Source organism: Eucalyptus grandis, chromosome 1 (genome assembly GCF_016545825.1).
Source record: "Eucalyptus grandis isolate ANBG69807.140 chromosome 1, ASM1654582v1, whole genome shotgun sequence".
Lineage (NCBI taxonomy): Eukaryota > Viridiplantae > Streptophyta > Magnoliopsida > Myrtales > Myrtaceae > Eucalyptus > Eucalyptus grandis.
Genome location: NC_052612.1, coordinates 20,011,875 through 20,069,391, shown reverse-complemented (window position 1 = coordinate 20,069,391; position 57,517 = coordinate 20,011,875). Strand labels below are relative to the sequence as shown.

The 57,517-nt window shown below is 38.6% G+C and overlaps 2 protein-coding genes and 1 pseudogene across 4 annotated transcripts in view; all 3 read right to left on the bottom strand.

The window, feature by feature from the left end:
* Positions 1–20,782: 20,782 nt before the first annotated feature.
* LOC104452888 lies at positions 20,783–37,232 on the bottom strand (annotated as a pseudogene).
* A 10,917-nt stretch (positions 37,233–48,149) lies between these two features.
* LOC104421444 (omega-3 fatty acid desaturase, chloroplastic) lies at positions 48,150–52,334 on the bottom strand. The gene is made up of 8 exons (XM_010033430.3): positions 51,250–52,334; positions 50,923–51,012; positions 50,490–50,556; positions 50,307–50,399; positions 49,509–49,694; positions 49,179–49,259; positions 48,931–49,068; positions 48,150–48,682 (listed from the first exon to the last, which is right to left on the bottom strand). Exons 1-8 carry the CDS (start codon positions 51,780–51,782, stop codon positions 48,485–48,487), a joined length of 1,386 nt encoding a protein of 461 aa, XP_010031732.2. The 5' UTR covers positions 51,783–52,334; the 3' UTR covers positions 48,150–48,484.
* Positions 52,335–55,737: 3,403 nt separating this feature from the next.
* Positions 55,738–57,517, bottom strand: part of LOC104452894 — an 11,155-nt gene continuing 9,375 nt past the window's right edge. For all 3 annotated transcript variants that reach the window (XM_018870953.2, XM_018870955.2, XM_039311479.1), the window contains 5 exons: positions 57,284–57,506; positions 57,128–57,199; positions 56,943–57,037; positions 56,758–56,820; positions 55,738–56,202 (listed from right to left, as the gene is read on the bottom strand). In XM_018870953.2, the coding sequence (XP_018726498.2) occupies positions 56,095–56,202; positions 56,758–56,820; positions 56,943–57,037; positions 57,128–57,199; positions 57,284–57,506 (561 nt within the window). In that variant the 3' untranslated portion in view covers positions 55,738–56,094. The remainder of the gene's footprint in view (positions 56,203–56,757; positions 56,821–56,942; positions 57,038–57,127; positions 57,200–57,283; positions 57,507–57,517) is intronic.

Here is a 57,517-nt window from a genome sequence, read left to right as displayed (position 1 = left end):
CTGCTGGATAGAGTTTCTTCTTTGTTAAACCCTTTTTCTTCTTCAGTCGATTACCGTCGCCATGCGAACGGCAATTCTTCATCATCTCCTTCTCTTCTTGTCCTCCACAGGCCTAATCAGTTAACCCATCCACATCTCATTCTATTTCTACCACGCAAGTGATTGCTCTGCGGGTTTCTGTTCTCCTCCCTTTTGGTTTTCTCTGTTTCTTCATCTGCATGTCGATATTTCTTATGCTCCCGACCTTCATCACTTAAGACGATCCATCCTTTCATCGATGGCTACTGAAGATGATCCCGATGCGTCTCGGGTTGCTGCACTTTGTCAAAAATTGGGCCAATTATGCACAGAAAAAGCAATTGAAGAATGGCAAGTTGACCCCGCACCTGGCGCAGTCGAGGAATGCAAGCTACTGCTAATTGGTAAAGTTCCTTCCAACCCTTCCTTCAATTTCCCAGCTTTCCAGTCAGTCTTGAAGAGGGCATGGAGGTCGGACCAAGCGGAAATCCTACAGAGAGAAGCGGGAATTTATTTAGCCAAATTTAAGTCTCAAGCTGAAAAACAGAGAATTCTTGATACAGGACCTTGGCAATTCTCCAGACATCTTATAAATTTTAAACCATGGGTAGCCAACACCCCTCTGCACTGTTATAACTTCTCTACCTGTGCATTCTAGGTTCAGGTAATTGGGTTACCGTTAGAATGTTGTACTGATGATATGATCCGCAAGGCTGTTAGTACGATAGGCTCTGTTCTGCAAGTTAAGTCTGATTTTGCTACTGGCTCCATCCTGAAAGCAGGCCGCACTCGAGTTGAGTTGGATTTATCTGAACCATTAAAGGTAGGTCGACTAATTAAATTTGGAAATCAAACTCTGTGGTTGGATTTTCGGTACGAAAGGTTACCTCATTACTGTTACTCTTGTGGACGATTGGGCCATTATACTGACTCTTGCCCCTCCATCCCTTTTGAGGAGAACATGATCACCGATGCTATTAAAACTCCTTACGGTCCCTGGTTAAAAGCTAAAGTTCAGCAGTACAGCCCTTACTGGCAGTGTTACTATGGACAATCAATTATGGAGGAGGAGAGAGAGGAAACCATACCTGAAACTCCGCCCACTGATATTCGCCCTCTCCCTCTTCTTCTACCACCTATTCCTATCACAACCTCCTCTCCACAGAAAGCTACTCCAATCACACCACAGACCAGTACTAACACCTTGAGCATCACTCCTTCAGTGCAACACACTCTAACCACCGCTTTAATTCCAGCTTCAAAGAAGCTTAAAGGAGTGCAATGGTCGACATTAGCTCCTCAAGTTAAAAAAGGCAAAAGTATTCGACCGAATAGTAAAATAGGCCTTGCTAAGAAACCAAAGCGCTATACTCCCTATGACTTACCAGGAGGGCAACAGGGAGTCTATGATGATGTTTTGCGGGCGACGGTGGCTGGCCCTAAACAGTCACCAAATCAGTGATGAAAATTATAAGTTGGAACTGTCAGGGTTTGACAGTCCTATCCTTAAAAGCCCTTTTGGCTAAAGAAAAGCCTGACCTGTTATTTTTTATGGAGACGAAAAATGTTGATGAAGTGCTCCTTCGCCTGAAACGGTCCTTCCGTTTTTTGCACCACAGGCTGCTTAGCCCTGTTGGCTCTGCAGGTGGCTTAGCTCTTTTTTGGAATGCAGGGATCTCGCTGTCAGACTTCTCCTCCACTCCGCATTTTTTGGATTTTATTTGTCTGGATATCTCGGATGCCAGATCTATGCAGATTACTTGTATTCATGCACCTGCATTTTACCATGACCGTCAGCATCTTTGGCAGACCTTGCGACATTTTAGTAGCTCCAATGTCTTACCTTGGGTGTGCCTTGGCGACTTTAATGAAATTCTTCACCGATGGGAGAAAATGGGATCTCGGCCAGCGGACTCTTATCGCCTTTCTTCTTTTCGAGAGGTCCTCAATGATTGCAGCTTGTTGGATCTACCTTCTCATGGTTGTGCTTTCACGTGGTCCAATAACAGAGATGGGGAAGCTTTGGTGAAGGAGCGTTTACATCGAGCTGTATGCAATGCTGAATGGCGTGTCACTTACCCGAATGCTCAAGTGCTAGCTCTCCCTGCAGTAGGATCAGATCATAGCCCACTTGTTTTAGATACAAAACCTTGTTTGAGTCGACGAAAGAGACACTTTACCTTTGAAGCTTTCTGGAATCAGGATCTGGGCTGTCAATCTGTCATTGAATCCTCTTGGCACTCTCTCTCGAGAAGGGACTTTCCTTTCTCAGTCAAGCTTCGCGCGGTTGCTACAGCCTTGTCCACTTGGAGTCGCCAGAAATTCTCCCACAACAGGCAACAGGCCATGGAATTAGAACACCAGTTACAAATTTTAACAAATCAGCAACCTACTTTATTAAATCAATCTCGGCAAAAAATGATAAAAACAGAACTTCAGAAAGCATGGCAAAGGGAAGAGCAATATTGGGCGATGCGATCTAGGATAAACTGGTTATAGTGGGGAGACCGTAACACCAAGTTCTTCCATGCTACCACATTTCAAAGAAGACAACGCAATCAAATTACTATATTGAGGGATTAACATCAGCAATGGGTTAGGGATCTTGGACAGATCAAAGAAATGACTATCACCTATTTCTCACAGCTTTATACAACTTCAGGACCTCGACCTTATGCACAGATTTTAGAACAGTGTCCACAGATGGTCAATGCATAAATGAATGCAACTCTCCTCGCTCATCCCACTCTTGAAGAAGTTCAAGTTGCTACATTTCAACTAGGTGCTTCAAAAGCACCAGGCCCGGATGGTTTAAATGGATTATTTTATCAGTCGCATTGGGAAATTCTTAAAGTGGACATCCACAGAGCAGTTCAGCAATTCTTTACTTCTGGATCATTACCTCTACCTTTAAACAGAACTGCTATAACCCTAATCCCCAAAACCCCAAACCCAGAAAGCTTGGATCAGTATCGTCCTATTAGCTTATTCAACTATGCCTACAAGATTTTCTCTAAAGTGCTGGCTAATCGATTAAAACCCCTGCTGCCCACGTTGATTACCGAGGAACAAAGTGCTTTTGTCGCTGGAAGACAGATTCAGGACAATGTTCTAATCGTTCAGGAAGTCATTCATCAGCTCAAGATAAGGCAAATGAGGCGTCATTTTAAAGCAATTCTTAAGTTAGATATGCAAAAAGCTTATGACCGTGTTGAATGGGACTTTCTTCAAGATTATTTACTTCGATTAGGCTTTCATTCCCATTGGGTCCATCTAATCATGCAATGCATTTCAACTCCATCTTTCTCTGTCAAAATGAATGGTGAGTATTTACCGAGTTTTCACCCAACTCGAGGGCTGAGGCAGGGAGATCCCTTATCCCCTTACTTGTTTATCCTTATAGCAAATCTCTTATCCTTCCTAATTAGAAATGCTATGGATATGGGCTTGCTCCAAGGCATTAAGCTCAATCAAGGGTGTCCTACTTTATCACATCTCTTTTTCGCTGATGAAGCTGTGTTCTTTCTTGATGGTACCTTGATGGAGTGCCAGAACCTATCTAATATTCTAAATCAGTATTGCTTGGCATCAGGACAAACTATTAATCGCTATAAATCTGGAGTTTTCTTCAGTCCTTCTTGCCCTATCTCTCTTCAGGAAAATTTAGCTAGTGAATTACGGGTACCAGTTTTACAACGATGTGGGAAGTATCTAGGGATACCTACTGATTGGGGAAGATCTAAAAGGGACATGTTTTCTTGGCTGTTGAGCAGAGTTCAATCGAAATTAGAAGGATGGAAGGAGAAACTAATTTCTAAGGGAGGGAAAGAAGTTCTACTAAAGACTGTCATTCAATCTATTCTACAATATGCCATGTCTGTGTTTAAGATCCCTATCTCATTATGTAAAGTTATTGAAAAGAGAATGGCAAAGTTTTGGTGGAGTAATGATACAAGCAGATCTAGAGTGCATTGGCAGAGTTGGAAAAATTTACAGAACCGAAAAGAACTAGGTGGATTGGGTTTCAGAGATTTGGTGAGTTTTAATCAAGCCATGCTCGGTAAGCAGGCATGGCGTCTAATGCATCAACCTTTATCTTTATGGGGCAAGTTTTTTAACGGTTTATATTTTCACTCATCCACTTTTTTAAAAGCTGACAAGGGCTCTCGCCCATCATGGGGCTGGCAGAGCCTCTTGAGCGGGAGGGATGCTATTTTACCAAATGTTAGTTGGTCTGTGGGAGATGGAAAATGCATAAACATAAGAGAAGACAGATGGCTTCCTATGGGAATTCTAGGTGGACCTAAAGTCCCAGAAGAACCTACACTAGTCGCTGATCTTATTGACCAAGCTACCAGTTTATGGAAGGTTGATTTATTGTACAGATTTTTCGACTTGCTAATCATTCAACAGATCACAGACATCCAACTCAGGCCTACCTTCACTTCAGATGCACTTATCTGGACAGCAACTAAACAAGGAACATTCACGGTCAAATCAGCATATCATGCAATCACTCAGACACAATCAGGTATTCCAAATTCTAGTGCCTCAACATCATACCAAATCCCTACCTGGTTATGGCACAATATTTGGAAGATGCCAGCTGCACCCAAACTCCACGTATTCCTTTGGTCCATCTGTAGCAATGCCTTGGCGACGAGAGAAAACCTGTATCGACGACATATCTTAGAAAGTCCCTGCTGCACATTATGTAAAAGTAAGATTCCAGAAACTTTAGAGCATATGTTCTTACTCTGTTCGTGGACTCAACATGTGTGGAATCATTCCCAGATCGGGGTCTTAGTCCTCCCCAATAATATTCAGCGTCTGGACTCGTGGATCGTTTCCACGATTGGGGAAGGAAATCGATTATCTCGTCTGGCTTTTATTTCTCATGTTCTGTGGTAGATCTGGCGAGCTCGGAATGGCTTCGTTTCCGAGGAACTTTTCCCAATCCAACACAGGTGGTAGAAGCGGCACTGACTCACGCTCAAGTAGATCGGTTATCTTCGGCTCCTTGCACGCATAAAAAGCTTTCGGTCAAAAACAAATCCCATCTATGGCATCCCTCAGATCTAGGGGTTTTGAAGGTTAATATAGATGGATCATTTCATCAGGGAAGCAATCATGGTAATATAGCTTGTATTTGCAGGGATCATCAAGGCCGACTTACCGATGGTTTCTCCATAGGGGTTGTGGCGTTCTCAGCTCTTTAGGTTGAGATCCAAGCCTTATCCTTCTCGCTCTGCCATCTTCTGCAACAAGGGCTTCAAAACGCAATGATCATCATTGAATCAGACAATCTCACTTTGGTGGAAACATTGAATCGCTGCACACTGCCGCCATGGAGGGATCGCTCTCTCTTCTTAGAGGCAGCCTTCCTGTTAACCCTATTTTCCAATCGAAAGCTAGGGTTCTGTTGAAGAGAAGCGAACGCGGTTGCCGACTGGGCCTGCAAGGCCTATACTAGCAATAGTTTGACTTGTAATTGGGCCCTTCTTTCGCCCCCTCCTCTCTTGAACCTGTTATGCGCGGATGCTATAGTCGCGGGTTGTATGGGTTATTCCTATTAATACTATTTGGGTTTCTGTTAAAAAAAAAAAATGTGTTCTTTCTAGATCGTGACATTGATTTCACCAATAATCCAGAAAAGTGTTAAGAGTTCACGTTCTTGACAAATCATTGAAGTCAACCTTTTAGTCAACTTTTTAAAAAAAATCAAATATTGAAAAATCAACAAATCAACTTCTTGTACCTTAAAATAACTTTTCATCTATCAATTTTGCAAAAAAATCAATCAAAAATTAACTTTTCCCAAATGGAGAATTTCGATTTTTGATTGACCAAATTCAAAATTAACTCATTTATAGTCATTTTCTAGGAAAGTTTCCTTCACGACATTTGACCAGGAGGTTGTTTCACATTCAATTGCCAAACCAGTTTCGAGATTCCACGCTAGAGGTGAATTTCACCAAATTTCGAGCCAATTAGCAGTTCCCACCAAATTTCATGAGTCATTCAATTTAGCCAAAATGCAGTCAAATCAAGGGTAAACAACTTAAATCCAATTAAGCACAACAATTGGACTCCATTTGATCAAATTAATGACATTATGAATGACGAATTCAAGAGAAATTGATCCAGTTAACCCAATCAAGCTTGACCCATGCTAGACTAGCATTTAATTTTATCAATGGAGGTCCAATTTGTCCAATTGAGCCTCTTCTCACTATTTATTTTCTTTTTGCAACGCATAATGATTATAAAGGAATCCCATCTTGAAGTGAGTGAACAGATAGAGCTCAAAGCGTAAGAAAAGAAGAAAAAAAAAAGCGTGCCTTTAAATGTCTTACAACTACTCGCGCCTTCGTTCAAAATGTAGAAACCATTGCTTCTAAACATCTAAATACGAGGTTGAAGTTTAAGCCGATACCGGATTTATGCTCCCAGAAATTAGGAATTACACCATGATGCTTAGTTGAGTTGTCACTCGACAAAGGAGGAATGTTTCGGACATAAGCCCCAGTTGATAAAATGGTAGGGAGTGGAGACTGATCTTCGGTGCACATCTCGGAACCGAATAAAGGCTTTCTTATGGAAGGCCCACGGGATTTCCTCTTCCAATCGCTTTTGAAAAATCTAGGATCGAAGCGTACTCCATGATAGGATTGAGGTATATGGTTCAGGATGTCTATTGCGCCGTGTTCAGGTCGCGAGCCCGGAATGATGAACTTGCTCACCATGGAACAACTAGCGCGTGCATGTTTGTATTCTTTTTTTCTGTTCAGAAACAGATTTTCTGTTTTTTTGTTCCGGGAACAAAAAAAAATAGAAACACATTTGTTTGCGTTTTTGTTCAAAATCTATTTTTTTTTTTTGTTCCTGGAACAAAATTGGAACGGAAATAAGAAACAAAAAAAGTTGTTTCTTTGTTCCGGAAACACTTTTGAAGAACAAATTTTCTCTCCTCTCTTTTTTTCTCTTTTTTTTTTTTCTTCTTCTTTTCTTCTTCTTTTTCTTTGGCCGATCGCCGGCCTTGGCCATGGCCGGCGACCGGCCAAAAGAAGAAAAGAAGAAAAAGAAGGAAAAAAAGGTAAAATAAAATAAAAATATTAAAAAATTAAAAGAAACAAAAAAAGAATATAAATTTACCAAACGTGTTTCTATTCATTTTTTATTCCCGGAACAAGTTTACAAAATGCATCTTTCTGGTCAAAAATTGTTCCCCGGAACAGAAATAGTTTTTTCTATTTCTGTTCCCCAGAACAATTTTTGAACAGAAACACAAACAAACGCACCCCTAGTGATTCACATGTTGTAACCGGCTTTCTGCATGAATTTTTTAGTATGAATTTTTAATCCAAAATGATGTGTGGAGATTTAAACATAAAAAAGAATTCGCATTTATTGTGCTTGTGTTGTGATATTCGATCGGAAATCGACCGCTCGACCATAAGGATCGACAAGGGTCAATACTATGTTGTATAAATCAATTAGTAAATGGATATAAATCGATTCGACTAAAGTATGTAATTGGTTCGCGGGTGATTCCGCTCAATTACGATATTCGCGTCAAACGACAATAAATTGATTTTCTATTGATATTATATTCAGTGTATGTAATTGAACCATCGCGATTACATGACAACCGAGGGTTGTTCACGATTCGAAGATGCACAAACTTGGATAAAAAATTATCGACCACGGGTCAACCACGCGAGAACCCCTAAAAGCCACATGATATATTAGGTTCTACTAAAGTCGTGTTCGATCGATTTTAACCATGAAATTTAATTCGATTTCGAGTATCGAATTTTCGAGGGTTTCCATATTTAATTATTGGACGTCGTCTCATCATCTGTCGAATTGTTGGTGTGCCTGAAATTTCAGAAAAAGAAATTATCATATGAAAAATCGGATATTGGAAGAAAAATAAATAATAATAATAATAATAATAATAATAATAATAATAATATTATTATTATTATTATTATATTATTATTATTATTATTATTATTATTATTATTATTATTATTATTATTATTATTATTATTATTATTATTATTATTATCTCTCATTTTCTTTCTCTCTCCTCTTTCACCTCTCCTTCACGCTTCCTCCTCCTTTGGCCAAAAGTCTTCTTCCTCCCTTTTCTTTTCTCTTTCTTCTCTCTCTCTCCCCCTCACGTTTTCTTCCCTTCTACTTCGCACGCAATTTTCTCTCCGTCTCTTTTCTTCTTTTTCTCCCTCTCTCCCACTTTTCCACCCCCTCACTTACGCCGACCCTTCTGCTACAATTTCCCCCTTAACTTCCTCTCATTTCTTTATTGTTTCTCTCTCCTCTTCCCCCCTTTCTCCTCTCGACAACATCCCCTCCCTTCTTTTCTTTTTCTCTCCCTTCTCTCTTTCTCTTCTCCCCCTCACACATTCTCCCTTCTACTGTAGCACCCCCATCTTTTTTTCACCTCCATTTCTTTGCTTTTATTTTCTCTAACTTCATCATCTACTTGTCTCACCATCGTCGTCGATTTCCACCACCACCATGCCACCATCATCCTCATCGCGGCACACTGTCCGTCCAAGCCGAGCGCCCTTGGCCTTGAGCCCAACTTCAACGAACCATTGCCATTCGAGTTGCGAGCCTTGTGATTTCATCGCCGTCGCGCCGCTGTTGCCAGGAGTTCTTCAATCCACAAATTAAGTGAGTTAAATTCCTAACTCTTGATTAGGGGTTGATTACTCTTGCTTAGGAAATTAACGATATTTAAGGATGGTTTAGGTTGGCTTAAATAGACTATTGATGATCTATGATAGTTATATTAGTATTAGAATGGGTTAATATTAGTCAATTTAGGGAAATTTGCATTGTTGGGGATGATTTAGGTGAAAACAGAGGCTGTTCTTCAGAATTGGTTCCTGGATGTTGTTGTTTGTCATTTTTGTAGACTGAAATAGGTTACAAATTTGAGGTTGAGATCTTCTGAAAAAATGTTTTAGACATCCTCAGATACAATATATATTTTTCTCAAGATTTTTAGGGACTTTGAAGAAGGAGATATCAGCTCCGTCATTTTCAAACAGAATTGCAGTTTTCGTTGGAACTTGTGATCTTTTAGGATTCTAAGGGTTTTTATCAACTCTTGGGATCCGAATTTCAAAACATTTTCTCCAAAAAAAGTTGTTTGTCACCTCTTCTAGTTTAACATACTCAAATTCCAGATCAAACAGACATGTTGAAGACCTCAAACCAAACTGATTTCGGAAAACTGACTTTCTGGGAACGAACCTAGTTTTGGTACTGGTTTGAGTGATTTACTGGGCCGAATCTAGAAGGATCTGGGATTCAGTGTATCATGAAAAATGTTCATTTATGTGTCTTTTACAACATGTTCAAATTTGAGAATTTTCTGAACTCAATTGTTTAGATTTATAGAGTTAGAATCGAAGACGTGCAAGTGAACAATTTCTACCGGTTAGAGTCGGTAGTAGTTTGTGACTGTTTTTAATGCTTTGTTTGCTAGAAATGACATATATGATGATGTGATTGAATTATGCAATTGATTGATGAATTATGAGATTAATTAAATGCATCAATGATACGAGATCCTGTCACGAGCCTTTGAGGCTAGACGATGCTCATTCAGGAATGCCCCAAGTCAACAGATGCCGGTCACAGCGAATGCTGGACCGATGCTCCTAATCGGAATGCCGTCTAGATGTGGACGTTGCCATGCTCGATGGTGAGAGACGATGCCTAGCTAGGTCGAAAGACTGCTAACTATTGAGTTGGCCGTGACCAGTGGGTCGAAGTCCGTTAAGGCTTATGAACGATGGAAATTGAGGGACCTAATTAGGATACGGAATTGTGTGGTGCGGTATGGAACGTATCATAACAATTTAGTCTGGTAATTGGGGGCCCATATAATTGTAATGATATGTACGCCCGTGCATATATATACATATTAGAATGTTCCTATGATATGTGAACTCGATACAGTTATATATGTTTTGATTGATACTGACACATAGGAAAGTGCTGGTGTTACTGGAATTATGAGAAATATGGTTAGGATGCATGCGGGTGTACTTTTCTCCTAATCGAGATTTAGGGGATGGACTCATTGAGACGTTGTCTCACCCCGTTGTGGGCTAAATTTTTTAGGTTCCTAGATGGAAGACTGTCAAGTCAAATGCAAAGGGTTCTTGGAAGTGAAGTATGAGTTCTTCTGTAACCTTTTCTAGATAGTGACGGGTCTTTCGTCCGATCTAGATAATGGGTGACAGCTCACCTAGGACCATCAAAAAGTCTAGCAGGGTTGTAGGAAGGGACATGATCCCATGGATGAGGAGCTTGGAGTGAAGCTAGATGAGGAGCTCGGAGTGAAGCTAGCCTAGAAGCTATTCTTTTTTATATAGACCCCCGTTATGTTAGACTTTTATGTACATAAACACTATTGTAAAAATATGTGTGTTTTATGAAAATATAATCCTATGTTGGCTATCACATTTCTGTGTTGTCTGGAGGTTATTATTACGTTTTCGCTTACGCAATAAAATGAATGGGTCGGCAACAATTCCTGGGATGTTGCAAATTCAAAATCCACTATTGAGGGATGTGCATGCGCTTGAGGTTCGGGTCATGACAAGGTAGTGGAGACTGATCTTCGGTGCACATCCCGGAACCGAATAAAGGCTTTCTTATGGAAGGCCCACGGGATTTCCTCTTCCAATCGCTTTAAAAAAAAATCTAGGATCGAAGCGTACTCCATGATAGGATTGAGGTGTATGGTTCAGAATGTCTCTTGCACTGTGTGCAGGTCACGAGCCCGGAACGATGAACTCGCTCGCCACGAAACAACTAGTGATTCACATGTCGTAATCAGCTTTATGCACAGATTTTTTAGTATGAATTTTTAATCCAAAATGATGCGTGGGGATTTAAACATGAAAAAGAATTCCCATTTATTGTGCTTGTGTTGTGATATTCTAATATCAACATAACGTTATCGTTTTGAGCGACTGATTGAATGAAATATTTGACGTGATACCCGAACTATCGTGTTTCGTTTGTTGTTTGCTATGTCTTAGGCGGAAGTGATTTATGCATTTCTATTTTAGTAAACGTTCTTGGATACCAACATAGTAAATCATGTTAATATCAAGGTTGGAGCATTCTTTCATTCAATGGAGTTGCAATTAGAATGAAGATATAATAAAGAGGGAGGGAAAGGATAGGAAGAAGCCGGGTAATAAATAGGTGATAAATCACGTGGAAAGTGTAAGGAATGTATTTCTTGTGTAGAGAATGACCAATCCCTTATTATCTAGAGTTCTATTGTGTTAACGTTGAAGACAATGTTTAGAGAAAAGCTCGTCATCATATATTTATATAGATTCAGCAGTCAAATAACTATATTTTAGTAGCAACGATCTTAGCACGTATGAGTGAAAATCGCGCTCACTTGGTCCTAACACATGAAGTCTGCTTATCCTTTGCATAAATTAGTGGAGCGAAAGAAGTGCGCATAGCCTCACGAAATTGAATTAACGGGTAAGGATTGGACATTTGTGTGTAAATTAGGCGCATGATCAATATTTTGTTTGTTTATTAATAGTAAATACTCAGTGCGTGTGGGATAGTGGGACTACCATACTCGATGGAGACTAGTCAGGTAGTGAAAGAGTCTTGGCCACCCAGTCGATCATTATTCCAATAAGGACAATAAGTTTGGGCCAAAATATATATTTTTTTCTTTTTTCTTTTTTTTTTTGAAAATTCAACTAAACCCTTCGCCGGTCCGGCGAAGGGCTGCGGCCACCGGCGAGCCAGATCTGGCACCAGCGGCCGTCGGCTGAGGTTGCCTGAGGTCGAGCGACCTCCAGCAAGGGTCGCACGACCCATCCGAGGGCCGCCGAGGTTGCCCGACCTCGGGTGACGCTCGACGAGGGTCGCGCGACCCAACTGAGGGCCGCCGGAGGTCGCCCGACCTTGGGCGACCAGGGTCGCTCGACCCAAGGGCCGCACGACCCAGGCGACCACCGCCTGGGTCCCGCGACCCGTCGTGCGACCCTTGCTCGCGGCCACGAGACCCAGCGGCGGTAGCCGGGTCGTGCGGCCCTTGGGTCGAGCGACCTCCGGCGGCCCTCGGCTGGGTCGCACGACCCTCAACGAGGGTCGCCCGACCTGGGCGACCTTAGGCGACGGCCACCGGCGCCAGATCTGGCTCGCCGGCAGCCGTCGCCCTTCCCCGACGGCGAAGTGCTGCTCCTTTTTCATTTAAAAAATAAATAAATACAGAGGCAATAACGGAAATATGAAAAATTAATGAGAGTAGTTTAGGAAGAAAAAAATATTTTCAGCATTTGGTAGAATGCTGAAAGCCCTACCAGCCTTAGGCTTTCAGCATTCCCAAGGGCTGGCTTTCATTTGAAAGCTCCTTGAAATTGGTTGCCAAACACCCATATTTTGGCTGAAGGGGCTTTGGGGGCTGAATGGGCTTTCTAAATGCCCATCCAATCGCACCTGGAATTGGGTTTGTAGTGTGTCCCCAATTTTTCTTTGATTTCAGGTGATTCTGATGAACGTGAACAAGAACAATGGCAAGAGGTTTGTCTTTAATTGATCCTGGCTTCCACATCATGAACTTTTATGTCTTACATTTGGTATCAGAGCATGTTAAAAGCCTCTGCCTTGTTTTGTTGTATTTTTTATGTTTTTTCGGTGTATTTTCGGGCATTTTTTAGGATGAACAGTAACTCGAAGTTTTGAGGCCAAGAGAGATTCGCCGATTCCGGGCAAAATCCGGTGACCCACCCCTCGAATTAGGACCCATACGGTCACACCACCATGAGGAATATTAGCCATGAGTTATTTCGGCATATCAGTGTTCACCGGAAGCTAATCGGGCGGCAGAAGTCACGGTGGTTGAGGAATTGTGTTTTGGGAAATTTTCGTATGATTTGGGGCAATTTTTGCTCATTTTCGCCGAAACTTGGACCCATGTGGTCGTGCCGGCATGCTCTTCAAAACCCACTATTCATTTGTGTCTGAGATGGGCTGCCGGAGGAGAAATGGCCGGTGAAACCGCGGCGGAACGACGAAAAACGGCGAAGAAATTCGTTCTGGGCACGAGGAAGAAGGCGCATGGAACCCACGCGCCACGCGCTCTCACGCGCGCTCAACCACGTGGGATCCATGCGCGCAATAGTTGCCAGGCGCGTGCGTTGCACGCGCCTGCGCGCTGAACCGCGCGCGTGCAGGGCATGCACCCGCGCAGATTCTGGCGCGTGCTTGGCACGCACCTGTCGTCTCCCACCCGCGGCTGCTTTTACATCTTTGCCCCAAATTTTTCATGTTTTTACAATCTTGCCCTTGGCCAATTTATTTATTTACTGTTCTGCCATTGATGTATTTATTTATTATGTCATTTCGTGCATTTTTATGAGTATTTTATGCATGAAATTAAATGTCCAATGGTCCATATATTTAATTAATTAGATAGTGGCCACAACATCTTTAATTAATTAAAATTATATATTAAAAGCCTCCGGATCATATTTAGAAATGGACATTGATTGTAATTAATTATATTAATATGATGAATTTTATCCCACAGGAATTTTCATTATATTAATATCATTAATTAGGATGAAATATCATATTATTTTTCTTAATTTATCCACAGGGATTAAGAAAATGCATATAATATGGTAGTTTCTTCATGAAGTAATTATGAATCTATTTAAATTAAAAACTTAGCCCACGGGTAGTTTTTATGTTATGTGATTCATATTGTGACATGTTTACATTGGTAAAACATGATTTATTTATATTTGCCTCAAATTTGTGACATAAGCATGATTATTTGATATGCAGTTTCGCAACCTGTGAATTTCTCTGAATTTAAGTTTGATGTACCCATACTGAATGGTGAGAACTATAAAGTTTGGAAGGAGTTAGTTCTTCTTCAATTAGGGTGGATGGACATTGACTATGCTATAAGGAAAGACAAACCACCTGCTCCTACTGATTCGAGCACTTCAGCTGAGATAGCTCTTTATAACCAATGGGAGCGGTCCAACCGCATTTGTGCGATGTTTATAAGAGCTAAAATATCTCCTAGTATTCGTGGTTTGGTTGCTCAGCATAGCAATGCTAAGGCTTTATTGGAGGCCATAGATGCACAGTTTGAGAGTTCTAAGAAGGCGCATGCCATGACCCTAATTATGAAGTTTTCATCATTGAAGCTCAATAGTGTTAGAGGTGTGCATGAGCACATCATGCAAATGAGGGACATTGCAGCTCAGTTTAAGAAACTTGAGGTTGAGATATCTGAATCTTTTCTTGTGTATTATATTCTGAACACTCTCCCACAACAGTATGCACCTTTCAAGATCTCTTACAACACACATAAGAATAAATGGTCAATTAATGAACTCATGACCATGTATGTTCAAGAGGAAGAAAGACTGATTATGGAATTGGGAGAAAGTGCTCATTTGGCAACACAATGAAAGAATAAGGGCTATGGCAAGCATAAGGGAAAATGTAAAATACCTCCCCAAGTTGACATTAAGAAAGAATCCAAATGTTTCTTCTGTAAACAGAAGGGGCATATAAAGAAGAATTGTGTCAAATTTAAGGCCTGGCTCGAGAAGAAAGGTAATCCAATCTCTTGTGTTTGTTATGAATCTAATATGACTGATGTAAGTCACAACACTTGGTGGATTGATTCTGGATCTACAATCCATATTTCGAATTCCATGTAGGGTTTTCAAAACCACAGGAAGCCAGTGGGAAGTGAACAAAGCATCTATTCAGAAAACAAGATGCGCTCGCATGTGGAAGCTATTGGGACATGTAGACTAGTTCTCAATAGTGGCTTTGTTTTGAATTTGGAAATGACCTTTTATGTTCCTAGTTTTTCTAGAAACTTAATTTCAGTTTCAAGACTTGTACCTTTGGGATACTCCTTTAACTTTTCATATTCAAACTTCTGTTTATCATTTAAATATGAAATTGTCGGGAGTGGTACTTTGTCTGATGGTCTTTTTCGAATTAATTTACAAGACAATGCCTATTATGATGCAATGCATGTTCATGATAAAGTTGGTATGAAACGATGTGTTGTGAAAGAACATTTCTCTATGTTGTGGCATCAGAGATTGGGACATATTTCCATAGAAAGAATAAGCGATTAATAAATGATGGAGTACTCGGTACTTTAGATTTTACCGATTGTGATACTTGTGTGGACTGCATAAACGGAAAGCAGACTAACAAATCAAAGAAATGTGTTAAGAGAAGTACAAAAATATTAGAAATCATACATACGGATATATGTAGTCCGGATATGGACTCATGTGGTTAGAAATACTTCATCTCCTTCATAGATGATTACTCACGTTATATGTATCTCTACTTGATTCATAATAAATATGAAGCATTAGATGCCTTTAAGGTATTTAAGGTAGAAGTAGAGAAATAATGAGATAAGCAAATTAAGATCATGAGATCAGATAGATGTGGAGAATTCTATTATAGATACACTGAAGATGGACAAGCACCTGGTCCATTTGCAAGATTTCTTCAAGAGCATGGGATAGTTGCCCAATATACTATGCCTGGTTCTCCGGACCAAAACGGCGTAGCGGAAAGAAGAAACCGGACCTTATTGGACATGGTGCGTAGTATGCTTAGCAGCTCCAAACTTCCTAAATCCTTGTGGACTGAAGCACTTAAGACAACAGTGTACATATTAAACCGAGTTCCAACAAAGGCTATCCCAAAGACACCTTTTGAGTTATTTAAGGGTTGGAAACCGAGTTTACATCATGTGCGCGTTTGGGGATGCCCGTTTGAAGTGAGAGTTTATAATCCACAAGAAAATAAGTTGAACCCAAGGATCATAAGTGGGTATTTCATTGGATATGCTGAAAGATCTAAGGGATATAGGTTTTATTGTCCATCTCATACCATTAGGATTGTGGAATCAAGAAATGCTAAATTTCTTGAAAATGACTTGATCAGTGGAAGCGATCGACCGAGGGACCTTGTTCCTAAGGAATATCATTCAGACACTCAACCTTTCACCTCAAGTTTAAGGTTGGTTGTTGCTTATAATGCCCATTTAGTTCAGTTGGCTATCGAACAACCAATCGTTGAAGTTCCACAACCTGCTGATATTGATCTAGTAGATCCAATTGTTCAACAATTACCAGAAACTGTTGAACAACCAGTTGAGCAACATGCTCCTCAAGAGAATGTTGATGCAATATTGAGAAGATCTGCTAGAATAAAGAAATCAGCTATTCGTAGTGATTATATTGTGTATTTACAAGAGTCTGACTAATATTGGAGCTGAGAATGATCCCGAAACGTTTTCACAAGCCATGAATAGTGATAAATCTAATTTGTGATACAATGCCATGAAGGAAGAGATGAGTTCTATGGCATCTAACGAAGTCTGGGATTTGGTTCAGTTACCTGATGGTGCGAAGGCCATTGGTTGTAAATGGGTCTTTAAAACTAAGAAGGACTCATTGGGTAACATTGAAAGATATAAAGCTAGACTCGTTGCCAAAGGATTCACTCAAAAGGAAGGAATCGATTACACTGAGACTTTTTCTCCTGTATCTAAGAAAGATTCTCTTCGTATTGTTTTGGCATTGATTGCCTATTTTGATATGGAATTACATCAGATGGATGTGAAAACAGCATTCCTCAATGGAGAACTGGAGGAGGAGGTTTACATGAAACAACCTAAAGGATTCCCCTCTAGTAAAGGTGAGCATTTAGTGTGCAAGCTTAAGAAATCTATATATGGCTTGAAACAAGTATCTCACCAATGGTACTTAAGGTTCCATGAAATCATATCTTCATTAGGTTTTGTAGAGAATGTCATGGATCAATGTATATACCAGAAGGTCAGTGGGAGTAAAAAAATTTTCCTTGTGCTGTATGTGGATGATATATTACTTGCAACCAATGATAAGGCGTTGCTACATGAGGTGAAACAATTTCTCTCTAAGAGTTTTGACAAGAAGGATATGGGTGAGGCATCTTATGTCATCGGCATTAAGATCCATAGAGATAGACCTCGAGGCATTTTAGGACTATCTCAAGAAACCTATATCAATAAGGTCCTAGAGAGATTTCGGATGAAAGATTGTTCACCAAGTATAGCACCCATTTTGGAGGGTGACAGGTTCAATTTGAACCAATGCCTGAAGAATGATCTAGAAATGGAACAAATGTACAACATTCCATATGCTTCTGCTGTTGGAAGCTTGATATATGCTCAGGTTTGCACTCGACCTGATATCGCTTTTACTGTGGGAATGTTGGGAAGATATCAGAGTAATCCAGGTTTAGACTACTGGAGAGTTGCAAAGAAAGTAATAAGATACCTTCAAGGTACCAAAGACTATATGCTTATGTATAGACGAACTAACAACCTAGAAGTGGTCGGTTATTCGGATGCGGACTTCACGGGCTGTGTTGATTCACGAAAATCAACATATGGATACATTTTTATGTTAGCTGGCGGAGCCGTGTCATGGAGAAGTGCCAAGCAGACTTTGACTGCTACTTCCACTATGGAGGCTGAGTTCGTTTCTTGTCTTGAGGCTACCTCGCATGGTGTATGGTTGAAGAGTTTCATTACTAGGCTTAGAATTGTTGATTCTATTTCTAGGCCATTAAGAATATATTGTGACAATTCAGCTGCGGTTTTTATGGCTAAAAATGCCAAAAGTGGCAGTCGAAGTAAGCATATCAATATTAAGTATTTAGCCATAAGGGAACATGTTAAGGAGAATAAAGTAGTCATTGAACACGTTAGCACTAAATTGATGATAGCCGATCCTTTAACTAAAGACATGCCACCAATGAAGTATAAGGATCATGTAACTAGTATGGGAATAGGTCCCATCATGTGATTTGTCGTCGAACGATTTTGTTGTATGAAACTCTTATTCAGTTGTAATGTTGATTCTCAATTTTGGTGTACACATTTTGTTGTTTATGAGAATAACATTTATCATTGGTTCTAGAATAAACATGGGGTTTATTCATTAAGATATGTTGTCACATATAGGCTGACATTAAAGAAATAAGATGCATTGTGATACATGGAAGATATTACTCACTCTTAGAGGACATGTCACCATGATCCATGCGTTTTGTTTCTTTTCTTTAAGCATAAAGTTTTTGTGGAATTAGTTGGATAATCCATATGATGAAAATGATGGGATCAAGTGGGAGAATATTATTTATTTTTATGATCCCACATTTTCTCTTAAAGTTGTGACTATTCGACATGAAGTTTTTCCACGCTTCATATCATTTCGTGACAACCGCCCATTTGGTAACCGTCTTTATGGGAGACAGGATATAAAAGGGAACGTATGTTCATTTCTGACGGGGTGATGACAAGGTCTAACACAAACTCTCATATTTGGAATACACCATCAGTACGTGAGGGAATTGGGTTAGTAGTGTGTCCCCAATTTTTCTTTGATTTCAGGTGATTCTAACGAACGTGAACAAGAACAATGGCTAGAGGTTTGTCTTTAATTGATCCTGGCTTCCACATCATGAATTTTTATGTCTTACAGAGGATTCAATTGATGACCCCTATCAATTACTCGGTGAATCTATCACCAACAACTTTTGCTCAATAAAATGGAATGAGCTTTAGTTGTGCGAACTTTAAGAATGAATGAGTTGTTGTCGGATGATTGAGCTTATGTAGTGAGTCTTTGGTTCTGTTCTGTTATGAGTAGTTAATTCTTGTGGGGAAAATTGTTTAAAAAGTCCTAAATATATTATACTTTTGCCAATTCAATCTTAGAACTTTTAATTATGTCAATTGAGTCTTAAACATTTTCACGTTTTGCTATTTTAATTCATCAATCAATTTTGACCGAAATTGCTAACATGGATGCCCACCATCCTACAGGCATGGCCAAAGTTAATGTGGACAATTTTTAATAATTTTTTAATAATATATTAAATCTATTTTTTCTTTTCTTTTTTCATTTTTTCCTTTTTCCTTTTTTCTTTTTTTCTTTTTACCCAGTGATAGTGAGGTCGACCTCGCTAACCCTAATCTCTAGCTAGTCATCGGCCATCGTCAAGGCCCAATAACCGGCTAGAAAGGGAAGGAAAAAAAGATAAGAAAATAATAAATAAATAAATTTGAAAAATATTAAAATATTATTATAAATTATCTATATCACCGCTAGCCATGCCACATAAGGCAGTTAATATTTATGGCCAAAATTGATAAATGGACTCAACTGATAGAATGTGAAAAGATTATGAATCAATTGATATAATTAAAAGGTGTAAAATTGAATTGATAAAAATGCAATAGGTTTATGAATTTTTGACAATTTTCCGTTCCTGTGAACAGCTTCTTTTTTAGCATCAACATCAAGATAGCTTTGAAAGAACCCTTTGGGTAGGCTTAGCGAGTCAAGAAGCAAATTAGCAGGATAAGAAACGTTATGACTTTTTGATAATTTTCCCGTTCCCACGTGAACAGCTTATTTTCTAGCATCAACATCAGGATAGCTTTGAGAGAACCCTGTGGTTAGGCTTGGCGAGTTAAGAAGCAAATTAGCAGGAAAAGAAACGTTATGACTTTTCGACAATTTTCCCATCCCTGTGCGAGTAGCTTCTTTTGTAGCATCAACATCGGGATAGCTTTGAGAAAACCCAGTGGGTAGGTTTAGTGAGTAAAGAAGCAAATTAGCAGGACAAGAAACGTGTGCGCTTGTATGAATTAAGCTCATGACACATTTTCGGCATCAATTTCTTGAGAAGCAATCACGCATTTCAATGTCACATGTGGAAAGCATTTTTTCGTCGACAATTTAATAGAATGTACTCTCGGGCAACTTTGAAAGCGCATTCAACCAATTGAATGTTCACATTTCCGGGAATTTGGACTTTAATTTCAAGGGAGATTATAACATCTTAAGAGGCTATCAGACTTGTGTTGGATGCACCTAACATGAGGTACAAAATGTCTTCAAATGTATTGTCTCATAACTATGGTTATGTTATAACCTTGTTTTAATTGCTTTTTGAAGTGTTGTACGTGTTTGATAACACGATGGCATTTCCTATATTTCTCGAAACTATTGCAGTGTAGTTGCAGAGATTCTATAGCCTCTAATTGCAAGGTGTTCTGCAAATACCACATAAAAGTTGTAGCACTCATTTTTAGAGTAATTGAAGTAGATGAAAAAACCGTACCAAATGACCAATAAGGCTGATTGATACATTTCCAACATCGATGTATGTTAATACCAAAGAAAAGTAAATCCGATGACAAGCCCAGCAATCCAAGGCCTCTCAGATAAGTTTGATTTGTATGAATAGAGTGGAAGAGGGAGGCAAAACTGAAAATACTATTCGTCAATTGTCATCCCTAGACGTTCTTGGCACAGGATAGAACAGAATGAGGAGACGAGTTATTCCTCTTCAAATGTAAATTTACATCTTCTTGCTATGCATACACAAGCTAAATCACAAAGTTAAGCGTTCCATATATATATCAATCATAATCTCTCTCCGTCTCCCCTTCTTCTGCTAGTGGCTTATGTATAGGCACAGAGAGTGGCTTGCCCTTGCAGCTTCTTCAACCAAGTGAAACGCGTGAGACCTATCAAAGTGTCAAGAGTTGGCTTTAACAATGAGAAGTTGAAACTCCCTGTTTGGTGTCTCTTCAAATGCTGCATTGGAAGCTTTCTCACTTAGCATTCAAACTAAAAGAGCCCCCACCACCAAGCTTAGGGTCGATTTGGCAGTAGACAACCTCCCCGGTGTCGTTGAGGTAGTGATCTCTCTTCAAACTTTGCGTTAACGTCCCGATCGAATGGAAGGGCAATGGGCTTGACTTCTTCAGCTCCTAGGAATATACCCCGAGCATCGGCTTTGCTGCTTCCGTTTGCATCATCCCAAAGAAAAAAGGGTATCTTTCATTAATTTATGAAGAGACGCTATCATTATCGAAGCCCGATGCGTTATATATAGGCATTATCTGGTCTAGCCTAACACAGAAAGCGACTGGATATTTATATTGCAGTGATTCTCACAAGACTTGCATCTATGTAGCAAAGCTTCTATTTTTATCAATTAAAGTGATTTTTGTCAATTCAAAAGAGGGGAAATGTATATAACTCACAGCTTCATTAAGTAATAATGAGGGAATTGAGGGAAAAGATGCTGTATGACGTGACTTCCGATATCATGGTGAATGTTGTTGAACCATCTAAAGTCGCGATCAAGCGTGGTGAGCCCACCTCATAAGCAACTCCATCCTTAAAACAAAAAAACAAAAAAAAAAAGGAAAAGAGATAACCTAAAATTACTTGCAATTGTCAACCCAAAATCTTCTTCTATTTGATGATATTACCTTTCGCCTGTATCAAGGGAGTTTGTCTTCATGACCATGGTGATGCAGGTAAGTCACAAAGTTCAGCCACATCACAAAAATGTGAGAATTACACTATTGAAAACACGTTCCAATTAGAGTTCGTCCAATGCTAGGAAATATTAAGATTGATATACAAAATTCAGATACCGACTAATATGGCAAGCTGTTAGTAGACCTTTCGAACAACTATGTGCCATTGAACAGCAAAATAAAGTCTACACGTAGTTGAAGATAATGCCGAAGAAAGAGGAGAAGAGGAAGAGGAACTATACAATAAGGGATGCCATAGAGCTCAAGCGATTGGAGGGGTCACATCATGAAGGACAATCCCACAAGCAAGTCCACTATTAGACCTTGCCTTGAGTTTGGGGCTGGAACACGATGTGCTTACTTGTTTGTAATGTTGAAGTCTTCTCTTTTTATGGCACAAAGTAGGGGCTAGAGAAAAGAGAATAAGAGTAAATGAGGGCGCATTTGGTTACGATTCTGTTCCCAGAAGTAGATTATGATAAGAAATTATTCTTTTTTATTCTATTTCCGGGAACAGATTCTAAGTATTTTAAGCCATTTGGTAATTGTCCAAAATTTCTGATTTTGGAATAGAATTGCGTTTGATACCATGCTCATTGATTTTGCTCCAAATCAATTTCTTTTCATTTTTAAATAATTTTTATACTTTTTATACTTTTTATACTTTTTTTCTTTTTTTCTCCTATTCTTCTTCTTCTTCAGGTCAGTTGTCGAACCAGTGACCGGCCAAACAAGAGTCGGCGACCTCACCAAAGCGTCACTGGCCCTCGGCGAGGCCAGCCCTCGCCGGTGGCCAGGCCGACCTCACCGGGGCTAGGTGAGGCCTGCCTAGCCACCGGCAAGGCTCGCCTAGGCAGGCCTCGCCTAGCCACCGGTAAGGTTAGGCGAGCCTCGCCGGTGGCTAGGCTTGCCTTCGGCAAGCTCACCGGACTGGTTGCCAACAACCGGTGGATGGCGGCAGCAGACGGTGACGAACGGCAATGGATGGCGGCAACGGGCAGTGGTGGATAGTGGCGAACGGCAATAGAGGAGGGGAGAGAAGGGTTCCACTTTTTTTATTCTTTTTTTTTTGTTCTCAAAACAAGAATCAATTCTTTTTATTATTATTCTTGATTCTACTCCAAATCTGTTCCCGGGAACAAAAATTTTACCAAACGCGATTCTGTTCTCAAACTGATTCCGGGAACAAAAAATCAAAATCAAGCATTGTTTAGATGGTTACCAAAAAGTGCCTAAGTTTCTTGCCTTAACCCTAGGTTGTCCTTTTCTTATAAAAGTGGCCGCAATAAGTGGGTGCTTGAATGCATAGTAGCCACACTTGAGTGTTCTCTTTCAGAGTTGTAGCCACACAGCTATAGTGTGACGAGATGATTACACAGTAACTCCTGACAAAAAGAGGTGGAGCTGCAAACATGGAAAAATCTGAGGGGGTTCTTCGTGGGAGGAGAATGGGCACCCTATGCGGCACAAGGGACGTTCAAACAAGGAGCATAGGACACACGATGAATTTTGTGCTGTTAAGATTTTTACATCTTATTGAGTTAGTTTATCTATAAATACTTTGGGCTTGGTAATAATCTAGGTGAAGGAAAGAGTTGAGCGTGTGAATGATTGTAACTCTAATTTTTTTTATTATAGTAGATTATTTGTCAATGGCTCTCTAGTTGCCGATTCCAATATGGTGTTAGTAGTGAGATGGAGCTTTAGGTTGAGATTCCAAATATCTCAAAGGTAACATAGGTTGAGACTACAGACGAGGGCATGGTTCCTAAAGTCGGCGATACTAAACAACCGGCAAAATCACAACATACTATTAACTGTGGGTAGATAAAAAAAGGTAAATTAAACACCAATACTTTATGGCTATAAAGATATTGCTTATGCATTGACTGTAGGTGATGAGATGGAAATAGATGAGCTTTTGTTTTACCCTGTGGTGATGGCCAATTCTTAATCAGTGCAATAATTATGGGCTATAAGCGAAGAGATAGAATCACTCTATCGAAATCAAACATAGGAGCTTATCAAGGCACCCAAAGAAGTAAATGGGTCTACAAAAGGAAGGAGGACTCCCTAGTGTCGTGGCAACGAGATATGAAGCAAAACTTGTTGCTACATAGTAGGAGGGAAATCATTACAATGGTTCTCTTATGCTGGGGCATACTTCTATTCATTTATTACTTGTCTTAGTTGCTACATAAGATCTCAAGCATGAACAGCTAGATGTGAAAACAACATTTCTTCAAAGTGAGGTGGAGAAGCATAATTTGCATGAGGCAGCCTGAGAGATTTGTCATTCTGAGTAAGGAAGATCACGTTTATTTATTAAAGAAATCTTTATATGGGTTGAAATAGTCTTTTAGACAGCGGTATAAGCATTTTGATACTTTTAGTGGTAATTAGAACTATTCAAAAGTTAAATAGAGAGTTGTGTTTACTTCAAGACATTGGAGGATGGATCTTTGATTAATCTGTCATTATATGTTGATGGCATATTGATAGTAGCTGAGAATATGTTTTATGTTGATGTGCTAAAGGGGAAATTGAAAACTAAGTTTGAAATGTAAGATTTATGTGCTGCAAAAGAAATATTGGGTATGGAGATTTTACATGACAGAAATGCAAGAGTTTTACGTCTATCTCCAAAGAAATATATTGAGAAAATTGTAGCATGTTTTAATATGTAGTTAACGAAATCTATACACCATTAGTGAAGCATTTTAAATTTTCAAATAAATTATCATTACAGATTAAAGATGAGGCGGAACATTGTCCTATGTTCCTTATTCTAGTGTAGTGGATAGTATTATGTATATTATGATATGCACTAGCCTAACATTTCACAAACTATGAGCATAGTTAGCCATTACATGAAACGTCCTAGTAAAACTTGTTAGGAAGCCGTGAAGAAGGAAATAACAGACATGAGTATAGTATATTGGAAGGACAACAATGGTAGTGAAACCACTAGTTATGTGGATTTGAATCACACTGATAACTTGGATGAGTGTAGGTTTTTAACAAGGCACATGTTTATGCTAGTAGGTGGTGTAGTGAATTGGAAGGTATCCTTATAAGATCGCATTGCATTGTCTTCCACTGAGGTAGAATACATGGCACTAGCTTTTCTAGCAAAGGAGACAATATGGCTATGGGGTTTGCTTCGGAACTTTGGGTTGGAGCAGAACAAATGTTGATATACATTATGACAATGAAGGTGCGATATTTTTTACATATAATCTCATTTGTGACAAGCGAATAAAGCATATCAATATCAAATATCATTTCATTCAAAATGTCTTAGCGAAGGTTATGGTTGTTGTAAAAAGGATTGCTACAATAGAGAATCTAGCAAACATGATGATGAAGCCTATTCCTATGGCAAAGAACAATCTTTGCTTAAGCACAATTGGCATCTATAAAGAGTGACCTCCTATTGAGGCATTAGGAGATCAACATAGATGATAAGCACTATAACATGACTTCAAATATCAAGTTAAGATGAAAAATTGTTAAATTATGTCTTAGATTTTGAGCCCGTATATGGCATGCTTACTTTGTGTTCAATTGTGGTCGCAAGAGAAACAACAAAATAAGGGGTATACCTATCTTTGTAATATTGAAGTTCTTCTCTTTTAATAGTACAAAGAAGGGGCACACAAATTGGGGCAAGGGGAAAGAGAACAAAAATAAAACAAATATAGGATTTTATTGACTTAACCCTAGGTTGTCCTTTCCTTGAAGAAGTGGCCGCAAAGAGTGGATCCCTGAAGTGCACAGTAGCTACACTTGAGTGTTCCCTTTTAGAGTTGTAGCTACACAAATACAACCTAAAAAGATAGCTGCACAATAGCCCTCGATAAAAAGAGCTAGAGTCGTACAAGTGGAAAAATCTCCAAGGGCTCTTCATGGGAAGAGAATGAGCATTTTGTGCCCCGCGAGGGATGTTCCGAACAAGGAGCATTGGTGAATTTTGTGCCATAAATTTTTTACATCCTATCTAGTTGCTTATTTATAAACACTTTAAGTTTGGGTTTGTAGGGAAAATCCCTATGTTGTTTTAAAGATGACAAAGACAATCAAAAGTTATTAATATGTGTATTGGTTGAGCAGTACCAGGTGATATATGCATAGATCAAAATGCAGATGTTGTCATAAATAGCACCAGGTGAACTAATATGAGGAGTGTTCTACCACTGTCTTGAGTGATTTACCGATATTTGAGATGAACAAGGTATTAGGCGATTGAATATGTCTACAAACTTGGAAGATCTTCAAATAAGGTGAACACTTGGAAGGACCTTGATCAAAGATGAATAAGCTGAGAATAACAAGGATGTTCATGATGGCTTAGAGGTACAAAAATCAGGTGAATAGTTGAATGGGCCTTGATGAGGTGAACAAGCTTAGAATGGGGATGTCTAATAAAGCTTGAAAGAACCATGAAGATAAACAGTTTAGTAGAGTCGAAATTGCAAATATATTTGAAAGGACCAAAAAGATTAGCATCATTATCAATTGCAGTGAATTGTTATTAGAGTAATAGATTTCTGGCAAAAAGTAGCTACCTAATACAAATAAGATGGAAGAATGTGATAATATCAATGATTATTGTGAGTTCAATGAAGATGAGAAAATAGTGTGTGGTGTCCTTGAAGATTTTTGGAAGTTGACTTAGTCAAATCATTTGAAGATGAGGAATCAACAAAGATGTTGATGTCCTTAGAGATCTTTGGAAACTGACATGGTTAATCAGCGAAGATGAGGAATAAGTGAGAATGCTGATGTCCTTGGAAGTTTTTGTATGCTGAAGAAGCAAAGAGGATAATTGGATGATTGATCACAAGTCATTTCACACGATGTGTCAGTGGACAACATCAATAGACTAGTAAAAATTTGTATGTCCTAATTATGGGTAAAGGATCGTGAGGATATTTAGTTCTAAAAGGTGCTGGTCACTTGACCACCTGCTTAGAATATTGAAAAGAAGAAAATAGCGATTACAAAGACTTGGAATTTACAGAAAGATCACCAAAGTTGATCAAGAGCAGTTTTGGCATTAATGAGCAAGTATGACATAAGTACACTGACATTGTTTGGGAACAATCTCTGTCAAAGAGACATTCTGATGATCTTCAGCAATGGTATGCTGTTGGCAACTGCTAGAACCAATGGCTAATTGGGGATTTCGATGGGGAATGATCATTTGAGGATGAATAGTTATATATTGAGTCCAAGAAAAGTAGTTGGGGCGGGAGAAATTGGAGAAACCGAACAAGATGGGTCATATGCTTTGGGTCTTCTTCTCTGCTCTTATTTTGTTGTTAGATCTTGTGTATTCCTAATGTCAATGTCTATGTGGTGCTAATGTGTGTAATCAGTGATAAGAGCAAGTGTACAGGAGTGATAGCAGTATGTGAGTCCTAGTAGTGTGATCTATTGGAAAGGCGACACTTGTTTATTGTAACTTGTTTTGAAGATTACTAGTGGATTCCAACTTTGCTATGGCTGTTAGTGTTAGGAGTGGATGTAGGCTTGGAGATAATATTGAACCACTATATATCTGCTTGTAAATCTTTTATCTCTTCACTATTTATATTACCTGATCTTTATTATCATGATCTATTAAACAGCAGCACACGCACCAAATTTCTATAATCTATTTCTACCAATGTTTGAAGTTAAACTTAATAATTTCTACAAATGTTTTTCATAATTCTCATATAATATATTCACCCCCCCTTTAGATTGTATTGTTAGCCCCCAATAGGGTATAATTTAAAAATGGGAAACATCAAAGAACTTGTAACTCTAATTTTTTTTTTTATTATAGTGAATTATTTGCTGCTAACTCTTCCATTGAATATAGGTAGAACCAAGTGATTAGTGAAAGTGCTAGCATAAACACCTAGGGGGTGAATAGGTGTGAAAACAGATTTTTCGAAATGCAATAAAAATACTTTTACTTTTAAACTGAGTCTAATGAACGACAAACTTTGAAGCGGAATTCAGACTTTAATAACTATTTCGAAACACAGAAAGATATCACAACAAATAAAATAAAGGAGTTCAGGGAAGAAAAAATGAGCAAAAGATTTATAGTGGTTCGGTTTAGATCAAACCTACGTCCACTCTCCACGCTAACAGCCTTTTGGCTAGTTTTCACTATGAATCGAAAAAGAGTGTTACAACCTTATGATTTCGACTTTTAAGTGAAGAGATTCTACTGCTCTCACAAAGTCACTCTCTAGAGTTTCTCTCTTTTTCGAGTACAAATTTGAGCACTGTAGGAGGAAGAGTAAGTAATTTGGAAGCTTCAGACTTTGGAATTCTTATTTCATGCACACTTTGAATGACTTGAACAACTTCCTTAAATACCCATCTATGCCTTCTTGACCGTTGGCACTTTCTAGAGAAATTCTTCCAATCATCCCGTTAGACAAAATCAATCAAGGAAATCTCGAACCATTTGAAGATTCAAATGAAAGTCCGATGATCCCGGTCGCCCATACAATCAAGATCTAGGTTTCCATAAATAAATTATTTCCTAATAAACTTGCCTTCCAAAATGATATTACCGTTCTTAATTGCTTTCGATAATAATATCTAAAGAAGGTAAGTAAGATTCCCATTCAGAAAGCCATATATATCATGTTCGTACTGAAGCCTTGAAGGAAGAAAAGTAATCTTGAGTCTGATTATATCTCTATTCTTCACTTGCGTTCAGTCTAGGTCTTCGTCAGAGTGAAGCAAACTTCTTATGTAAGATAGACTTTGAAAGAGTTACACATAAGTCTCGTATTCCTCAGAATGAAAATGAGAATAGAACTAGAGAAGTTTTGTTAGCTTCAAAATCTAATAGGAGTTTTGTCCAACAATTAATTTCCACGTTAAATTTTACAACACATACCATGGCCGTCCAACATGTTGTGGATGTGATAACATCTTTCCTCTCACTTGCTATGAATAGGCCGCTCTCTGGGTGAAAGTGACACCCTCATTTCCTTGGACTTCTACTCCACTATGAAATTAACACTAAGTCAGGGCCACAAGAATCTCAATTCCTGACGACATTCTCTCATTCGAAACTTCACTTTTTTTTTCATGGTCTTTAGAAATTCAAGAATAATTTCTCTATTTATGAATTCTCCAAGGAAACTGAGGATTAGAACTTAGAAACAGAAGATGAAGTTTCAAAAGATAATCTTGCTGGCCAGAGGAATTGGAATTGAATTCAGTCAAATTGATTTCAGTCAATCACAACCACAAAGGCATCAAATCTTAGAGGAGCTCTACTGTTCAAAGCAAGCAACGTTTCTCCATGAAAAGGCGGATTCATGTCCGATTAATGTCTAATTCATAGTTAATTAGTTGGGTCCATGATCCATCATCATGTCAAAAATAAAGTCAGGCAATTCGAAAGGCTCTTTGTGGGACATTGCTTTTCTCTCCTTTTCCTTGCTTTAACCATTGTTGATTCAGTATAAGCAACAAGAAAAAGATCATTCGGGGGCACGCGTCAAACGCTCACAAGATAGAAGGGTTAGGCAAGCATGGGAAAAGGGGCTGTGAGGCGGCAAGTCCTTGTAATAGCATCCATGCTCTTGTAGATTCTCTCTAATAACTACAAGAAGGAAGAAATCGAGCCCAATTCAGAAATTATGATACTAATAATTGATAACAAAAAGAAAAAAAAAAGAGCAGAACAAAGAGGTAGATGATTCACTGGGCGTCATGACTTAACATTCTCGACGTGCCGGTGATTTGATAAGTTTTGTGGTTGATTCTCTTGTTGTATTCAATGCAAAAGAAAGTGACATTCAAAATTGCTAGTGGTACCATGAGTCATATATTTCATTATTCACTAAAATCATACTAAGTTCTAACCATTTATACCGAGCTTCTTAAGATGGAAGAGTTAGGTAATTCCTATCGAACTAGTGATTTTAGGGGAGATTAAATGAAATTAGATTTTTTTTTATTTCGTGAAAAATGAATTATTTAAAAAAATATTTAACCTAAAAATAATTACTCATATCACTTATATAAACGAAGGAACAATTTTTTTTTTTCATAATTCACGAATATATTTAGACATAAATTATTGTCAATAATAAAAAAATCATTGATTAATATTTTAAGCAATTCAAGCAATCATTTTCAAGAAAATATTTTCTAAATTATTCATATTTTTTTAAATAAATGGAGTCTAAACAAAGTGACTTCAAGCTTACCATCCATGTTAAGGCATGAGAATGGATGGATGAAGTAGATGCCTCACCACACTATTCTGCTTGGGATCGTTCGAGAAGCTCTCGTGCCCACTGTGTCAGTTTTGAAAGGAAAAATATCACCAAAATTTAAGTGACAATAACAATAAAGTGATGGGAATATCCATAAGCAAATGCGATAAGACAACACAACTTAACTGAGAATCGGCAAAGCAAAAATGAGAGGTAGAAGCACCAAACCGAAGACAAGCACAACACAAACTATGACAACATTTGTTTTTTTTGGTCGGAAATACTTAGCACTTTATTTACGAAGGGAAAGCATTACAACCTGTTTTTAGGGCATTGATACATAGCATATCCAGAATAATTTGAGGAGGTGAGGAGGCCCAGTTTGAGTTCAAAAAGCCACGGCCAAAGGCCTTAGCAGCCTAGTCAGCGAGAGAGTTCGCTTCCCGTCTACAGTGGCACAGGCGCAAGTGGGAAAATCGGGAGATCGGATCAGCAACTTCCACAACTAGGTTTCGGCAGTCCCATGGTGGTGATCGGTGATCGTTGATCGTCTCTACCATTACCAAACAATCGGAATCAATCTGCAGGTGATCATCTGTCATCCCTTTCTGTAACAGATAGTGAAGAGCTTGATGTAGGGCTCGAATCTCTGTTTGCAGAGGAGATGAAGCAGGAATGATCTGGGAGGTTCCACCGATCACATTGCCTTCATGGTTTCTGCAAACACAGGCGACCGAGCCTATTTGATCTGCTACAGAGAAAGCCCCATCAATATTCACTTTGATTATTCCTAGTGGTGGAGGATTCTAGATCCGAGAGGTAGGCAACACCAACTACCCTGTAGTTGTTGCGTTCTTCTGCTTACTACGATTAAGCTCTACGTTTGTAAGTGCCAGATCTACAACCTGTTCATGTGTTGAACGCTTGTTGCGGAAGATGAAGTGATTCCTCGCTTGCCAAATCTGCCAAAGAAGAGCTACTACTGTCTCCGGTTCAGGTACATTTACTCCCTACATTAATAGATCTGCTAGCCAATTAAACATCCTGAGTGTAGTGTATGCTGAAAGATTAAGCTGCACTTTGGGATGGGACCAAAGGCCCTATATTTGTGGGCAAAAGAGAAATAAGTGTTCGGTAGTTTCAGGAAGATGAGTTTGACATAACTGACATTCTGGGTCGGGGATGATATGTCTGCGATATAGGTTTTCCCTTGTAGCGAGCGCATTGTGGCAAAGGGACCACAGAAATATTCGAAGTTTAAGCTATCTTTAGTTGCCAAATCTTGCGCCATACAAGGATTGGGAGTTGAGGGGATTTGGATGCAGAGTTGGGAAGGTGTTTGGGAGCGTTTTGTTTAATGAACTTGTAGCCGCTTTTGATTGTATAGTCTCCAGTACGTGTTCCTGTCCATATAATTTGATCTGTGGTCAGAATTGAACTGAGAGGGATGGTAACAATCTCCCTGATAATCTGGTCATCAAAACTTTGTTGAAGAAGAGGAACATTCCAATTAGTCTGATTTTGTTGAATAAAACTTCCAACCATTTATGGCTCTCCTCTTTCGACTGGCCCACCAAGAGTTCCTCTAGCTAACCATTTATCATTGCGAATATGAATGCATTGGCCATTCCCAACTAACCATTGAAGCTGAGCTGAGATGGAATCTCGACCTAACAACAGACTTTGCCAGCCCCATGACGGAGTAGATCCTCTAGGGTGCATGTTAAAAATCAGTAGAATGAAAGTATAAACCTTTAAACACACGGCTCCACAAGGATGAAGGGCATTGGGCTATTCGCCATGCCTGTTTACTGAGTAGTGCTTTATTAAGACTAAGTAGGTCGCGAAAACCTAGCCCCCCATTTTCCTTCCTTTCTTGAAGTAGGTCCCAACTTTTCCAATGGATGCCCGACTTAGTACAATTATTTTGCCACCAAAACTGTGCTATCTTCTGCTCAATAGACTTGCATAGAGAGACTGGAAGTTTAAAAATTGTCATAGCATAGTTTGGTAATGCTTGTACTACAGATTTCAGTAATATTTCCTTCCCACCTTTGGATATAAGTTGTTCTTTCCACCCCGCCAACTTGGCACTAACCCTCCAAAGTATCCAAGCAAACATATCCTTCTTAGAAACTCCCCAATTAGATGGTATTCCTAAGTACTTGCCAGTTTTTTTCAATCAAAGGTACTCACAATTCACTAGCCAGATTTTGCTTTAATGTATTAGGACAGGCTCTGCTAAGAAAAAGTCCAGATTTGTTTCTGTTCACTGCTTGACCTGTAGCTAGACAATATTGTTGTAGGATGTTGGCTAAATTTTGGCATTCAAGTAGGCTTCCATCTAAGAAAAATATTGCATCATCGGCAAAAAATAGTTGAGAGAGGGTAGGACACCACCTATTAAACTGAATTCCTTTGAGATTTCCCATATCGACTGCTTGTTGAATGAGAGTTGATAAAACATTAGCCACCAGGATGAATATATATGGAGAGAGAGTATCACCTTGGCGCAATCCTCTTGTAGGATGAAAAAAAAGGTAACAGCTGTCCATTGAATTTAACGCTAAGGGAAACCGTTGTTATGCACTGCATCACCCACTGCACCCAATTGTTGTGAAACCCGAGCTTGCACAAATAGGCCTCCAAAAAGTCCCACTCGACTTGATCATATGCCTTTTTCATATCCAACTTTAAAATAGCGTGAAATTTTCTCTTTCTTACCCTGGTTTTTAGTTGGTGTATGACTTCTTGGACTACCAAGATGTTATCCTAGATTTGTCTACCAGTCACAAAGGCGCTCTGCTCCGTCGAGATCAACTCAGGTAACCAAGGTTTTAGTCTGTTCGCTAAGACTTTGGATATGATTTTGTAAATGAAATTACAGAGGCTAATGGGACATGATAATCTCTATGAAATATGATGACATGATATGAAATTCTTCGCAAGAGACAAGCTAGAGTCCTTACCAATTGTGACCAAGAAAAAAGAGCTAGAACATGTTGCCCCGGCGGCCTAGTAAAGAGGCCAAATGACCTAGTTGTTCAAATATGCCGCCCTATTACGCAAAGACGACAGGAACATCCTGTTGGGGTTTGTTTCAAAAAACAACAATACATGCATGAGAAAAAAATTAATAAAAGATGATTCACAGAGGAAGAAAAAACACTCATGCACGTATCTTCAAAACATTGTTTGTACAATTTAATAAGAAGCACGTGGAAATGAAAAAGGAGGGCAAAGTGATTTGGTTCTTTGAATCAGGCCACAAATTTTGATTTTCTCGTAGCCTTGGTTCAGATGTTGCTCATATCAAGACCACAATTGATCTTCTTGTAGGGTGCCTGAAAGTATTCTGGTTCTGATGGTCAATACCAACTCCACAAATGTCAAAACTCTAGTTCAAATCACCATCGAACTATCGTCAAACGATAGAGAGAAATTTGAGAGAGTTCACTACTACAGTTGTGCTAGCAATTATTCTTGTGTGTGACTAAATTGATTGATCACTATTATCTCATAATCATCTCATGAACCTCTTGTGATCAATCTCAAATCACAAATATTCAAATCAATTCAGCTCATTAACTTTGAAACCGTTTCAAAGCATTAATTCGGGCATTAAATCTATAACCTTTACAGAATATTATTCTAAGCATTAATTCTATAACCATTACCACACTTTTAATTCGACCGGAAACCATTTGCAAACGTTATTAGATCATTAAATTAGCCATTGATTATGAAATCGTTTCGGAACATCAATCTTTCCATTGATTCTAAAACCAATTCAAGATCGTTAATTTAGCATTTGATTTGATCCCGCTTCAGATCTTTAATTTAGCCATTAATTTTGAAACCATTTTACATTTTTAATTTTTCCATCGATTCTGAACTTGTTTCATATATTCAATTTGGCCACTAATTCTGAACTCGTTTCAGATCTTTAATTTGGTTGTAGGTTCATAAACTGTTTTAGAACTTCAATCTTTAGCTCAATTCAATTTGATTGCCACAATTGCAAAGACATTTGCAATATGTCTCTCCATTCAAATGTCATTTTGAATTGGTTAAGGTGTGTAATATCCATAGGTTCATTACTAACCTGGTGGTATGACTTAACTAACATGTTGGTATAACTTAGAGAACTAATTATCTCGATTAATCTCCAAGTCCTACAAACCATGAGTGACATTTACAATATGTCATGGCTACTCAAACAATATGAATATTTCAAGAACATAACGAACTTGTCAGTTTCAACAATCATGTAATTCAATTCTTTTGTCTAACTATGTTCTAATTGAACGAAGGTTATGTAATTATTTGTCAAGCCACCAATTCGATCATATGCCCAAATTTAAATTAATATGTATTTTTACGAGACATGAACAATCCTTTCTCGGTTACGACTCTTGCTGAGGATTTCAATATAATGTCATGATTAGATTGCATAGGACATTAATTTTCTATCTTGTATGCATAACAAGAAAAAAGATTCCATATTGTACACGTATGTGCCTTCGTATATGAACAAATTATGACCATCAAGTATAAAGACGGTTCGACGAAGCATCAATATATACACTTGTGAATGATAGCCATCTAACATAAAAGTCAGCATCATGTCTCGATCTAAGGATTTTACACAATACCAAAACATGAATGATTAGTCATTGATCTCGCTAAAAGCTTTCATATCACTAATCATTCTATGCATGCCATATTTAGTGAACTTGTCCAATACAAGTACTTGTGTTCTAGCTCAAGTATCATAATACCCAATAACTTGTGACTCATCATCCCTTGAGGTATCCAATCCTCAATGGTAAAACTTGAGAACACACCAGTCTCAATCGATCTCAACAAAATCATTAATATCCTCTCAATGATTTATCAATTAGAAACTATTTAAAAACTTAGTCTAGTTGTAAAAATGTCACATGCATTCTTAAAACCTTAAGAATATGTTCAGTCATAACCGATCTTATAAACGCATTCATATAAATTGGATAATGAATAAATATTTATTTGCTATTAAATAAATAATGCAACTAAATTCCTTACATGGTTGCTTTGGAGCATATAGCTAACACATCCCTCGGGACGTAGCTCATCAACCTCCTATTAGTAGTTTGTTTGTAAAATAAACAAAGAGGTGCCTTGTGAGAAAGCTAGTATGAGTACCTAGAGGGGGTCAATAGGTGTGAAAACAAATTTTGCAGAGTAAAGATTATAATTTTACTTTTAAACCGACTCTATTTAGCAATAGATTATAAAAATGAAATTAGACTCTAACAAACAAATATTGTTGCGATCAAAGTAAAGAGCATAGGGAAGAGAATAAGAACACGGGGTTTATAGTGGTTCGACTTGATCCAAGCCTACGTCCACTCTTCCGCACTGACAGCCCACCGGCTGGATTTCAGTAAGAATCAAAAGAGTTGATATAGTATAGAACTTCCTTGATTCCACAGTGTAGAGACTCTGCTATACTTCCTCAGGGTCTCACGGAAATATAAACGCTCTTTCAAGTACAAGTTTTTGATCAACAGTTGAATTTGACAAAGAACGAGGAGCTTCAAACTTTAGAATTCTTCTATCGCCCACACACTTAAATAACTGGAACAACTTCCTTATATACTCCTTCATGCCTTCATACCTGTTGGCACTTACCAAAGGAGTTCTTCCAATCTACCCATTGGACATAATCAATTAGGAAGATTTCGAGTTATTTAAGGAATATGACGATAGCTCACCAATCCTGCTCGCCCATACAATCATGATCTAGGTTTCCATAAGTAGAACCTTCCAAGTATGCTTCGTCAATCAACCGATCTAAATTACCTGAATTGAAATTAAAATGAATAACAGATTCCAAGTTGCTATCTCCAACCGAGAGATTTTCTTCAGTTGATAGAATCAAATCCTTAACAAGATACTCAGTTCTGGATAAGTCTTCTTCGACGGTCTAGAAACTGTCAATGAGGATAGACTCTGAGTCTTGAGTCTGGCGGTTTGGCGATCTTCAGATTTTGACTAAAGAGTCTGCAAGACTTCAGACTAGACTGATGGAAACGTTTTGTCAGCTTCAAAACACACGAGGAAGTTTTCTCCAATAATCTCCCCATTTTTTATGGTGACAAAACTTTCCTACAGATTTGGATATTTTTGACTTGCAAAACAGAACTTAAGCAAACATGGATATCTCACAAAGATAATTGACTTAGTAGAGACAACATTGAATCTGCATCCACAAGAAAAAAGTTAGACCTGTAAATAAACAACTATCTTTACCATGAAATACCAATAGTGCTTAGAATAATCAAACGGTCAAACAAACCAAACCAAATCCAGTCACAACCAAACAAACCAAACAAAAGTCATTCAGAAAGTAAACCAAACAAAAATCAAGTTTCAAATCTGCACATCTCTCCCCCTTTTTGTCAGCATAAAAAAAAAAAAAGGTAGAGATAAAAAGATAATGGAATCATGGTTGCCTAGGAACACGAATGAGCTAGAAATCTCCCATTGACTGGAAAATCCCTACCAGCTTCTTCAAATCCTCCTTCAGTTCAACCACATCTTCACCCTTGGCATTTTCTTGAACTTAAAGAGCAAGGGCATTAACTTGATCATGCAAGGAAACTAAAGAGGCTTGATCTGCATTCTGCAAGTTCTGAACTTTGCATCCTAGGGCCTAAATCTGTCCTCGCATCTCCATAAGAACATCAAGAATTTTGCAAATGTCTCCTGAATTTTCAGTCTGATAACTGGCTTCTGCATGATCAGTAGGAGTATTTGCAGATGATGGCAAGCCAGCATGATCACTCAGATTTGACGATGAAACCTCTGGCCTTCCTCAGGGAATTGAGAAGCATAGATGTCTTCTGGATCTGCAGGTGAGCGACTAACACCTTCAGCAGTTGAAGATGTACCTCTTTCTCAGCAACTCCCCCTGTTTCAATGCCCTCAAGAGGTGAGAAGTACGCTTCATGCTCTGTTTCTGCCTATTCACCCCTGCCTTCTTCTTCTTCTGCAATTCTTTCTTCATCTGCTTCTTTTTGCATTAATTCTCTCTCTTCACTCTTTTCCTCTTCTTTATCTTTGTCTTGATCCTCTCTCCCCTCAGTCTCTGGAACAACACTTTGAAGATTTCTCGGTGCAAGAGCAGAAATTGTAACACCATCCTCATCCTTTTCATCTTCCAGAACGAGTGCTCTTCTTTTCTTGGATGGAGCTATCATGGGCTCCTTCCCTTTCCGCTTTGCCATTAAAGAACCTTGGTGTGACTTGACAAGGGTTTTCTCTTTCAATCGCTCCAAAGCTTTGTCCAGCTCTTTCAAACGCATTTTGAAAACCAATTTCAGTCCCACTACCATTTGATCACATGATCGAACATATAAGATCCTGTGAAGCTTAATATTGAACCATCTGAAAAGCTTTGTAACAAGCCCTGAGTAAGGAAGTTGCCCTCTGTCTTTCGCCATCGTTCTGTACATTTGAAACATGATTGTGTGAGGTAGAGAGAATTTCTTGCCAGCGTTGATGGCATACATCAACTTTGCTTCTAAGTTGGAGACGTCTGTTTTCGAGGTTGACTTGGGTCTAAGGCAATTGATCACAATCTTGCGAAGCAAAATGTTAGAGGCATTCATCATCAAGTACGAAATTATTCCTTCAACCATCCCATCCCGAACAAGTTCTACCGTCGCATGACCAACAGACACACTAATCGATTGGAAAGCTCCTCACTCCACTCCAATCACATCCGCCAATGCGTCCATGTCAACAACATAGTTCTGGTCTCGAATACTAAACGAAAATCTATTTGCATCCAAGGAACTAAGATTAGAATAGAAGTAAGCAGTAAGTTTTGGATATGCCTCAGTAGTCTCGGAACAAAATTGCTCAAGCTGAAGTTTAGTGAATTTCTCTCTCAATTTCACATTCACAGAATCAAGAAAATCAAAGTCTACACTCCTCGGATTGATCACCCCTCATTTTAGCAACTTAGAGTAAAGTCGCATGTGTTCATCCGAGCGAAACAAGTCTTTCCTTTTGCTTTGAACATTTACTGCAATACCAATTCTAGGCTTGAATTGAGTGTACATTTTATCATTATCATTTCCATCAGGCTGACTAAGACCTCCAACATGTGGATCACTAGGAATATTCGCAAATGCTCGATTTGTTGATCCCGCAGGAGCAATCTTCAATCGTTCAATTGTCCGCAAAAAGTGGATTTCATTTCAATACCCTTTATCTTTCAAAAATTCATCGATATAATTCAAAGGAGTCCCTCCCCTTTTTTAAAGCAGAATAAAGCTTATACATAAAAGCGGGCTTTTGAGATCTTATGGGTTCTGCATCTTCAATGATTTATTCCTCCGATCTACGAATACTACCTTGAGGTCTAGCTTGAGGAGATTGACGCTGTTGAAAATGTTGTGAGCTCTGCTCTTGTCTCGAAGATTCTTCTTCATCGGTGAGGTCAAAATGTGTAGGACCCTCACGCATTTGCTGTGGTCCCCTATTCGCAATCCTTGAAGACTTTCTCTGGGATGCCATTCTCACAGATTTTGAGAGATTCCAAACTCGATTCGTGATAAAGGTGAGAACTTGGAAGATTAAACTAAAGAGTAAAAGTAAGAAAACGAAGGTCTATGCTTTTAGGGTTTTGAGGAAGATGAACAGTATATAAATCAGTCAAAAAGAAGCATACAAAACGATGTAAAAATGAAAAAATAGAAAATGCCTTTTCAAAAATAATTACCTTTTTGAAAAATGGATAACTGTCTTTTCAAAAATAACCCCTTTTTCGAAAAGGAATGATTGCAATAATTACGAAAACTGAGTAGATGATCATGCCTTTTCGAGATTTTATCCAAAAGATGAATTTCTAAAAACGAAAATAACTTACAGTCGTTGATCTTCATCTTCTGAGTCTGAATATCATTAGACTTTTATCCTAGAGTTTGAAATTCTTCAGACTTTAAGATATTGAGTCTGGAACGAATAAGCTCAAATTGACTTTTCTCCAAAGGCTTTGTGAAGATGTCCGCTAGTTGATTCTTTGAGTCAATAAACTGAATCGAGACTTCTCCATTTTGGACATGATCTCTAATGAAATGATGTCAAATCTCTATATGCTTTGCTCTTGAGTGAAGAATTGGATTCTTGGTGAGATTAATTGCGCTGGTGTTATCACATTTGATCTTAGTGTATGAATCTTCAATTCCAAAGTCTCTTAGCTGTTGTTTTATTCACAGAATTTGTGAGCAACAACTTTCAAGAGCCACATATTATGCTTCTGCTGTAGATAGAGCTACAGTACTTTACTTCCTCAAGAACCAAGATACTGTCTTGTTTCCAAGCAATTAACAAGTGTCCGAGGTGCTCTTCCTATCAACTCTGCATCATGTTAGGTCTGCGTCTGAATATCCAAGAAGAGTAAAGTCTCCTTCTTTAGGATACCAGAGACCTAAATTTGAAGTAGATGCAACGTATTTGATGATGCATTTTGCAGCACTTAAATGAGATTCTTTGGGATTTGATTGAAATCTAGCACAAATACAAACACTAAACAGAATGTCAGGTCTAAGAACAGTAAGATAAAGAAGTGAACCAATGATACTCCTGTATAACTTCTGGTCAATTTTCTTTCCTCCTTCATCTTTGTCTAGCTTCGAAGAACTTGACATTGGTATGCCAATCTTTTTGCAATTCTCCAAGCCAAAATTTTTCACAAGTTCTTTAGCATATTTTTCTTGGTGAATGAAAATTCCCTCCTTCGATTGTCTTACTTGAAGTCCGAGAAAGAATGATAGTTCACCCATCATGCTCATTTCAAATTCATCCTGCATAGTCTTAGAGAATTTCTTGCACAAATTTTCATTAGGAGATCCGAAAATAATATCATCAACATAAATTTGAACAAGCAAGAAGTTTTTGTTTTCTCTTTTGATAAACATAGTAGCTACTTGACCTTTAACAAAGCTATTTTGGATTAAAAACTTACTTAGTCTGTCATACCAAGCTCGAGGTGCTTGCTTTAAACCATATGGCACATTTTTTAGTCTGAATACAGAGTCTGGTTTCCTTGGGTCTTCAAAACTAGGAGGTTGTTTCACATAGACTTCCTCTTGGATAAATCCATTTAGGAAAGCACTTTTGACGTCCATTTGAAATAACCCGAAATTCTTATAACAAGCAAAAGCAAGTAATAGTCTAATTACTTTTAACCTTGCTACTGGTGCGTAGGTCTCATCATAGCCTATCCCTTCTTCTTGTGTATATCCTTTGGCCATGAGTCTTGCTTTGTTCCTTACGACTTTTCCTTTCTCATTTATCTTATTCCTGAAAACCCATTTAGCTCAAATGATAGATTTACTTTTCGGTTTAGGATTCAATTCCCAAACATCAGTGATACTGAATTGCCTAAGTTCTTCTTGCATAGCTTCAATCCAGCTTTCATCAGTTAAAGTTTCTTCTATGCTCTTGGGTTCTATTTTAGAAATAAGAGCCACGGCACTAGACTCTTCACGCCTTTTGGATTTTGTACAAATTCCCTCATTAATGTCACCAATAATGAGTTCTTTAGGATGACTAGACTTGTGCTTCCAGTTGCTGGTTGATTTGTTATACTGTTGATCATTTTCTTCATATGATTCTTCAACGTTCATTTGTTGCTGGTCTTCAAGTCTCGAGCGCTTCGTAGATTTAGACTTTGTAGAGTCTGGAGCAGGTTCAGGTTCTTCAGTTTGAGTCTGAATCGATTGATTTTGCGTAAGGTCTTGAAATTTAACATTCATTGATTCCTTCACAGATTGGGTCTTTTTGTTGTATATTCTGTAGGCTTTGCTGGTGGTTGAATATCCAAGAAAGATGCCTTCGTCTGATTTTTCTTCAAACTTACCAATTCGATCATTTGCATTTTTCAATATAAAACATTTGCATCCAAATACACAAAAATAGGAAACAATTGGCTTCTTTCCTTTGAACAACTCATAAGGAGTTTTCTCCAGAATAGGCCTTAAGAAGACTCTCTTAATAATATAGCATGCTATAGAAATTGCTTCAGCCCAAAAACGAGACGAAATGTTACTTTCAATTAGAAGAGTTCTAGCCATTTCTTGCAAAGATCTATTCTTCATTTCCACAACTCCATTTTGCTTTGGAGTATAAGGAGAGGAGAATACATGCTAAAAACCAAATTCATCACAAAATTTAGCAAAATCTTGATTTTCAAACTCACCTTCATGGTATGTCCGTATACTGGAAATAACATACCCTTTCTCATTTTGAATTTTCTTAATTTTAAAAAATAAGAAAAGGTTTCAAACTTACTTGCCAGAAAATATACTCAAGTGAATCGTGAATAATCATCCACAATTACTAGGCAATATTTCTTACCTCCAATGCTCTAAGTTTTGGTTGGTCTAAACAGATCCATATGCAAGAGCTGTAGAACACGATTAGTGGACACTTGATTTATTGATTTGAATGAATTTCTTACTTGTTTTCCCAAAATGCATGGTGTACATAGGTCAGACTTTTGGTATGTCAGATTGGGAAGTCCACGAACAAGCTTCTTTGTAGAGATCTTGGCTATGTGCTTCATGTTGATGTGCACAAGCTTTATGTGCCATAGATTTGCTTATTCTTGAATTGAGATTAGACATTGGGATTTTTCTGGTTTAATATCCAAGAGATAGATATTCCCATGTCTTCGCCCCCGTAAAAGTCTGAGAGGAGTCTTTACTGGTTCCTAAACATATTCCTTCTTGAAAGTTGATTTTGAAACCAGTGTCGCACAGCTGACTAATACTCAGCAAGTTGTAGTTGAGTCCTTCTACTAAAGAAACGTTACTGATCGTCAGACTTCCAATATTTACAGTTTCGTATCCCACAATTCTTTCTTTGCTATTTCCTCCAAAAGAAACTCTTCCACCATTAACTTGCACAAGCTTTATAAAGCAGTTTGAATCTCCTGTCATATGTCTCGAGCATCCACTATCCAAGTACCATTTAACCTTTTTCTTGATAGTGACCTATATTTAAAAAAGAAACTCAAGCTTTCTTTAGTACCCATATTTTCTTGGGTCCAGTGGAGTTAGTGTGATATACAGTCTTTGCCCAAACCTTCTTCATAAGTTTCCAAACCATAGGACATTCTTTCTCAAAGTGTTCTGAGCTGTTACACTTAGAACATTTAAGAGCACTGCGGCCTACAAGTTTTACAAAAACTTTTTGGAAATGATTTTTGTAAGAATCTTTTGTAGGTCTTTATTTATTTCTTTCATTTACCTTAGGAAAATCAATTAGAGAAATGATTTCAACAGTCATTCCCAAACCTGATTTGTTGAAGTAAGGTCTTTGTGCAGAAATAATTTTTTCCAGTTTCTCAAATCCTATAGAAAACCTTTTAGAAATAAATGAGATACCATTTTTCAAGAATGCATTTTCTTTTGAAAGATTATCTATATTTTCTTTTAAAGTAATAACACTTTTGTCTAAACTTTCGACATTTTCTTTCCAAACAATTTCCTGTTGCTTTAGTGCAAAATTTTCCTTTTTAAGTTCGGAAATCCTCTTGAGAGAGGTTTTGAGATTAAGACACAATTTATCAATATATTTAGAAACTTTAGTAGGAATTTTTAAATTACTTACCTCAATTTCACTGTCTGAGTCTAAGTTTTTCTCAGAGTCTGAATCTGAGTCTGATTGTGCCATGAGACAAATATTAGTATAATCATCATCACTTTCCTCACATTTAGTGTCACTCTAGGTTTCTGCTTTAAGTGTTTTTCAATATTTCTCAGTTTTTACTTTATTTCTCTTCAGTAAATGACAGTTGGGTCTGATGTGTCCCTTTTTCTTGCATTCAAAGCAGACTATATCCTTGTTGGATTCATCATCCTCAGCTGATTTATTTTGTAGCTTTTGAGAACTTTGTTTCTTTGGATTGAATCTTCTTCCATTTTTATTCAGTTTTCTTAACCTTCTTATCATGAGAGCAAGCTCTTCATCGTCCATATCATCTTCAGAATCTGTGACATCAGAATCATCATTAGATTTTAATGCAATGGATTTCTTATCTTTGGGATCTTCATCTTCGTTGATTTGCTCAACTTCATAAAATTGAAGAGTGCCAACCAATTCTTCAACAAAGAGTGGCATAATTCTTTGTGTCTCTCTTATTAAGGTTTTAATGTGGTTCCAATCTTTGAAAAGCCCACACAGTAGCTTGTTGACCTTCATGGGTCTAGAGATTAGTTGACTTTGATACTCAAGACTATTCACTATTTCTGTAAAATGACTAAATATGTCAGTAATAGATTCTCCTGGTTTCATCATGAATGCTTCATATTGACCGAGCAGAATATTGATTTTGGTTTCTTTCACTCGATCGGTTCCTTCATAGGTTATGTGCAATCTATTCCAGACTTCTTTAGCTGTTTCACAAGAAGATATTATGTTATATTCAGTAGAAGATAATGCACAATATAAGGAATAAATTGCTTTTGCATCAAGAGCTTGTCTCTTGGTTATCTCTTCTTGAGTCATTTCACTAGACTCAACAGCTTATTTTCCTCTTTCTGAGATTGTTGCAGCTTTAGGAATGATTCATTTGTCTATCACGTCCCATTCCAAAGGATCCTTTTGTGAAAGCTAGTACGAGCACTTAAAGGGGGTGAATAGGTGCAAAAACAAATTTTCAGAGAGACGTGTGTAACTCTAATCAACAATAGATTATGAAAATGAAATTAGACTCTTGTAAACAAATTGAGTTATGATCAAAGTAAAAGAGCTTAGGGAAGAGAATAAGAACACAAGATTTATAGTGGCTCGGCTTAATCCAAGCCTACGTCCACTCTTCCACACTGACAGCCCACCGGCTGGATTTCACTATGAATCAAAAGAGTTGTTAGAGTAAAGCTCTTCCTTGATTCCACAGTGTAGAAACTCTATTACACTTTCTCAAGGTCTCACAAATATATAAACTCTCTTTTGCATACAAGATTTCGCTCAACAATTGGATTGACTAAGAACAAGGAGCTTCAGACTTTGGAATTCTTCTATCGCGCACACACTCGAACAACTGGAACGTCTTCCTTATATACTCCTTCATGCCATCACACCCGTTGGCACTTACCAAAAGAGTTCTTACAATCTACCCGTTGGATAGAATCAATTATGAAGATTTCGAGTTATTTTAGGAATATGACAATAGCCCATCAATCCTGCTCGCCCATACAATTAGGATCTAGGTTTTCATAAGTAGAACCTTCCAAGTATACTTTTCCATTCAACGAATCCAAAATCCTTGAATCAATCTCAATTTGAATAATAGATTCTAACATACTATATCCAACCAAGATATCTTCTTCAGTCGATAGAATCAAATCCTTAACGAAATACTTAGTTTTGGATAAGCCTTCTTCGACAGTCTAGAAACTATCAATGAGGATAGACTTTGAGTCTTGAGTCTAGCAGTCCGGAGGTCTTCAGACTTTGATGAAAGAGTTTATAAGTCTTCAGACTAGACTGATGAAAACGTTTTGTCAACTTCCAAACACTCAAGGAAATTTTCTCCAACACCTTTGATCTTAGGAATGCCTTCATCTTGTTTTTCTATATGTTGTATTCATTTCCATCAAAATAAGGCAGTTTGGTATTGCTCTACCCTTCAACTAGACCTGGAGCCAATATACTAACCATGGATCGTTAACTTTGAAGTAAAAACACTTCAATTTAAATGAGTACACAAACTCTGATACCAATTGAGAAAGCTAGTATGAGCACCTACAGGGGGTGAATAGGTGCGAAAACAAATTTTGCATAATAAAGATCATAATTTCACTTTTAAACTGACTTTGTTCAGCAATAGATTATGAAAAGAAAATTAGACTTTAACAAACAAATATTGTTGCGATCAAAGTAAAGAGCTTAGGGAAAAGAATAAAAACACAGGGTTTATAGTAGTTTGGTTTGATCCAAGCCTACGTCCACTCTTCCACACTGACAGCCTACCGGCTGGATTTCACTAAGAATCAAAAGAGTTGATACAATATAGCACTTCCTTGATTTCACGGTGTAGAAACTTTGCTATACTTCCTCAAGGTCTCACGGAAATATAAATGCTCTTTTAAGTACAAGTTTTCGCTCAATAATTGAATTTGACAAAGAATAAGGAGCTTCAGACTTTAGAATTATTCTATCGCACACACACTCAAATAACAGGAACGCCTTCCTTATATACTCCTCCATGCCTTCATACCCGTTGGCACTTTTTCAATCTACCCATTAGACATAATCAATTATGAAGATTTTGAGTTATTTAAGAAATATAATGATAACCCACCAATCATGCTCGCCCATACAATCTAGATCTAGGTTTCCATAAGTAGAACCTTCCAAATATGCTTCATCAATCAACGGATCTAAATTACCCGAATTGAAATTAAAACGTATAACAGATTCCAAGTTGCTATCTCCAGCCGAGAGATCTTCTTTAGTCGATAGAATCAAATCCTTAACAAGATACTCAATTCTGGATAAGTCTTCTTCGACGGTTTAGAAACTGTTAATGAGGATAGACTCTAAATCTTGAGTCTGGCGGTTTGGCAATCTTCAGACTTTGACTAAAGAGTCTGCAAGACTTCAGACTAGACTGATGGAAACGTTTTGTCAGCTTCAAAACACACAAGGAAGTTTTCTCCAACACCTTGTCTCACATAAAAAAGATGTGAGTGCGCACGTGTACGAGATTTGGCACTAATCAATTATCATTATTTTTTAATTAAAATTAAAATTAATAATTATAAAATAACTATTGTGTCCTATTGAAACAATGTGATTGTTCACAATAGAGTGATGGTTTTTTTTTAATTATTTAATTTTGAATTTATTATTTTTGCCTAATGGTTATTAGGCACTCTTACAACCTTTGAAAAGTTATGTTTGTTTGGATATAACTTCTTTATCTTTGAAATGTTGTATCCATTCAAATATGTTTATTCAACAGTTTTGTTCAATTCTTTGCAGAACTTTTAAGCATTTATCATGATCTTCCTCTTCCTATTTTCATTTTCATTCAAAAGATATACGGCCATCTTTTTCAATTGTTTCCTAAAGAGATCTTAGAAAAATACTAAAATTGTTATCTAGTATTCTCATTTGAGACTTTACTATATCCTTGAGGAAATTTGTCGATGACCATTAGCAACATTGTAGAGCAAATAAATCCTTAAAAAAAAATGATATCACGCCTCAAAGTCCGACTTGATTGATCTATAAATCCGACTTCATTATTCTACCTTATTTGAAGCCATATTTTTTCAACTCCATGGGTGCTTCATCTAGCAGTGCGTTAGTATCGTTGCCCTCATGTTCGCCAACTTGAATGGTGGTGCGGCCCCAGGGTCAAAGAACTCCTTTCCTCCTACTCTTCCTCCTTCCTCGTTGATGACCCCATTTAGTTTTCTCTTCTCTACTTTGTCATCTTGTTCATTGATTGGTGAGACCCACAATGGGGCGCTCACCCCGGTCAACAAGAGAGACGCGTGGTAATCCAATTGGATGGAGCATCCTGATGAGTCGTCAGCGACGACGATTCAAATTGATGACTGGTAGAATCGCTCTTCGGGTCTATCACCACCAACTTTTGTTCACTGAAATGGAACAAGCTTTTGTTGTGCGAACTTGAAGAATGAGCGAATTGTTGTCTGATGATTGAGGGGACAAGTATACCGCAAGTACCAAAATTTGGCACGAGTAGATATTGAAGTGCCAAAACTTTCAAAAAGTACACTAAAGTGTCACTTTAAAAAAAAAAATGAAACACTTAAGTGCCAATGCCAGCGAGAGTAGCCAGAAATTTAACGTGGCTTATTTTAATAATATAAGTGGGTATGTGACTTGCCAGAATGCTTACTCAACAATGAACATACAAAACGACATCGTTTTGCTCCTAAATTTATTAATTTAAATAAATTAATAACTAAATTATTTTAGAAAGGGGGAGGCAGCAGCGTTCGGCAAGGGCCTCCATAGCCCTCACCGCAGCTACCCCCACCATCACTGGAATGGGCCGGCAACAATGAGGCAAGAGTCAGCCACAGTCGCGCCAAGCCTTGGGTAGTGGCCGACAACCTTAGCCAACCGCTAGTGAGGGCCTGCACCATTGTCAACCTTTTTTGGCAATGATGTGGTGGTGATGGCGAGGGCTGTGGACGGCCTCGCCAAGCTATGGCTTCCTTTTTCAAAAATTATTTTAATTAATATGTATATTAAAAATTAATTTTGAGGGCTTATATCGTCATGTGGATAGTTTTTTTTTTAAATGCCACATCAATAAAATAAAAATAAAAAAGTAGCCAAAAAAATGCCATATCAGTAGTTTGATCTAAATTTCTCACTATTTTTCTTTGGTAAGGAATATAATTTTTTTTTTAAGTACTGCATTTTTTTTTCCAATTTTTTAATATACTTTTGAAATTTTTCCTATACTAAGTTTTGGCACTTGTGGTGTTCACATCCCAATGATTGAGTGTATGCAGCGAGTCTTTGGTTTCGTTCCGTTATAAGTAGTCAGTTCTTGTGTGAACAGCTTTTTTTTGTAGCATCGACATTAGGATAGTTTTGAGAAAACCCTATGGGTTGGCTTAGCGAGTTAAGAAACAAATTAGCAGGATAAAAAACGTGTGCGTTTGTATGAAATAAGCGCACGACACATTTTCAGCATCAATTTCTTGAGAAGTAATCGCGCGTTTTGATGTCACGTGTGGGAAGTAGTTTTTCGTTAACTGTTTAATAGAAGATAAACTTGGGCAACTTCGAAAATGCATTCAAGCAGTTGAATCATTTCCAGGAATTTGGACTTCAATTTCAAGGGAGCTTATAACATCTTAAGAAGGCTATCAGACTTCGACGCAAAAAAAAACAAAAAAACAAAAAAAAAAGAAAAAAGAAAAGAAGGCTATCAGACTAGTGTTGGATGCACCCAATTAGTAATTCAGGGTCCAATCAAGATACGCATGATGTCTCAATATGAATTCTTCAATAACTATGTTATTTTATAACCCTGTTACAATTTTTTTGTGAAGTATTGTACGTATATATATCTTGAAACTATTACCGTGCAGTCGTGGAAATTCTATGGCCTTCGATTGCAAGGTGTTTTGCAAATACCACGTAGAAGTTTTAGCACTCATTTTCACGATAATTGAAGTCGTTGAAAAAACGGTACCAAATGACCAATAATGCTGATTGACACATTTCCGCATCAATGTATGTTGATATCGAAGAAAAGTAAATCCGATGTTGACCGAGTTGACACCCCCAGTCATCCGAGGCCTCTTAGATAAGTTTGATTTGTATGATTGTAGTGGAAGAGGGAGGGAGAAATGAAAATAATGTTCATCGTCATCTCTAGACATTCTTGACACAAGATAAAACATGATGAGGAGACGAGTTATTCCTCTTCAAATGTAAATTTACAACTTCTTGCTTTACATATTACAAGCAGAAGCTAGATCATAGAGTTTAGCGTTCCGTATATATCAATCATGATCTCTCTAGTGGCTTCTGTATTGGCACGAAAGTTGGCTTGCCCTGCAGCTTCTTCAACCAAGTGAAACTAGTGAGATCTATCTGATACGAAGCTTCATCGAAGTGTCAAGAGTTAGGCTTCTATAATGATTGAAGTGTCTGTTCAAATGCTGCATTGGAAGCCTTCTTACTTAGCATCCGAGCTAGAAGAGCCACCACCACCAAGTTTAGGGTCAGTTTGGTAGTAGACAACCTCCCCGGTGTCGCTGACGTAGTGATCTCTCTTCAAACTTCGTATTAACATCCCAATCAAATGGAAGGGCAACGGGCTCGACTTCTTCGGCTCTCGATAATATTTCCCGAGTACAGGCTTTGCCGCTTCCGTCTGCATCATCACAAAGAAAAAGGGCACGTCTCAGAGATTTATCAAGAAACGCTATTATTATCAAAATTGAACACTTCATATATATATATATATATATCTTATCTAGCCTGACACAAATAGGGACGGGATGGACCTACTTCAAATTTTCTCACGAGACTTGTGTCAAAGCAACAAAGCTTTCATTTTTAGCGATCAAGGCGGGGGTCAATTTTTGTTGACCCAAAAGAGGGAAAATATATGTAACTCACAGCTTCGATCAAGTGATAGTGAGGGATTTGAGGGAAAAGATGGTGTATGACGTGAGTTCCGATATCGTGCTGAATATTGTTGATCCACCCATAGTCCCGATCAAGCGTGGTGAGCCCACCTCTTAAGTAACTCCATTCCTTAAAACAGAAAAAGCAAAAGAGACAACCTTCAATTTCTTGCAATAAAGTTTTGTTCCAAAACGACAAAAGGGAGGTGGAAAATGTCTTCTTTCATTGAATGACATTACCTTTCCGCGGTACCAAGGAAGTTTGTCTTCATGCCCATGGTGATGGAGGTAAGTCACAAAGTCCAGCCACATCACAAAAATCTGATAAAACGAACAATAATTGGAAACACACTCTAGTCAGAATTTGTCGAATGCTAGGAAATGCCAAGACTGATGTACAAAACTCATATATGGACTGATACAGTGAGCCGTAAGTAGAACTTTAAACAACTAGGTCATGTTAAACATCAAAATAAAAGTCTGCCACGTCGCTTAACATGCGGAGTTTTCAAATCCGGAGTTGTTAAACCGAACCATTAGCAAAATTGATGATGAAGAAAGAGGGATTACCCAGTAAGGGATGCCATAGAGCTTGAGCAACTGGAGAGGACCCATCACGACGGACAATCCCACAAGTAGGCCCACCATGGCCGCCCAACACACTGTAGATGTGATCACATCTTTCCTCTCACTTGCCACGAACAAGTCGCTCTCTGGGTGGAAGTGTGACCCTCTTTTCCCTGGACTCCTAATCCACTGTGAAATTAATACTATGTCAGGCCATGAAAATCTCAATTCTTGACGACCCCTTTCTCCCATTCGAAATTTCACTTTTTAACTATCTTTCAAAATTCAAGAATAGTTTTTCTATTTCCGAATTCTCCGAGGAAATTTAGGATTAGAACTCTGAAGTAGCATATGAAGTTTCCATGAGCAATCTTGCTAGCTAGAGGAACAGGAATTGACTTCAGCCAATCATAATCGCAAAAGTCAAATCTGAATCATCATTACCCCGAGTGATTACGCCTGTCTTGAGATCACGAATGGATGGTGAGGCATCGAATCTTAGATGGAATAAACTAAGCTCGAAACTCGGCCTCTACCATTCAATGCAAGCAATAATTCCTCCATTTTGTTTTTGGCCAATAGCAATAATTCCTCCATGAAAAGGTGGATTTATGTCCGATTCGAACGGTGATTCAATGAAAGTTGGGTCTATGATCTATCACGTCAGGAATAAAGTAAGGCGATCCGAAAAGCTCTTTGTAGGACATTGCTTTTCTCTCCTTTTTCTTGCTTTAACGGTGTTGATTCAGAATGAGCAACAAGAAAAAGATCATCTTGGGGAGCCACGTGTCGAACACTCACAAGATAGATGGGGTAGGCAAGCATGGGAAAAGGAGCTGTGAAGCGGAGAATCATTGTAATGGCGTCCAAGTTCTTGAAGATCCTTTCAGGTAACTGCAAGAAAGAAATCGAACCTAATAATTGAGAAGATTAAAAAAAAACAAGAAAGAAAGAAAGAGTAGGACAAAGGGGCAGATGACTAACTGGATGCCATGACTCATCGTTCTCGACGTGTCCATGATTCTGGTGATGAGTTCTGTGGCTAATTCTCCTATCGTATACAATGCAAAAGGAAGTGACATTTGAGATTGTCAGTCGTATCATGAGTCACATATTTGTTTATTGACTAAAACTGTTCTAAGTTCTAATTATTTGAATTTACTGAGCTTCTTAACAGGGAAGGGTAACATAATTCCTATAAAAATAATGATTTATCACTTATATCGCTTACAAATGTAAACAAACGAAAAATATTTTTATTATACATGAAAATGTTTAAACGTAACTATCTTCGTCGACTAATTATTTTATGCAATATAAGTAAACATTTTCAGAAAAATGCTTTCCACATCATTTATTTTCCATGAAATTCAATAAAGCCTAAGCAAAGTCGTAGAGGTGGTGACTTGAAACTTACCATCCATGGTAAGGCACTAGAATGGAGGAATGAAGGAGATGCCCCACCACACTATTCAGCTTAGCATCGTTCGAGAAGCTCCCGTGCCCACTGCATCGGTTTCAGAAAGCCAAAAAAGGCCAAATTTTAAGCGACTACAACCGGAACCTCCTTTAACAAACGCCATAACTCGACGTGTATCAACTGAGAATCGACAAAGCAGAAATGCAAGGTGGAAGCGCCAAACCGAAGACATACGCAGACGCAAACTATAACAACGATAGCCTCCATGAAATATGATGACATGATGAGAATATTTGAGCAAAAGAGAGGAACTAGAGGCCGTACCAATCGTGGCCGAGAACGAAGAAGGCCCAGAACATGGTGCCCTGGGCAGCCCAGTAGAGAGGCCAGACGACCCAGCTGTTCAAATACGCCGCCCCGCAGGCGAGCCCGAAGACGACGGCGACGTCCCTCACGACGTAGCTCATCGACCTCCACGGGTCCTTCACCCAGCAGTGCTTCGGTATGGCCGCCCTCACGTCCGCCAGCTTGAACGGCGGCGCCGCGCCGGGGTCGAAGAACTCCTCCCCTCCTCCTCCTCCTCCTCCTTCCTCGCTGACGACCACCCCGTTTTGTTTCCTCCTCTCTCCCGCGTCATCTTCTTCGTCGGTTGGCGAGACCCGCAATGGGGCGCTCACCCGGGTCGGCAGGAGAGACCCGCGCGGTCGCCCGGCCGGACGGAGCTTCAGATCTGCGGTACGGACGTGCGTGGATGGGAAACATCTGTTGTCTTTCGTGGGCGTCCTCTGGAGTTGCGATCTGGGGATGGTTTGAGGGAGGGGTTTGAGGCCACATTGGGACAAGACCCATGTAGCCATCGTTGAAGAACAGGTAGGTAGAGAGAGAAAGAGAGAGAGAGAGAGAGAGAGAGAGAGAATGCAAGGTAAATACTATATGTGGGGATTCCTTTCCTTTTTTTTATTTTTTTTGGGAGAGGGAGAATGGAGGAAGGTGCAAAAGTATCGGGAGTGAAGGGGAAAGCTAAAAAGAAATGGTGGGTTGAAACAACGCACAGAGACAAGAGAGAGAGAGAGAGAGAGAGAGAGAGAGGGGGAAATCTAGGGTAATGAATCTAGATATCTGCAAGGACGAGTACGAATGGTGTTGTCCGGAACGAAGGACGGGGACCCCTCTTTCCCTGCAAGAACCGGTCGTACCTCTCTCTCTCTTCTTCTATGTCTCAAGCAAGATTCTCTCTCTCCCCTTTTCTCTTCTCTTGCAGATGTTGTCTGAACGACAAGGAAGAACGCGAGGGGAGGCTGTTAATATAGTTTCAAAGCAGAGACCGTGCCTCGCTCGTTCCTCGCGTTCGTTCTTGCTTGGTTCGTGGGAAACTTCATCCTTCCCTACTGGCCAAAAGGGAGGAGGAGGAGGAGGAGGTGGAGGAGGAAAGCTTTTTGGAACTTTTTTATCTCAAGGAATTGACGTGGACATCAAAAAGTCGTCTTCTGCGATGCGGGTCCATCATTATCAATGTGTGACCTTGTTAGGTACAACACATGGGTTTCAAAGTCTAATCGCGCTCGGCATTCACGTTTTTATGTAGTTTTCTTGATTTATGAAGAGCGATCAGGGGAGATGTCACTACAGCGATGGCGGGGATGTCACTAGGCTTGAATATTCGATTCGGCCGGTTCTTGATATCTCTCTCTCTCTCTCTCTCTTGTGCGAGATGAGTTTTGCCGGTTTCGGGGAGATGGACAGTGCAACTGGGCTCATCTCAAAGTTCTCCAAACTCGTTTACAAACAAAACTCGATTTGGTTCATTTTCTCTCGATAGCTCGATACATTCCTTTTTAACAACAATACACATCTTGCATTTTTGCTCAAAGTTTCTGGAATTAAATTTGCTCGAATCAAAAGTGCTAAAATTGATGTGATATGATAAGATACGACACGGAAACTCTATTGGATCTTTATAAAAGTCGGTACGGCAGCCTCTCGATAGCGTGATAGGCTCATCCTTTGAACATAATATGCCTCTTACATAACTTGCTCGGATCGAAAGATCGCTATTGGTGCGAACATGACAATGATCGGGAGCATGGAAACCACCCGGCTGCTTGTCCTCAAATGGTGCTGTTCATCATGGTGGTATTGAAAAGGGTCGATGGGAGGACACTCGTGAGGCCACATGAGGAACGTGGGTCAATTCGAGGGCGCGTATAGGAGAGGAGCATCAAATGGGGAAAAAGCAGACCATGTGAAAGTCCTGCTTTGGGATTTGGCAAGAAAAATGTTTTTAATATTGGCACAGAAGCGTGGTTTGACTAAGCCCACTGAGGGATTGGCCATCCCACCCCAAGTTCTTGATTGGTGGATGGGGCCATCCTTGTCACTCCCAAAAAGTTTCCTCCTTCAACTGCTTCTTTGTTGTTCCAACACGAGTTGAAAGTATGTAGACGTTTTTATGGGGCTTTGATATGACCTAAAACGATGATAGATTAAAATGATGTCGTGATGAACTGGGATTATATATTTATCATGGTGAATTTTGTCCTATTGAAGTAGGCGTGTTATAATGGAGATGTGTCTTCCTGTCAGTTGTGTATAGAAGTCGCCACACGCACCTTCCCTCTCTTCTCTCTCTCTCTCTCAATTAGAAGTAGCAGCTTTAGATCCTCTCTCTCTCTACCCAACATTGGATAGGAGGTCGCCATTAGGCTTGCCATAAGGCTGACTAAAGTAAAGAGACCTCGAACTTGTGATTGTGCTGTAATGGTTGCCACCATGCAAAGCACATTACTATGCCTACGCACATGCATGTGCACGCGCACACAAAGTGTTTAAGGATTAGGGTCTGGTGGGTTTTACATGTGATTTTTCTCTATTGTCTAGACCCTTTAGTTGATTATTGATGTGTCAACTAAGTAAAGGATTTACAACAGTCGTTCATCTAACGGTGAAATATGTATTAGATAAGAATTAGTTCTTAAAAAGTATAGTCTTAACGAAACATGGCTTGTTTGGCTAAGTAGACATAAGTTGTTATTGATAATAGAAATATTTTTCATTAACTAATTATTTCAAGTGATACAAATCATTATTTTTATAAAAATATTTTCTTAATCATTCATTGTTTTAAAAAAAAAAAAAAATGAAATCAAAATTCTCCATAATCTTCAACTAAATTGAGGCCCAGAGATCAATGAGGCTTTTCAATAGCTATCACTTGTTTTTTTGGTCAAAAATAGCTATCACGTACTCACTCATTAACTTGGTCACCCTAATCGTACAAGATGTCGAACTCCACTAAAGCTCTATTTATTTTGTGAAAAATAAATCATTTAAAAATATTTTAATAAAAATGATCATTTATACCGCTTAAATAGTTAAAAGAAAATATTTTAATTATCGGTAATAATTTATGTTTAAATATTTTTGTGAGTAAAAAAAGTATTTTTCGTTCATTAACTTTTTTAAGCAATACAAGCAATCAATCTTAGGAAGATGTTATTTAAATTTTTTACTTTCCACAAAAGAAACAAAGCTATGATTAATAAGGGATTACGCCCAATAACGACATATGCCTGCCGCACTTATGACAGCAATGATTAAATTAAATGAGCCTTAATCGGACTTCATGATCATGAAAATGAACCGGCTCTGTCCAAATATTTTCTTGATGAAAGGCGGCTTTTCATTCCATGATGAATCAAGGCGGCTTTCCATGATGAATCTGATGATGCCCTTTCGTAGTCATCGTATTCCACACACAATCATTTCTAACCACGATCCAGTCATGTAAAATCAAAATGGTATCATCCGTGGGCAACAAACGGCAGCGAATAGTAAGATTGACAATTAGCCCTACCAGCAAGGTCCCCTCGCGAATGCGTTTTCAGGGCATTTTCGAAGTGGATCGGAACGATCCATGCGACCAATCATTTGATAATTGCGTGACTTAGCGAGCAAAGGAGGGTTGCAAAGTTGGCAGAGAGAAATCGCCCTATTCATCATCCTCGCGATGCATGACAATTAGTGATTCATGGTGATCTTTCCATCAGATCGAAGCAATGCAACTTTCAGATGAGGATGAGACGTGCGTGCAACGGCCATAACTGCTAATTCCATGTCCAGCATCTTCCTCACTTCCCATCAGACTACTGTTGTAGCGTTCCACCAGCAAAATCAACATTTGCCATGATTGTATCCATATCCACCACTAACAAATGCAAAAAGTGTTACCGAGTTTGTTCGAGCACTCGAAGCACTACCTACATTTCCAAGCACAAACAACTTATGCCTCTTCTTTTTTAGAATTTCTCATCATCGCTACTTTGCTCCTTGGTCATTTTTACTCTCAGTGCACGACCTACTCATAGATTAATCATGAGGAGGTCATGTAAATAACATCAAAGTAAGTACCATATGCAAGCGATACGACGTTGATTACTTTGACGCTCCCTCCTGTGTAAAATATATCGACAAATGGTATTCAACGTGTTTTTCCATATACTTATGATCTCAAAGCACTATCTATGTTTCCAACAGTTTTTCTGGTGTTAATGGGTCATCATGTGATGGCCAGGCCTTTGTCTCTGCACAATGGACCTTGATTTGCAAAAGAGAGCATGCTCTTTTTGCTAATCCGTCAGACAAAACTTAGCACAAACTAAGTATCCTTTTACTCCTTTTCAACCCAGAGCAAGAAAACTAAAGATGTTCTAGTGCTTCAGCCAGGATGAGAGAAGGTAATCTACACTCCAGTAAGTGTTGTTTGAATAACTATACCAATGAAGGTCGATTTGTCATCCGCAAGGCATTCACTGGTGGTCTAGGAACCATCGATCAATATTTACTTGCACAACATAATTCGTATTCTTGATATTTATTTCACAATACCCAGTACTTCTCCTATCTCATAGTCAAAAATCAGCTCAATGACATTTTTCCATCAACTATCTTACCAAGAAAAAAGAACAGTCCATGACTATTCATTGCTTTACATGAAAAGCTTCAGGAGAGAACAGTGGCATCTACCTTTTTGCACCTCCTGACTGACAAGCTCCACTTTCCTAGTTGATGCCATCTGCACGCTCATTTGGACATCAATTGGTGGCCACCCATGTATTTGAATAAGATAGCCACCAGTGGATGGATGCATAGTGAAGTAACAGTATGTTTTGCTCATATGTGCCACCATTTTCGCCTTTCCATGACCTTGACAAGCTCATTGGCTAGTGAAGCAAAATCTTCAGCTCCGCTTTGCAGTTCTGCAGTGCGCTGGTTGATTCTCTGATAGAACCAAAACAAAGTCAAACTAATTTCATCAGAACACAACAGAACGTTCACCAACACAGCCGATATGCCTCAAGAAAATTAAGCAAATAGCCACAAGAAACATAACATTATAGACATCTCCATTTTCTTCAGTCATACTACATATTATGTACATTCAGCACTAAAGCAACTGACTAATGCTATAATTGAACACAATGAATTCCCCGATATATTTGCATTACACATATGATTCAGCCAAGCCTCAGCCCTTCCATTCAGAATTTGAGTTATGCTTGCATATTATCAGGTTATAGATTTGATGTCCTCCAACAGCACTGGCAATAAACATGTACACTACAGATAGAAAATAAACATGACTGATGTCCTTGCATGCCTATTTGTGTATTCTGATAAGAGACTTATGCAGTCACCTTAATCATGTTCAACTTGATGTCATGTTCTCATCCGAAATCAAGTACTATTCTTTTTATTATATTCTCACCCACATAAAAACAACTAATGTCCTTGCCAATCCAGTGATATCTATGTAAACTCATAACATCGCACTACCTCCAGCTTCGCCTGCCTTTCAAGAAGCTTGTTTCTTGCCTCTTCAGCCACTGCAGCTGGATCCTGAAATCATTTGCCACATAGTTTAATGCCAGTTTGGTTCACTAAAAAGTCATAAAGAGTGCGTCTGCATGAGAGAGAGAGAGAGAGAGAGAGAGAGAGAATCTGGGATTCATTTTGCTTACCCTTTTCCGATATTTAGCAATTATTTCTTCAGGTGTCCTTAGTCTAGGTTCCGTGACATCTGTTGCCCCTTCGAATAACTTCTCCCTTTCCGTTCCTTTTACAGAAGAAAATGGTAGTCTAATCTATCAAGTCATAAAAGTCAAATATGTCATCATGCAATTCATGTAGTGAAATGGAAAATTACTGTTGTCTTTATTTTGGGGTTTATAGACTGAAGCAGATGCCATTGGTGCAAGATCATCAATTTCAATGTCATCTGTGCAAACAAGAACCTGAAACTCAGTAGACAGCCAAAGGTAACAAAAAAACATCAGGATGTGGTTGCAGAGATGGATCTCACCTATGCTAAGCTCCACTTCCTGATCATTTGTGCCAGAAGATGGATCCACAATTTCCTGATTATTTCTAAGTGTCGGTAACTGGTCCACAAATGGAGGTTTTGAGAATACATCCTCTAAATGAGTAACATCAGATTTTGAAGTCGCAGAATGTTTCCCCTTGTTTTCCGCTTCTCGCATTTTAAATCCTTTCACAATGCCCCTCAGGATTCCTGGTGCAGAAGCCTGGATTGACA

Coding starts and splice junctions, on each gene's coding strand:
- LOC104421444 (XM_010033430.3), bottom strand. CDS start 51,782: ATGGCTACATGGGTCTTGTCCCAATGTGGCCTCAAACCCCTCCCTCAA. Junction 51,013..51,249: donor TTCGTTCTCGGCCACGATTG/GTACGGCCTCTA, acceptor AAACCGATGCAG/TGGGCACGGGAGCTTCTCGA. Junction 50,557..50,922: donor CTAGTGCCTTACCATGGATG/GTAAGTTTCAAG, acceptor TGTATACGATAG/GAGAATTAGCCACAGAACTC.